Here is a 72,089-nt window from a genome sequence, read left to right as displayed (position 1 = left end):
AAAAGAAAGAAAAATTAATTCTACATCATGAAAAAAAAAATACTTAGTTTGATGAAAACTTGAAATGGAAGAAAATACTTTTTCTACATCATGAAAATAAAGTACTCTATATGTTGAAATGAAAGAAAATATTTTTTTACATCATGAAAAGAAAATACTCGCTTTGTTGGAAAAAAATACTTTTTCTATTTCAGGAAAATAAAATACTTAGTTTGTTAAAATGAAAGAAATTACTTTTCTACATCATGAAAAGAAAGTACTCGTTTTGTTAAAATAAAAAAAATAACTTTTTCTACATCATGAAAAGAAAGTACTCGTTTTGTTGAAATGAAAGAAATTAATTTTTCTACATCAAGAAAAGAAAGTACTTGTTTTGTTGAAATGAAAGAAATTACTTTTTTCTACATCATGAAAATAAAGTACTCATTTTTTGAAAAAAATACTTTTTTTATTCGAGGAAATGAAAATATTTAGTTTGTTGAAATGAAAGAAAATAATTTTTCTACATCATGAAAGAAAGTACTCGTTCTGTTTAAATGAAAGAAAATACTTAATTCTACATCATGAAAAAAAAGTACTCATTTTATTGAAATGAAATAAAATAGTTTTACTAAATCATGAAAAGAATATACTCATTTTATTGAAATAAAAAAAAGTATTCTATCTACAACATAAAAAGAAAGTACTCTTAATAATAGTTCTACTTAGGGTGGGCGGTGCGCGAGATTGGGGTGGGTGGGGTGTGGTTGGGGGGAGGGGGTGGTTTGGGGGTGGGGTGGGTGGGGGTGGGTTGGTGGGCATAGGGAATAGGGTGGAGAAGGTTGAAAAAAGGTTTTGAAAAATATTTTCCTCCAATTGGAGAAAAATGAGTTAATGATGAAAATATTTTTCAAAACATTTAAGCCAACCAAATATGAAAAAATTGAAAAATATTTTTCGAAAAATATTTTAATTTGTACCTAACACGCCCATAGTCTTTGTAAGCAAATTTCGTAAAGGCAGATAACAAGCAAATGAAGAAACTTTGTTCAATTTCTTTTTGACATAAAAATGAAATAATAGAAAAAGAGTGTGCCTTTATCAATTAGTAGTAGAATACATTCTATAGTTGTCACGACCCAAAATCTCACCACAGGCGTCGTGATGACACTTAGTCTCTAAGACTAAGTAAGGCAATTATAATTACAATTCAAGCCAATTTTTTTTTAATAGAAACCAACAGCGAAAATAATTACAAACAACCTCCCAAAACTGGTAATATTGAGTCACGAACTCTAACTGAATACATGAAGTGATCTCAAGGATCGAATACTCAAACTATTTGATTAATAATTAACAATACAATAAAATGGAAAGACTCTAAGGGACTGCGACAACCAAGCAGCTCTACCTTGAATCCTTGCGATCACACTCTAACTTTGTCCGAGTCTGATATCTGCAATACTTGGCTCTGCACAAAAATGTATAGAAGTGTAGTATGAGTACACCACAGTCGGTACCCAGTAAGTATCAAGACTAACCTCAGTGGAGTAGTGACGAGGTACAGTCAAGATACTCACTAGTCTATTAACATGTGCAATATAGTCTACAAGAATAATAGGAAACAAATAACAATAATGGAAACACTAATCAACCAGTGATATACACAGCAGGGCAACAGGAACACCATTAATATTGCTCAACAAGTAATAAATACAAGTACAATCAATTAATTCAGTCCTTCAAATATAAATCTTTCGCCTATATGCTTCTAAAATAATAATCTTCAAGATATAATACTTTCCAATAAATATATTTCAAATATACTCCCTTCAAATAAATCTCTCTCAAATATAATTCTTTCAAATAAATATCTTTTAAATATAATTTCTTCAAATAAATATCTTTCAAATATAATTCTTTTATATAAATCTCTCTCAAATATAATTCCCTCAAATAAATATCTTTCAAATGTAATTCTTTCAAATAAATTTCTTGCAAATATAATTCTTCAAATTAATATCTTTCGAATAAAAGTCACCGTGTGACACCTTATTCAAAATTATAAAATACGGGTCTCAACCCACTTTCATATTTCCACGGCACCTCATGCCAATTTCTCTATCACAACCGCACGGACAACTCACGTGTCAATATCATCATCATTTAACCACGACACCTCGTGCCCACATTTTATATCACAATTGCACAGACAATTCACGTGCCAATATCATCATTATTTACTCACAGCACCTCGTGCCCACATTTCATATCACAATTGCACGAACAATTCACGTGCCAATATCATCATTATTTACTCACGGTATCTCGTACCCACATTTCATTTCATAATCTGCCTGGCAATAACCACGGGCTCCCATTTTCAACATAGATCAGACTATTATCAAGTTTACCGAAACAACAAGACAAATTGCACAAGATATAGAAATAAACACAAGAAAAATCACAACATCACATACAAATTACCAACGCAATAACTCCACATCATCACATATCATCCCTAACAATAGCCACCCTTATCACTCCTATAATAGCCTCCCTTATCCCTCCGCCCTGACAATATCGATAGCCACTCTTATCTCTCCTATAGCCACCCTTATCACTCCGCCCAGACAATATCCCAACACACATAACAATAATGAAATATCACCCATATACCCACATAATATCAATAGTGGAATGTCACCCTTATATCCTCAAAATAATAACTCAAACAACACAACAATTTATACGGAATATTATTACGGCAACATAACAAAATAAATTTATATCACAATTTGCCCAATGGCCACAACCAATTCTAAAGATATAACAAAATTAATTAATTTCATAATAAATAGTACAAGGTTCCACACAATGTGTATAAAACCTTAAAACAACAACAGAGATGGAAAATACTCAGTATAGGGCAACGCCTTCATTAATCCAAATTCTTGATAATTATATTAATACCTCAGTTTAAACTTATTTTATTAATTATTTGCAGATAAAAAATCTATAATATAATTATTTTCAGGAAATATCAAATCACCAAACTCACGGAATTCACATAAATATATATAATTAATAATCACATCAAATTATCATATATAAAAAAATTCAACAAACGCGAATTGAGGCATGGCAAATAAATTATTTAATAAATGCCAACAATTATCTAATTTACTACACAATATGCCTAAGACTTTAACCCAATAAATTTTGCACATATAAGCCCGAGTATGTACTCTTCACCTCGCGTACACGGCTTTTCATATTTCATAAATGGCACATAAGACTCGATGCCTAAGGGGTAATTCCCCCACTCATGGTTAGGCAAGATACTTATCTCAAATCACGCTATCTCAATCCAATAGTAGACCTTTTCCTCGACTATCCAACTCTGAATGGTTCGAATCTAGCCAAAAATAATTCAATACAGTCAACACAAATTATAGGAATCAATCTCATATGAAAAATACTAAATTTTCTAATAAAATTCGAAATTAACTCAAAAATCGCCCGTGTGGCCCACGTCTCGGAATCCGACAAAAGTTACGAAATATGAATGCCCGTTCAACCACGAGTCCAACCATACAAAAATTACTAGATTCCGACATCAACTCGACCCTCAAATCTTCAATTAAAATCTTTGAAAATTTCTACCATTTTCAACCCAATCTTTACCCATTTGAACTCAATAATCTTTCCACAAAACCTTATTGGTACGTGTATGTATAAATAATACTCTTACACCCAAGAATCATACTCCCAACTACCCATCTTTACCCAAAAATGGCATTCTCAAGACCCACCCTTAGGGTTCATGCAATATCCCATTATAACTTCAAATAAAACTCATAAACATGCTACCCATATTCTAATATGACATATATATGAAACTCAAGTGAAGGGATTACCTCTTGGTGGAAGAATCTCACTTTTCCTCTTTTTGGTGTTCTTGAAGATTTAACCCATTTTCTATTGATCCATAAAAATATTAGTGTTATCACTAAATGATGTTATATAATCATTCTTGTGCCAAAACAACTTACCTTGAAGTGTATCCATGGTGGAAGAGCTCCTCCTTCTCTCTAGAAATCAATTTCAAGTTGAAAAACTAATGTTTTCTCTCTCTAAACCCCTTGTTTTAGCCCCTTTAAAATGTCCCTTGAAGCTGCGTAGCCTCCTGCATAGGATGCGCACAAAGGCTACGTAGGGTAGACATCTATCCCCCTTCAGTTGGAAGCTGCTGGATTTGCCTACGCAATGGTGTGTAGGCTACGCTACTATGCTGCATAGGCTACGCAAGGCTCGCGTAGTTGTTCTGCCACCCTTTAGTAAAAAGGTCAGAACTTTTTGTAGAAATCTCCAAATGACAAACAGTTTGAATTATTAGATACTAGACACATAGATCTTTCGTTTGATAGGTTATACACCATATAACGCTTCATATCTTGAGAGTTATGCTTGTTTGAATTTAGGTCTTGTGCGAACTCACTTGAAACTTTACCCCATCGTATAATTTCCAACTTGACTTAGCCTTGGGGCTCTTCTTAGACCACACATCACTTATAATATGTCTCGTACACTTATTATCATATCCAATTGATATCCATCATATTAATAGTCCTCGTCTGTACACAAAATAATATAATTAGCACACATCAACTTTTTAAATAGCGCTTAACTACTTCAAAATTTCCCAAGTCAAATTCTGGGCATACGCCTAAGTCCGAAATCACCATATGAAGCTATTGGAATAATCAAAACTCTATTCCGGGGTCGTCTTCTCAAAAGTCAACTCTACGGTCAACTCTTTTCTTTTAAACTTCTTAAATAAGAATTGTTCTTCCAATTTGATCCCGAATCATCCGAAAATCAAACTTGACCACCCTCGCAAGTCATAATACACATTTCAAAGCTGCTCGAGACCTTAAGACACCGAAAGGAACGTAAATTCTTAAAAAGATAAGTCGGATCGTTACATCCTTCCCTTCTTAAAACATACGTTCGTCCTCGAACGTGGCAAGAATTATTATGAGGACATTAAATTTCTGAGTGTATTATTACACACATACTCGCGGGTGATTCTACGTCACCACAATTTAGCATGGGTCCGACAACACCATCTCAGTTGAGATTATTTCTTTTATCCTCATTTATAAAATTTAAAGCCAACATCTTACACTCCAATTAATTTCAAAAGGCCTTATTATCACATCAACACACGGTATTAGTTTCAACCAGCTATAGCAACTCGTGCATACGCACACATCAACGTATGCCCATAACCACATCTCTGGTCATAATAGCTGTTTATAAATAATTCCATCATGCTCAATTAATCCCATATTAACTAAAATCTCATTTTAAATTTTCGCAACACGCGAGACATGAATACCTCATAATTATTTATCTGAATCAACGAGTCGCATTTAACACCACCTGCGCACTCACCTTATAGGCTAAAACGCAATGTTTACAGCACGAATATGGCTAAATATGCACAGAAACATATAAAAGAATTATCAAATAAGCCTAACAAGCATGACTCCTCATTAATACTATAGTTCAAATTTAATTTCACAAAGGGAGAATTTAAACTCATAAATTTTTCACCACAAGGACCTCGTCCTTATATAACTTTCACCTTGGCTTGTAGCCCAGTTTAAATATTTCACATCATATAAAAATGCGAGGATCTCGTCCTCAACTCCGAATCACAAGTATTTTGCACATTGTGCCAACTAAAATTTTCAATTTCCTTTTTTTCTTCTTTTCAATAAATTCGTAAACAATTTTTTTTCACAACACATAATGAACCCCCATACCAATAATAGGAGAAGGAAGCATTCAACTTATCATGTTGTAATAGCTAGTTCATTAGATTTTAGCTTTTCTATCTTTCTAATAGCTAGTAGCTTCATGCAACTTCTATTTTGGTTTTGGACATTTTGTAAGCTTTGGACCCATTTTGGAATTTTATTTATATATTAGCCACTAGGCAAGTGCTGCCGAGTGGTATAGTTGCTTAAAAAAAACATACCAATAGGGCATATAATTCATAAAATTGAAATCAATTATTCCGAAATCACATCAAAAACCAATGTAGTGAGTAATATAAAGTCATTTTTTTGGACTTATAACCCTCAATAGTGAACAAAAATAAAAATGATAGACACGGGCTAACATCATCAAATCTCCCAATATGGATAAATACGTGAGTGGTGTACAAAATCACTAACTCACCATACATGGAGCATGATACGAGATCTCACCTCGATAATTGGAATTGAATCAAAATAAGAATAGTGCTCCTCTATTACGAATTAAATCATACATGTAACGACACCATCTAGTGTAGCAGCCCCAGCCATACCATATCAATTATATCAATGGGTCGGGCCTCCCCCTTAGGGCGCCCTCTACCCGCCAGTCCTCCACCCCTAACTGACTGTCATGTGGGGTAGTAACTGGAATAGAGCCTGTAGCCTGAGTATTCTGATGAAATCTACCTCTCCCAAGTTTGGGACAATCTCTTATGATGTGCCTAGTATAACCACACTGATAACAACCCTTTTGCGGGTTCGACTGCTCATACTAAGTCTGTGCCGGATAACTGGAATAACTATTATAGGAACCCCATGCCGGTGGTGCATTAAAATAACTTACTGGAGCACCCTGAGTATTCTGAAATTGTTTCCATGACCCAGCTGATACTGAAATGTAGAATTATTAAGGACGCGAGAATACCGCAAGTCCCAACATCATCCCATACAAATCTCAGCTCTTAATCATATACAAGTTTTAGAGAACCTTTCAATACCACATATATACATCTCAGGCAAAAACTGATATAACACATGACCCCGCAATCTGATCGTTGATAGTGGAATCCCTCACTTGGCGTGAAACCATAGGACACAGTCCGATGATCCACAATATTAACCTTCACTGCTCGTATGTCACCAGTCATAAGACACATCAAGCCATTTATTAGGCGCATGTCATCCTCGTGACAGTTAAAATTGCTTCCTCGAGTGCCTTGACTGCTAGTATGTACCTTTCACTAAATGGAAATCCCATACGAACTACATAGTCTCTAATACCACCAACTATCTTCAGATCTACATCCACCTCACGACCCTGCCACGATTGGGACGATTAGGTAATTAATTAAACCTTCTTAAGATCATACTTATCAACTAGATGTCAGAACCTGCTGCACCCCCATATGCACAATGGAATGATCTCTCAATACTTTCGTATCCTCGATCTGGACGACACGTTGTAACAATGGTTGAGCAACCCTGGCTCCCTTATAACCTCTTTGTAGTATCACGAACCGTTGGCGTATAATTGATACCGAGTGCGCAATTTCATACATGAGTGGATGCAAACGAACATAAGATATATGTTTCAAGCTGAATAAATACCGCACAATAAGGAATGAAAGAAGTGACATTTTTTTCCTACTAGCTCTGTAGCTTCTCGAAGATAAGTACACTCCGTACCGATCCGCAAGACTCTACTAAACTCGTTCGTGACTCGTAGAACCTATGAACCTAGAGCTCTAATACCAACTTGTCACGACCCAAAATTCCACCACAGGCGTCGTGATGTTACTTAGTCTCTAAGACTAAGTAAGCCGATTATAATTACAATTCAAGCCAAATATTTTTTAATAGAAACCAACAACGGAAATAATTACAAACAACCTCCCAAGACTGGTAATACTGAGTCACGAACTCTAACTGAATACATGAAGTGATCTCAAGGATCGAATACTCAATACTGTTTGATTAATAATTAACAGTACAATAAAATGAAAAGACTCAAAGGGGCTGTGACGACCAAGCAGCTCCACCTTGAATCCTTGCGATCACGCTCTAACTTTGTCCGAGTCCGATATCTCCAATACCTGGCTCTGCATAAAAATATACAGAAGTGTAGTATGAGTACACCACAGTCGGTACCCAATAAGTATCAAGACTAACCTCAGTGGAGTAGTGACGAGGTACAGTCAAGACACTCACTAGTCAATTAACCTGTGCAATATAGTCTACAAGAATAATAGGAAACAAATAGAAATAATGGAGACACTAATCAACCAGTGATATACACAGCAGAGCAACAAGAATACCATTAATATTGCTCAACAAATAATAAATACAAGTACAACCAATTAATCGAGTCCTTCAAATATAAATTTTTCGCATATATGCTTCTAAAATAATAATCTTCAGTATATAATACTTTCCATAAAATATATTTCAAATATACTCCCTTCAAATAAATCTCTCTCAAATATAATTCTTTCAAATAAATATCTTTCAAATATAATTTCTTCAAATAAATATCTTTCAAATATAATTCTTTCAAATAAATCTCTATCAAATATAATTCCCTCAAATAAATATCTTTCAAATATAATTCATTCAAATAAATCTCTTGCAAATATAATTCTTCAAATAAAAGTCATCCCGTGACACCTCATTCAAAATCATAAAATACGGGTCTCAGCCTACTTTCATATTTTCACGGCACTTTGTGCCAATTTCTCTATCACAACCGCACGGACAACTCACGTACCAATATCATCATCATTTAACCACGACACCTCGTCACAATTGCACGGACAATTCACGTGCCAATATCATCATTATTTACTCACGACACCTCGTGCTCACATTTCATATCATAATTGCACGGACAATTCACGTGCCAATATCATCATTATTTACTCACGACACCTCGTACCCACATTTCATATCACAATTGCATGGACAATTCACGTGTCACTATCATCATTATTTACTCACGGCACCTCGTGCCCATATTTCATTTCATAATCCGCCTAGCAATAGCCATGGGCTCCTATTTTCAACATAGATCAGACTATTATCAAGTTTACCGAAACAACAAGACAAATTGTACAAGATATAGAAATAAACACAAGGAAAATTATAACATCACATAAAAATTACTGACGCAATAACTCCACATCATCACATATCATCCCTGACAATAGTCACCCTTATCTCTCATATAGCCACCCTTATCACTCCTATAATAGCCTCCCCCTCCGCCCTGACAATATCAATAGCCACCCTTATCGCTCCTATAGCCACCTTTATCTCTCCTATAGCTGCCCATATCACTCCGACCAGACAATATCCCAACACACATAACAACAGTGAAATGTCACCCTTATACCCACATAGTATCAACAGTGGAATGCCACCCTTATATCCTCAAAATAATAATTCAAATAACATAACTATTTACACGGAATATTATCACAGCAATATAACAAAATAAATTCATATCACAATTTGCCCAATGGCCACAACCAATTCCAAAGATATAGCAAAATCAATTAATTTTACAATAAATAGCTCAAGGTTCCACACAACGTGTATAAAACCTTAAAACAACAACAGAGATGGAAAATACTTAGTATAGGGCAACGCATTCATTAATCCAAATTTTTGATAATTTTATTAACGCCTCAGTTTAAACTTATTTCATTAATTATTTGCAGATGAAAAATTCATAATATAATTATTTCCAGGAAATATCAAATCACCAAACTCATGGAATTCACATAAATATATAATTGATAATCACATCAAATTGTCATATAAAAATAAATTTAACAAACGCAAATTGAGGCATGGCAAATAGATGATTTAATAAATACCAATAATTATCCAATTTACTACACAATATGCCTAAGACTTTAACCCAATAAAATTTGTACATATAAGTCCGAGTACGTACTCGTCAACTCGCGTACACGACTTTTTACATTTCACAAATGGCACATAAGACTCGATGCCTACGGGCTAATTCCCCCACTCAAGGTTAGGCAAGATACTTACCTCAAATCAAGCTATCTCAATCCAATAGTAGACATTTTCCTCGATTATCCAACTCTGAATGGTTTGAATCTAGCCAAAAATAATTCATTACAATCAACACAAATTATAAGAATCAATCCCATATAAAAATACTAAATTTTCCAAAAAAATTCAAAATTATCTAAAAAATCGCCATTAGGGCCCACATCTCGGTATCCGATGAAAGTTACGAAATATGAACGCCCATTCAACCACTAGTCCAACCATACCAAAATTACTAAATTCCGACATCAACTCGACCCTCAAATCTTCAATTAAAGTTTTTGAAACTTTCTACCATTTTCAACCCAATCTTTACCCATTTGAACTCAATAATATTTCCACAAACCTTATTGGTACGTGTATGTATAAATAATACTCTTACACCCAAGAATCATACTCCCAACTATCCATCTTTACCCAAAAATGGCATTCTCAAGACCCACCCTTAGGGTTCATGCAATATCCCATTATAATTTCAAATAAAACTCATAAACATGCTACCCATACTCCAATATGACATATATATGAAGCTCAAGTGAAGGGATTACCTCTTGATGGAAGAATCTCACTTTTCCTCTTTTTGGTGTTCTTGAAGATTCAACACATTTTCTATGGATTTGATCCATAAAAATATTAGTGTTATCACTAAATGATGTTATATAATTATCCCTGTGCCAAACAACTTACCTTGAAGTGTATCCATGGCGGAAGAGCTCCTCCTTCTCTCTAGAAATCAATTCTAAGTTGAAGAACTAATATTTTCTCTCTCTAAACCCCTTGTTTCAGCCCGTTTAAAATATCCCTTGAAGCTGCGTAGCCTCATGCGTAGGCTGCGCACAAAGGCTATGCAAGGTAGACTTCTATCCCCCTTCAGTTGGAAGCTGCTGGATTTGCCTACGGAATGATGCGTAGGCTACGCTGCTATGCTGCATAGGCTACGCAAGGCTCGCGTAGCTGTTCTGCCACCCCTTAGTAAAAAGGTCAGAACTTCTTATAGGATTCTCCAAAATGACAAACAGTTTGAATTATTAGACACTAGACACATAGACCTTTCGTTTGATAGGTCATACACCATATAACGCTTCATATCTTGAGAGTTATGCTCGTTTGAATTTAGGTCTTGTGCGAACTCACTTGAAACTTTACCCCATCGTATAATTTCCAACTTGACTTAGCCTTGGGGCTCTTCTTAGACCACACATCACTTATAATATGTCTTCTACACTTATTATCATATCCAATTGATATCCATCATATTAATAGTCCTCGTCTGCACACAAAATAATATAATTAATACACATCAACTTTTTAATTTCGCCAAAATGCGCTGAATTATTCTACGGACTTCCAACTCTAATTCCGGGCATACGCCTAAGTCCAAACTCCGAAATCACCATACGAAACTATTAGAATAATCAAAACTCTATTCCGGGGTTGTTTTCTCAAAAGTCAACTCTCCGGTCTAACTCTTTTCTTTTAAGCTTCTTAAATAAAAATTGTTCTTCCAATTTGATCGTGAATCATCCGAAAATCAAACTTGACCACCCTCACAATTTATAATACACATTTAAAGTTGCTCGAGACCTTAAGCCACCGAACGGAACGTAAATTCTTAAAACGACAAGTCGGGTCGTTACAATAGTAGTTTGACGTTTCGAGTCCTTTTTCAGTCCGCTAGTAATCTATATAGTATTCAGCGACGGAGCTAGGATTTGAACCAAATGGGTCCGAGATTATAATCCTTTTAAGTTATTGGGTTCTAAATTAATAATTTATACAAATTCATTGAATTTCTTAATACAAATACAAAATTTGAACAAAAACTATTGGGTTCGATCGAACCCGCAACTAACACTGTGACTCCGCCCCTGATAGTATTCGTCATCGAATAAGGGCTAATTCTCTTTTTCTAAGATACTATTTCTGGTGAGAATGAAGAAATTAGGTCCAATTCCCTCGTATTTGTTGGAGAAATAATTAATAATTTTTTTACCTGCAGCAAAAGAGAGGAAACAAAGGGGAATCAAGTTAACTTGGTTTACTAGTTAGTCTCAATTCCTCGTTTTACTCTCGTGGATCTCCGGGTCAAGTCTAGGCTAGGTTAAATTGAAATATATAGTTATATATGGGTTGATGGACCAATAATGAGGTGAATTTGTGAAGTTCAAAGAGAAGAAAATATAAGGAAAAGAAAAGAAGATGAAAAAAGAAGATTTGAGTAAAAATTAAAAGAGAAGCAAATTTGAAAGTTGTAACACCTAACTGAAAAGATGAAGAAAGCCAATATAAGGTACAAGTATATATTCAAAGAGAAAAAGTACAAGTACTCTCAGACTTGTCCTAGATTTGTAATTGCAAATGTACTTTGCAAGTGTAATGGTGGTTTGTATCAATGGTCATAGCAACAAAGGTTTTTTGGTTATGGGAAATATTTTTCACAAAGACAAAGTTTCTTTTCATGTTTTCACACACTCCAAAATGTAAAACTAAATTTTTCTATAATGTCATACTCAGAGTGATAATAGGTTCATCCGGAAAAAAATTCGAACGACAAAAAGACCTAAAAAATACAGGTGTACAATTGAAAATTCAAAAATAGTCCAGGTATATTTAGATATTTTTACTATTATAATCTTCAACTATGTTAATTAATTGTATCAAAATTTAATTTAATATATTTAATTCTAATATAAATTACTATAAGATTTGATACAAACAAGATATTTTTCGGTAAAAGCTTACCTGCACGGATGTTTACAACTAACTTAATTAACAAATGGCACATGTCATTTTATTTAACTAGAACTATTAGTACTTAATCACAATTAATTATCACGTGTCTTGCACAGGATCTTATTTAATTAATACTCTAGAAAAATACTTAATAGTCGTGCTATTCTACATTATCTTCTAGACTGTAATTCGAGTAGATTGACGCTTTTTGTGCCATGACTAACCACGTCCCAAAGGCCATAACTGGTCATATTAAGTACTAACTATCATTAAAGTTTTCTAACTATCATTTATAGCATAAACACTTTAACCTTAATAAAAATATACTTGCCACTGTATATTTTTTATTTTTCATTCTGGTTTTAAGTTATTTACACTTTCATAAATTTCTTCAATTTTAAGTGAAATATTAGATTAGTTCCCGAGGTGAAAATCATGTCCCAAGCATGTTTGACTTGCGTAATGAAAAATATTGAGGTTAAATAGTAATTTGGAAATTCCAATGTCCTCTTTTTGGAAATTCTTTTGTCGTTAATGTTTCAAACTATATATTGGTTTTAAATTAACAATATAACATTTGAAAAATGTAATTGTAAGTGACATGAAATTGTACCTCCCCTTACAAAGAAAGGAAGGTGCAACTAGGAGATCATTTGCAGTACAGGTTTCGATCAGCACATCTTTAAATGAATGTCCTCTCCTTTACTCACTTAAGACTTCAAAAGAAAGAACATGACCTGGTTTTAAATGAGGTTTATAATGAAATACACCAAAGTTTTTTCAGATAACCAAGTAAAGACTAATACCACTACTCATATATGTTGGGTAAACACTAATCATACAGCTATGATAAAAAATAAAAATTGTAGTTCGGTCCTTTCCGGACCCCGTACATAGCGGTAACTTAATGCAATAAGGTAAAAGCTTAAAATAAGCCATAAAGCTAGAAGAAGAAGAACCAAGAAATGAAATAAAAGAAAGACGAGCTGACGCTAATCTTAAAAACTTTGTAATTTTACATTATTGACTTTACACATCTTTTATTTTTTTTTATTCATTAATATAAGATTTTAATGGGTGAAAATCATCGACACCCTTGTTTTAAAATTCAATTTCTCTCTTCAATTTCGAACAATTATCTTTCTTCTCCCTTTATCCTACACAATATCTATTTTGTCCTTGTCATTTTCAATTCACTCCTCTATGTAATGCTATTTTTATTTTATTTTATATGATATTTCTTATAATTTTGTTTTAAAAATAGGTATTTTAAAAAATCAATTAATTAAGAAATAAGGGGAAGAATAATATAATACTCCTAGAGTCCTAGAGTCCTAGTAGAGATGGGAGTTTGATTTTTAAATTAAAATGGTGTAAACATTTAAAACTGCTCTCGCTTATTTGGCTTCCTTGCTCCACCTCTTCTTTTTTTCCCCTTCGCCCCTTTCATCGGTTACGTGAATTCTGCACTCAAGTATGCCGAGTTCGTCCAATGGAATTCTAGGGTTTCAATGATCAGCATTGCCATTTCCCCCCTCATTTATCCATTCTTTTGCATTTTCAAACTGAATTTCCCCGAATTTGCTCTACATTTCGCTCAATTCTCATCGTTTACCCACCGAATCCGCTCTATCGAAATTCTAACTGATCGCCGAAGGTGAGGTCTGGTAATGTCGCTATGCTATCCATTTCTTCAATTAATTTTATTTTTCTGAAAAGAAAATTTTATTTTTAATTCTATTATAAGCGTTTTATGATGGATTCATCGAAGTATAACTCATCAATTGTTTCGTCAATTTAACAATTTATGTCTGACTTTCAGTAGTGGCATTGTGCCAAATGTGCAGTTCATGATCAATGTACTTGACATACCAGTTTTGTGGGAACACTCACTGATATTTATTTAGTTTTTTTCATTCACGTATTGCTACATATCAGGACATGCATTATGGATTTCCTTTATAAAATACCACATTTTTTGTTGGATAACTGAAACTTTTCATCATTGGTATATTTTTTTTTTGTTGAGAATGGATTCTTGATAATTTAATATGGGAGTACTGTTCATACAAGATTATATAAGATTAGAAATGATCACATCCGCGAGAAGGTTCAAGTAGCACACATCACGGTAAAACAAGAGAAGGTCACTTGACAGGATTTGGTCATGTCCTGCGTCGACCTCCAGATGCACCAGTCCATCGGTGTGAAACCATGATGAGTGAAGGTGTTAAAAGAAGATGAGGTAGACTTAAAATTATGTGGAAGGAGGTTATATCGAAGGGCCTACAACTTCTGGGGATCCGCACTGACTTGGAAAAAGATAGGGTATAATGGAAGCAAAATATCTATATTGGTGATACATATTAGTTGAGGATATGTTTTAGACATTAGCAATTTTGCTGTAGGTTTTATGCTTTCTAGGAGTGGTTTAACCTTTCAGAGATTTATACATTTATGAGATATACAGAACTTCTAGTACTTTTCTTTGTACTTGCATAATATTGACATGAGATAATTTTTAATGGAGTAACGTGGTCAGCGAGGATTCATATAGCTTACCCCAGTTTGTTTGGGCTGAGGCATAGTTGCAGTAACATTAGTAGTAGTTGTTGCTGGAAGTTCTAATTTTGCCTGACATTAGTTTTTCCAGAGTATTACTTAGGGTAGGGTTCCCATAGGTTGATATCCAACATAACATGGTCTAACTATGACGAATCCTCCAAATACTCGACAGAGCGAAATGGATACAGAGAATTTTATAACCTATTTCAACTAATTTGGGATTGACTAAGTTGTTGATTAACAGATTGATTGAATCCGGGCAACTTCCTCAATTTATTTTACTTTTATGCGTGACACTCTTATCATAGGTTTTACACTCATAAACAGATATCCTATTACATGTAATGCACTTAACAAAGCACTTGTAACATCTTCTTAACGAAAGGGTCCACTACACGAGTCTATTGGTCGAGGTTACTTCTACATTCTTAGGAAAATTTTGATTTTCATAATCCAGAAGTTAGCTTGTTATAATGGCCTTACCACACCTGACGACTTCTTTTTGTTACCCATTTCCTTCTTGTCTTACATTTCCGTGATGTTACAACTTTAAGGCTAGCGTTCTTTAAGAATAGGGGGTTGATCATAGTTTATCTTTTTTCGAGTGATGATGCAGCAAAACTGCATCTTTTTTGGGACAGAAATTGTTCTGATTATTAAATCACATAATATTATTAATAATTCAACTTTGAATCATATGAGATCAAAGAAACTTTGGTGTGTCTATACAACACTAAAAATATCTAATATTAATAATTACTAGAGTCTCGAAAGGTAATCATATCTCAGTGCTTGAGATAGAAAGGAATATAATGTATATTTTAAAACTTCGTAGACTACCAAAAAGGGAGCAAAATCTTTTTTCAGTTAATCGTAGGAGAGAGGGAGAAAAGGAAAGAAGGAAGAAAACATGCAATTTAGGGATTGGCATAATAGGGGTTTATTTGAAAGATGGATAATAGACAAAGATTACAGGATAAAGAAAGAAAGAATTGTTTATTAATGTCCCTTACACCTTGATAATAAAATATGTAGTTCGCCTTGGTTCTAATTCTACTAAATATATTTATACATTTGTAATTTTATTAATATATAATTGATTTTTCATACATGTATATTACTTAAAAAACTATCTATTCGATTGCAATTTTTTTTCATTTTTTCATAGACAGAGTTCCATCTTAGAATCGGTGCTATATGTAAAAGTAGTTTTTTGAATGGTAAGACAAAATTAATTAAAAGAAGTATCATATGTCTTTACTATTTTTTACTTATAACATTTTCTGCCATTTATTTTCTGAATATTATCCGCTCATGGCGCGGGTATGTATACTAGTGGAACTATTAATGATGAAAGAAAGGGACTTGTAAGTTGTAAGGCTAGGAGTGCTTACTGCAGCCATGAGGTGGAAGTCCATTTGAAGTTTTATTATGCTCTTTATTCTGCATGTCGTATTTTTTGTCCTTCCTTTGCGTCAAGAATTATAGGTTGTTCACTTAGTACATAACTTAATCGAACATAGTTTTCTAGCATAAAATTCCTCAAATTTACTGGAAAGTTATCTTTTTGAATTGCAGATTCTCAAAGCTTGATGGTATGTCCTCTTGGAAGTGGGAGAATGAAAGCCTTGGCAAGGCTTCTTGTAGCTGGAAATATCCAACAGGCAGCTTCAGGTGAATAATACAACTCAATTTAGATGGTTTATGTGCTTATATGTGCATTTAATAGTGCCCTATCATGTTCGCAATAGATCTTGACCTGGTCCAGTGTACTCCTTGTTGTCTTATATCCTTCTATTTGCTTTTCCCACTAAATCTTTTTTTCTTTTGTTTGTTGAGATTATTTCCTCTGTTTCTCACTGCCTTCTTTCCTTGGCAGATGAAGCAGGCCGCCTTAAATTTGCTGCTCAGTACATTCAAAGAGAATTGAGAGAGGCAGATGAAGTAAATTTGATTGATGAAGAAGGTACTTATGTTCTCTAGTTTTTGCACCTCTGGTCCAGATACTTGATGGGGAAGATGAGAAAAAGTTCATGGTGATCTTGGCTTGATTTACTCACTTAATTGATAAAGATCTACTTTTTTATCTAGATTCACAATTTAATTCTTAGGTAAATACTAGTTTAAGAAATCTCGGTGCAGCAAGCTTTGAAGTTTCAGGTGTATCATTCGGTTTACCATTTAACTCATCTACTGTTTGCTCTTATTCTTCAAGTACATTGACATGCTCTTTTTGCAGATATGCACGTTTTTGGTTTGAGGCCACTTACTGATCCTTTGCATTTGGTAAGGTCCAAAAAGTGCACCTGTTAGTTCTGGAATAAGATCATCGTACTTGTTGATATCATTGTAAAATTTTATTGCTAGACAAGTTCTCATCCCATAATTGCTTCACATTTGTGCACACAGTTTAGAAGAGAGTACGACTTTTTTTGTCTATGTCAGTATTAAAAAAACATGAAAAATAGAATGATAACGATATAAATGCAGTACCATACATGTTTTCTTTAACCTCGGATATAGCTAAATAAGCTTTATCTGCAGGGCTGTGCGTGGACTGCCATATGTTTTAAGGCAGAAATTGGGTCACAAGTGGCTGTACCGCTACTTATAACACTCAGCTTTGACTTTTGTCTGAATGTGTCTGAGGAGAAACTGCTGGAGAAACCACATCCTTCAGCATCTACTCTGATAAATTACCCATCTTATGTGGAATAAAAAATCAGAGAATCTAGGAGGAACTTCTGTTTCATGTTTTGCTTGAAAAAGGTAGTAAGGGAAAAAAACAACTGCGCTTGCTCTGTTGATAAAATGTATCGATCAACTAAAGTAGAAAGGGCTGGTTTTGCAGGGTTATGCTACTTTGGCAAGTGATTACCCTAGGACTTGATGTGATGATATTCGTGGGAATAGTAGAACAAATGAGACCTTTGGACTTTGATATCTTGATTGAGTTTAAACATATGAAGAGATATTAGTTACTGTATTATAACAACAACACCAACAACAAACTCAGTGAAATCCTACAAGTGGGGTCTAGGGAGGTTAATGTGTACGTTGACTTACCCTTACCTTGTGAAGGTAGAGAGGCGGGTTCCGATAGACCCTCAGCTCAAGTGTTACTGTATTATAGAATTTTAAATTTAGAAATTGAAGATAGTATTTTAAAACTATGAAGTTACGAATAAATTGAAGATATTCTTTTGGCTGCTGCGGTGCTGCCATTAGAAGAAATTACACCTTTATATTAAGGGGAGGGACAATGGTATATGTTAATATGAAGTTATAATAGCAACTGTACAAGGGAGACAAAATTCTTATTCAGTCAATCAATTAGATTTCAATCCCAAAACAATTCGGGTTGACAATATGAATCCTCCATAACCATTCTGTTCTATTTGAGTCCACAATACAAAATTTATGGTCCTTCTCAAAATTTACATTTATCCTTACATGGATGTTGAAGTCTCTAACTAGAATAAAAAGGATTTTGGTAAGCACTTAGTTTAATTTTGACAACAACTACGCCTGATTCCTACTTCCAGTATAGTATATATAGATCCTTTGTGTCCATTGTCTTCTACTCTTAACTAATCCACCTTTTGAGAAAGTCATTTCTAACAATTCTCATCCATGTGTTTATTAAGTCTACCTTATTCAATTTTAGCGCCTTCAGTCATCATAATGGATTAGAAAAGTTAAATTATTTTGGTTTTTATTTAGTCATCGTAAGCACTTGGTTTTTATTTCGGTTTTAGAAACCAAATTGTTTTGTTTTGTTGTTGGAGAACAGTTAGTGTGTTAGGATTTGAAAGAATTGGTTTTGTGTTTTTTGGAGGAACTAGTGTTGTGTTTGTCTTTTGAATTTCTTATTAAAGCTATAAATCATGTTTGAGGCTTTCCTACGGATGAGATTAATTCATTAGAACCTACTAAATATCTTTCTGTTTTTTCTTTTCGCTATGTGTGTGTATATGACACACGCACAGAGATATAGTACATATATGTTGAAAAAAGTTTGTTTTAAGAAAAAGCAAAGATCATGAAGAAGTTGGGGGAGTTTGTTACGACCCGAAATTCTCACCTTCGGGACCGTGATGGCGCCTAACATTTCACTTGTTAGGCAAGCCAACGTTAGAATATAACTAACCATTTTAACAAAATTTTAAATTTATTTAATAACAAGGAAACAATGCGGATATAAAGTCTGAAATAAAGTGAGTATTCCATAATAATCGCGATATCTAAATACCATCCCAGAACTGGAGTCACAAGTGCACGAGCTTCTGGAATAATACAAATAAAGGTCTGAATAAAATTCATGTTGTTTGAAATATAATACACAACTGAGATAAGATAGAAGGGGACTTCAGAACTACGAACGATGTGCAGTTATACCTCAAGTCTCCACTGGTAGCTGTATCCGGGAAAATCTACAGTACGCCGCTGGGACCAACTCCGAAATCTGCACAAGAAGTGCAGAGTGTAGTATCAGTACAACTGACCCCATGTACTTGTAAGTGGCGAGCCTAACCTCGACGAAGTAGTGACGAGGCTAAGGCAGGTCACTTACATTAACATGTACGCAATAATAATAATTTTCAACAGTTGAAGCCAACTCGGCAGTCATAACCAATTATTATTTCAATCAGTTTTCGTTGCGGCGTGCAACCCGATCCCACAATATATTCACATTCAATTCTGTTGCGGCGTGCAACTCGATCCTCCAATATATTCATTTCAATTAATTCTGTTGCGGCGTGCAACCCGTTCCTCCAATATATTCATTTCAATCAATTCTGTTGCGGCGTGCAACCCGCCCCAACAATATAATTCCTCAATAAATTTTCGTTGCAGCGTGCAACCAGCTCCAACAATATAAACTTTAAATAAATCTGTTGCGGCGCGCAATCCGATTCCCCAATGCAAACTTTAAACAACTCTGTTGCGGCGTGCAACCCGATCCCCCAATATATTTATTTTCATTTCCGTTGCGGCGTGCAACCCGATCCCCCCCATATATTTTAACAACTCTTAAATGTAATAAAAATACTCCAATAAATACCACGTTCAATGAGAAACTATTAAGCATCAAGGCATACAATAATTATAATTCATTTATGAAACAAACAATGACAAGTTGCAATTAATTGTGGAAATCAGGGAGAAAATAGGCAGTATAATATTTTATATGCTAAATGTCAAGTAGCAATTGAGACACATAAATCAAATAAGCATGTGACAATTATTACAGGAATTCAAGAATTAATATTTGACAAGGAATAGGAGAGAAAAAATTATTGTAACAATTAATTCGTGTCTTAAAACAATTTAAGATGTTTAAATAATTAAGCAAAGAATTAAATTGACAAAGTATAGGCACTCGTCGCCTTGCCTATACATCGTTGCACATGAAATTCACATAGCAAATTGTATTCCTCAAGTCAAGGTTAACCACGACACTTACCTCGCTTTGCAACCAAGTTCAAGAATCCAATAAACCTTTGCCTCGCGAATTCGTGTCCGAAATCCTCAAATCTAGTCATAAACAATTCAATATACTCAATACAAATCGTAGGAATTAATTCCATATGAATTTACTAATTTTTCTGATTTAAATCCGAAATTCATCTCAAAAAATTGACAGTGGGGCCCACGTTTCGAATCCGGAAAAACTTACGAAATCTGAACACCCATTCCGATACGAGTCCAACCATACAAAAATTATCAAATTCCGATATCAAATGAACCTTCAAATCTTAAATTTTCATTTTTGGAAAGTTTTACAAAAATTTCAATTTCTTCCATCTAAAGCAGAAATAAATGATTAATATAGACGTGGATTTATGAAATATAATCACTTTTGGTTATAGAACACTTACCCAATTCAAAATCGTGAAAAATCGCTTTGGAATCGCCTAAATCCGAGACTCAAAACTCAAAAATGAGTAAAAATGGCTAACTCCCGATTTTTATGTGTTCTGTCCAGCATTTCCGCTTCTGCAGAAATTTGACCGCTTCTGCGATTTCCGCATCTGCGGTCTAAAATCAGCAGGTGCGATTACACTCGAAGGCCAAAATTTCAGATTTTTCCTTAAGTCCAAATTTTGATCCGTTAACTATCCGGAATCCACCTGAGGACCCCGGGACTTCAACCAAATATACCAACAAGTTCTAAAACAGCATACGAACTTAGTCGAGACCTCAAATCACATCAAATATCGCTAAAATTACAATTCACACCTCGATTCGAACTTTTGAGTTTCAAACTTTTCAATTTATAAATCTTGTGCCGAAACATGTTAAATGAATCCAGAATGACTTCAAATTTGGCACACAAGTCATAAATGACATAACGAAGCTATTCCAATTTCCAGAATCGGATTCCGGCCCCGATATCAAAAAGTCAAATTCGTGGTCAAACTTTGGAAATCTTTACCCAAAATTTCTAGTTTCCGTTAAATGGCCATAACTTGAGTTAGAGACCTCCAAATTAGATTCCGGGAATACGTCCAAGTCCCAAATCACGAGACGGACCTACCGGAACTGTCAAAATACTGATCCGGGTCTGTTTGCTAAAAATGTTGACCAAAGTCAACTTAATTGAGTTTTAAGGCTATATTTCACATTTTAATCAATTTTTCATATAAAAAATTTTCGAAAAATTATACAGACTGTACATGCAAGTCGAGGAATGATAAATAGTACTTTTCGAGGTTTTAGAACACAGAATTAATTATTAAATTTAAAGATGACCTTTTGGGTCATCACAAAGGTGATGATTGAAAAGCCAGAATGTGACGAAACACACACTTGTCAACACTGTGATACTTTTTTGTTCTACCCAACAAGTGGGTTCCACATCGTTTTGTTTGCTCAAAACATGATTGTTTAGGACATCAGATTTTGTTCAAATGGATCCTTGATGATGATGCTAGTAAAAAGTTGTCTCTAGACATTGTTACTAGACGAGAATATCATTAATTTCCAAACACTATTTTTGAATTACCAACAGTCTAATTTTCAAAATTTATGATACTCCTTTTACAGTAAAACCTAACGGTTCCTCCGCAAGTTTCATCCACGGAGGGTGAATCAGGGCCTAGGGTCAGGCCGAATGGTGTAGTCAATGGACAACATGTGAATATTCCTGTACTAACCCTTGTTGCTCGCGAGGGGCGGAGGAGACTAGGTTAGCCGCAAGATAGTTATCGGTTCAAGAACGTAAGGTGTCCTTGCTTTTTCAGGGTAAGACGGGGTAGAGAAAATGCCTCGAGCCAATGTTCGTGTACGCTACGGCGACGGGTTGGTTTTGATGTCGAAATATTCAAAATAGTAGTTGAAAACTATAAAAAATGAAGTAGTTCGTTAAAATGTTGTTGCATCAAATTTAAAATAATAGAGTTGTAATAGTTTATATTAGTTTGAATTGTTGGAAGGAAAAAGTTTTCCATTTCTGGAAATAGGAGAACCTTTTTTTAGGCAGAGTGAAAGTAGGCCAGTCTGCCCCCAGGGCCTAGCTCAAGTGGCAAAGAGTGGTGGATTTGTGTCTTAGGTCACAGGTTCAAGCCCCCACACCATGCAAAGCAAAGCCTGGTATTTAAGTGGAGAAGGGTAGAGGGACGGACCCATTATCCACCGAGTTTCGATGGCTGCGGTTGGTCCAAAGGATCGGCCCCAGACGGATTTCTCGATCATTAAAAAAAAAAAAGTAGGCCAATCTTCTTACTCAAAAAAATAAAAATAAAAGTAGCCGAATCTTATTGGAATGGAAAGTGTGCACGACAACTCTCTCATAGCCCTTAACTTTGTTGCTTGTCCTCATAATGGCAGTATTTGGTTTAATTTTGGTCTCCTTCCGAACGTATTCTGTAAGTTTAGCGGCAAAGAGTTTACTCTCAACTCGTACAAGGACATATGGTTGACATCTGTTAGGAATTTTCTCCTAATAGTAGATTTAACACGGATAAAAAAGAATATTTGACATATATAACCAGGTGATGATAACCTCATAAAGACTTACATGATTGCTTGCATGATGATCATTCCTAATGCACTGCATTTGTAGTCTCGTGTATGTGGAGTATTTGATTCTTGAATATTTGTTTTTAAGGTATGCTGCAATGCTTGTAAGAAGCCAATAAAGGCCAGCCAATACGTTGCCCACGCAGGTTTTTTCTGTTTTTAATAATTTAAAACATCATGTGTTCTAGTGTTGCTATAGTCATACATCAATTGCTCTGCATAGTTTTATTTCTGCATTTTAATAGATGCTTTTTCTTTCTGTTTACATTTGCATGGACTTATCATAGTTGGAAATAGCAGCATACATGATATACTATAGGATACTAGTCACACAATCATTACCTCCCTCAAGGATTTCTTCTCTAAGACAGCGCAAATGTCTATCTTTTAAAGTAACTCCAAAATGCTATTCTTAGCGCCACAATTACAATGTAATGGATTTTTTGGGATTCTTCATTTCTTTTATAGATCATATTCTCCTTTCATTGTATGTCGAGGTCTGGAGCCGTTGGAGACCCTTACTTAGCCAATCTGGGACAAGTATATTCTCAAAAAGCTTGTGTGACCAACCGTATTGAGTTCTTTCTCCATCTCATCTAGAAGTTTCAAACTGTCTGAGAGGATACTTTTATTTGTTTAATTATTACTGTAACACTATCTCCAACAGTCCGACTTTCGTGCTTGGTTCCCTCTCTGGCGTCCCTTGTTTGCTCTTGGATTGGACTAAGCAGCAATCCTTACTGTGGAAGCAGACCTTGTCATTCTTCTCCTTCCGTGCAAGTGGATAAGTACACTAGGGCTGGATTACTCTTTTATCATGTATGTGGATTACTTGGTCGATTACCTGATTGCACTAGTCTCATAGCCATCTCTTTCCATGAGAGGGGAATGCTTGGGACCTGGATCAAGTGAGGTGCATCAAAGACCAGGAAGGCAAGATATTGGTGGAAGAGGGAGTGGAGTACCCAGAAGTTATAAACCCCTTTAGAGACTCTTCAAAATTAATTTTGTGCAAATGAGTGCTCTTAACTAATTACATATTTTTAATGTTTCTACCATATCTTGTCTGGAATTTTGTTCTAAATCCTAAATGATTTATAGTGACTGTTCACAATGACAAAAAAGAATGTCTCATCGTTGAAGCACATGCTAGCTCGATTTTAAAAAGAGGGGGGAAGCATGATGATAACTGGGATATCCTAATTTGTCGACGTGATATAGAGAGTCAACATGAAATTAGTTTTTTTTTTATGATAATGATGGTCTTCAGGCCAGCTTGCACGCACCTCAATTATTCCATCAGGCACCTGCTATATCCCACCAGCACATGTATCGGGTAACTATGTCCATTAAGGATTAGGCAGATGAGAAGAAATCACCTGGTATTTTGTCTTTAGTGGGATTTTAATCCTGGCCTCTAGGTTTGCACCCACTCCATTGATCACTTGGCTACACCCCTGGATACATTAACATGTAAAGTTAATTTACTGGACGAGAAACCAAATGCCGTCATTGATAAGCAATAAGGTAGGGGTAAGGTCAGCGTACACTCTACCCTCTCCAGATAAAGAACTATGCTCTCTGTTAAGTGACAGTAGTTAATCCTTATTACCCTGTCCCTTTTAACTAGTTGCACAAGGTGGACTGTGTCCATCTCTCCTTACCATCTCAATCTTTTCTAGTTTTAACATAAATGTGTTCTGCTAGATTTTATCTTAAAACTCTTGCTGATGTGTTGATTTTCTATTTGACCTTTCAAGCTTGACAAAAACCATCTTGACAGTTGCCTGTGTTTTGAGAATAAATGTCACATTGTCCTTCCCTAGTAGATCAGTAAAAAATGTGGAAGACCTCTAGGCTTAGAGGTGTACCCTAAATAAACAGTGCCAAATTTATAATGAGGATTGCCAACCCTAAGTAACTTGTGATTGAGTCGTAGTAGTAGCTTCTCTCCAATGCTTCTCCTTGAATTCTTTGATATATAAACAGTATCTTTTTATTCTCCTCGTGTACTAATCAACCTCGTTCTTTGGGTGGTTGATGTACGCAGAAAGACCCTTAAATTTCCGAGTAGGCTGAGTCTTTGCACAATCCATATTAACTCTCCAAAGTTAAAAAAGATAATATCACCATGGCTGAGTTATGTCTTAACTTAGTCTGGAAAGTGATGACCAGCCTTAAACCAACTGTGTCTTTTGCCTTCTCTATCCTCCAATTTTTAAATGAATATCTTTCATTATGTTTAATGTGTACAGTTTTATCTTTTCAGAGCTTTGTAAGTCATTATACTCCACAGAAGATATTGTTTTGGAGGTCAATGGTGGTGCAGCACACAAGAAACGTCCAAGGAAAGAGAGAAAAAAGTCACTAACTGCATCTTCTAGTATCCTTTACCTATATGAGCATTGTCTTTTGTTGTCTCATGCTCTTGAAGAAAAGTTCATGAGATCATCGCTGCAGTTTTCTGTAAGCTTAGATCTGATGGCATACTTAAAGTTGATGTTATGGTGTATAACTTCTCTTTTGCTGGTTAATAATGATTTGCTATCTTTAATTTCCTATAGACCAACCTAGATCAGTCAGAAAGCAAGCCAAACTTGAATTGTTAGAAAATGATTTTGCTGCATTGCCATGCTGTTCAGAGGAGCATCTTTCAACTGTTTCCTTTCCTGAAGATAAAAGTATCATCCTCCTTCTGCTCATGTTCTTTGTTCTCCTTATGATCCTTGTAGTCATGTTCCTTATTTTACTGACGATTCATAGGATTTAGCTTAGTTGTATTCTCGTTGGTTTTTTACTTTCAACTTGACGCTTCTTTGGTACTGTTATTATGTTCCTCACTTTGTTCGATTAATTAAAATGCGCATTTTTAGTGGAAAGTTTATACTCCCTCTATTTAATTTTATATGCCACTTTTTTTCTTTTTAGTTTGTTCCAAAATAAGCTTTAACTTCCCATTTTACAGTTAATGACATGATCTTATAGCTATGGAAATATTGTGGAATCCTTTAAGACCACAAGTTCCAATGGTACTATTGATATGTGTAAGAAGTCTTTCTTTCTCTCTTTCATAACTCCGTAACTTGTCAAACACCGTCATATAAAGTGAAACTGAGGAAGAAGTTCTTTTTCAATGCTAGGACAAAGTGTTCCTTTTTTAATGCTACAATGTAGGTGGGAGAGGGTTGTGAAACTTTAATTCTAGGAGCTTCTATTTCTTAGGAGGTGCTTCACCAAATGAAAATGATTATGCAGTTACCTGTGTGTCCCTCTATATTGCCTTACTCTGTTCCCTTGCAGTCCAAGGAGCTTGATATTTAGTAATTTTGCAAATTTCCTGGTTCATTTCCCTACAACTGCAGGAATTTCATCACACTTAAACGTGACCACCGTGAGAAGTTGTTCCATGGTTAGTCCTGGACTTGTAGATTGCTCAGAAGGTGCAATCTCACACCAGGAAAAACATTCCAAGATGTATGCACTTATCCCTTGGTGTAGGCAATCTCATGCATTTTCTTCTCCATCTTTCTGAATGCATAATTCCAACTGTCTTTTGATGTTTAGTTATTACAATTATTTGGAATCAAACGGTTGTTAAAATTGGAGCATATTGTGTGTTGTCTCTTGACAGGAAAACCATTAAACCTATTGATGATGCCCCATACCTGAAGCAAATGCAATATTATTTTTTCATTTTAAAGATTGAGATATATGCTTGCTTTATAGGGTAGTTCAGGTCGTTTTAATTTACCAGTTGATTAGTTCCTAAATTATAAAGACGTGCACCGGGAAAAGTCATATACAGGTCAAATTAAGTGGGTAATTTCTTTGAATTTTGTTGGGATATATTTCATAAATTAATGGCATTTTTCTTCATTTTGTAGTTTTGGTGCAGCAAATACTTTTACTAAGAGTTGGTCGGCAAATTCGGGAGAGGGTATTCCCTGTAAGGACAGATTTATATTTCTTCATATATTTACTTTCTATATAGTTGGAATGAAGATATTTGTTACTTCCATTTTTTGGCGTTAGCAAAGGTAAAAAATCTGAGATCCGCTTCTATTCAACACTCACACTTCTGTTTGTTGTACCAGGATATATCTTGTTAGGCTTTACTCCGTACATATTGTGTGGAAATGTCTTATTCAAAATTTTATTATCGAACTTTTTGAGTGGTAAACAAGAGATTTCCTGTAATAAATTCGGTGTTTTCTTTGGGTGCCTTATTCTTGGGGTGAAGGGTTGCAAAAGACAGATTTACCTCCTGAAGGCGGTTCACATAGTTAGCTAGCACATGGGAAAACTCTCTATACTCTTTTAGGAGAAAATAGAGGGCATTCGTGTTGGGGTCTGTTCTCATTGTTTAAAGTGGCTCATCTGTAGCTTATATTTTGAAGTTTCAGGTGAAGAGCATCAAGAAAGGTCAAGTGCAGGCAGTGACAATACTGGCAGTCCTGCTATCGCAGTTAAAATTCCCACTCAAGTCCAAAAATTTCGTTCGAGGGCTGAAGGTAGTATTCACATTTTTCCTTCAGTTGCTCATAGCGACCCCAGATTTTCCATATTAGAAAGACAAAGTCCTAAACTTCTGTAGTCAAAAGAATTTCCAAAGTCACTTTTTTTAATGCTCATGGTGATTTCTTCTTTGAGTAATTTTCTACAGTGTCTTTTTTCTTAACTTCTAATGCTAATGTTTACATGGTACTGCTTGTATGCTGTTGACCTCCAGATGTTCCACATCCACTTGCAACTAAGATGTATTATTCTCAAAGACAACATCGTCTCAAATCAGCTCTCAGCTATCTGTATCATGAGGGATCATGTAATGACAGTGGCAGCGAGTTTGCCTGTCCAAAAGTATTAAAAAATAATGTTATGCCAGCTGACATATTGTATCATAGCAATAACTCCCATATACAAATTGATTACCAGCAGGAGAAGGTTTGACCTCTTTCTTTTTACTTTCGGAAGAGGTAGTTATATTTGCTTCATCCTCGGGCCGTCCTGGCTAATTTCTATTTCAGATAATTACCATTCATCAAATTCATGCATCAAAATTTGTTGTAAATGGAAAAAGTGGCAAATTACTAAGATTACTTCCTTCCTATGTTTTATAGAGATCTTTTAGTCATGTCGGAGCTTTATATGCCAATAGAAATTAAAGGGAAATTCGAATAATTTTTATTTCCATTTTTTTCTTATTTTTTATTGGATTGAGATGACCTCACATGGTCACTAAGGCTTCATATAGCCAACACGAACTTATTTGGGATTGAGGCATAGAAGTAGTTATTACTAGAGTTTACTTCCTATAGAAAATCCTGTAACATTGATAGAATATGAATGAAAACACACTGCTTATCATGAGAAACTAGTGCCTATAATTGCATTTCATATTCTAGTGCTTCTTTTCTCCTTCAGTGTTAAAAAGTTGCTAAGTTCTTAAGCTAGTTAAAGCCCAAGTGGAGCTTCTCCTTGCTTAGTTGGTGCTTTAGTGCTTTTGCATGCTCCTAATTGCCAGTGGGTTGTGAGTTTATCAGGGCAGCATTAGACAAATATATATATGGCAATATGATGTATTAGTTTTTAACAAAGAGTTATGAATGAATTATTTAGTGACTAGGTATATGGAATTAGAATTTAGTGTAAAAAAGAAACTAGTCACTAAAAACATAAGCCGGTAATCTTTACATCTAGATGATAAATTTAAAATGTGTCGTGAACTTGATCTGCATGATTTCTATTTCATATATTTTACTTAGTTGTTGTTTTTACAATTAACTCAAAATAACAACAACATGCCTAGTGTAATCCCACAAGTGGGACAATTAACTCAAAAGTAATAATTACTTGACCAGCCTTTTGCAGAAATGTAGGGTAAGGATGCGTACAATAGGCCCTTGTGGTCCAGCCCTTCCCCGGACCCCGCGCATAGCGGGAGCTTAGTGCACCGGACCCCGGACCCCGCGCATAGCGGGAGCTTAGTGCACCGGACTGCCCTTTTTTTTCAAATAATTATTTACTTTTGTAGTTATTTTTTTCTTGCATTCTTATTTCCTTATTTTCTGTTCATCAGTGTTTTTCTTACTCAAACACAAGCAAACTTTAGTTCTTTTTTGTGCTTTTCGCCTTTAAGAACTGTGATCTCCATTTGAGATCGCAATGACAAATGAACTTATCTTCATTTAGCATGCAACCAATAGTTTTTCATTGCAAGTGCTCCTTCAATGAGCAAAGACTATGTCACCTCTTGATCTTTAGATGTCAGATTGTCTGCTAATTATTTCCTGGGGATGCAACAAGGAGGAAAACTGTAGAGTACTTAATCCACAAAAAAAGAGAGGAAAACTATGGAATCTCATTACCAAACTGGCTGTAAATATGTAGTTACCAAAAGCAAACGGGCCAGAAGGTAGTGTTGTCTTTTGCAGCGTGTTCTTGTCTTTTTCTCGTGGGTTTCCTGAAGTATAATAAATCCATCCTCAGTTCTTTCTTCATCAATTAGGGTGTGAACCCTTCATTGAGCCTGTTGAAAATGGTTACAGTTAAATCTTCTACTAATAGCTTTTCCGGGTTCTTTTAATTGCGGTGATGGTTGTTTTATCCTGATAACAAATTTTTGTCTTTGTCAATTCCAGGATGTAAAACATTTATACTGCTTCTGATCCAGTTGACCTGATCCTTGCTCTATCCCCTAGACCTAAAACCTTAATTCAATTCTATTTCCTAGTAGCTTGGCGTTTCAGGATGTTTGAGGTTGTTGTCGTTGCTCATCTTATGGGTGCGACGTCCTTTTTTCTTCCCTTTTCTGGTGTAGAATTTGTGGTTGAGTTGGGACTACACAGTTGCAGAGATTCTTCTTCCATAGCCGAGATAATTTGTGCTGAAATCAGATACTGATTAAATCACTTTGGTGAGGATATTCCCATACCCTTTGAAAATGTTGGTGTCAGTTACCTGGTTAGTACTTGAATGAGGCTTCCGTTCTTTTTCTTTTCAGTATGGTGAAGTTTGAAAGCTTAAATCACAAGAATGCTTTAGTGAATTTGAAACTTTCAAACGTAAATAAAGGACTAATACATTTTCTTGAAGGAATCAAATTTCTTTAAATCCTGTATGCACGTAAAGGATTTAAATAAACGTTTCAATTCCTTAACTATTTGGATTGAAAAGGATCAACATCTTTTCTTAACCTATCGGATTCTTTTTCTTTTTTCTTTTAGCTCTTCCATATTTAAAATCTTTAATTTTTTGGTTTTATGATCTTCCATGTGTAAAGTCTTCCTTTTTTCCGGTGTATATGTGGGTAAAACGCCTCAACCCTACATTTCTGGTGCTTGGCTGAATAATGACGGATATCTTTTTGAGATGTTACTGATCTTTGTATTCCTATAGCGGATTCATATAGCTCAGTAGTTTGGGATTATGGTGTAGTTGATTTGAATTGATTGATATTGGTATTTCTATCTGACCCAACTAGATGGTTATTGAAGCATAGTTGATTTATATTGATCTTGATCATTTTTCTGGCGGCAAATGCTAATGTTGGCTTGTGGGACAGGCACATGATCATGCCCTTCCGCTGGTCCAAAAGCCTAATGTACTTCAAATGGTTGATTCTGGAGGATATCCGCCACCTATGAACATCGCATCCCAGTTTCCTGTGATTAATGTACTAACAATCACCTCCATTGCCGTGACGAACAGCAACTATAATTCGAATTCTAATTCATTTGCAGGCCACTCAGGTATTGGTCTATCCAGGCCTGTTTGTACTCTCTTTGATGGATGCTATATTCATATCCAGGTCTGTTTATTCAATAATTAGGTTTCAAAGATAACCAAGATAATAGAGTTTCTATTCCATCCACGATATACCTCTTAAATTACGTGAAAAAGCGAAAAGTGGTGTTGCGGTTGAAGAGGAATATTGTTATGCAGTCGTAACTAGGTTGCTTGGTTAGATAACGAAGTTTGGCATTTATCTCTGAGATCTTAAAATTCTCTTGTATTCCTTCTGGAATTGTACTCTCTAGTATGGACACCATGCTATTTATTGCGGCTATCTGAAATGACTAGAGAGAAATGTATGGCCTCTATTTTGGGTTCACTAACAAATACCATGTTTCTGTAGGCAAGCAGCTACAACCTAAGCAGCAGGCTGAGGGAAATTCCGCAGTTGTACAGAATTATTAAGGGAACTTTGTAAGGTAGGATACATCCACTGACTGACTGTGCTAAATGGTAGGACTATTCCATCCTAAGCTTCTCCACTAGATTCGAGAGTTGACTCCCTTATGGAAGACAGTACAGTAATTCTTCCTTTGATTTAGAATCTGGTACATGAAGGTTCCTTCCTTCTCTGACTCACAAAGCTAACTGCCAATTGTACATAATCTTCCATACACAACATCCTTGAGAATGCAGACCCTAACCGCTAATGATAATCACTTTTGTTAATGTCCATAGTCTTGGAAAATCCTGGGAAGTATCATGATATCTCTTATAATTGCCTTGATATTTCATTATTGTTTTGGCTTTATTTAGATGTTCTTCTATCTATGATAATTTGGAAAAAGAAAATACTAACTCACTGATAGGGACTTTTTGGTTGACACTATTGACAAGTTTGGTCTTTATGTTCCTAAGTAATCAATAAGTGGCAGCCTATGAGTGCACCAATTTGGAATCCAGCTGCTAGGAATACTCATATTTTGTATTACTGTTATCGGATGTTTGGTGGTAAGTGGCTTTGTGCTGCTAGTCAAAAACAAAAGTTTGTTCTAGTGGAAGATTGCATTATTTGCTCTGTTTATAAAGCAAACAGGAGTTTCAAATACTAGTTGTTATGATAATGAAAGATATAGATGGGTTCATGCCCCCGAAGGTCCATTTCCAGGAATTGCGTTTGTAGCGGTGGTGAAAAAGATGTGAAACAGAAAAACGTGTATTTAGAATAATGTCACTGGGTTTTGTACAAAATCTAGTCCTCTACACTCCTAAAAACAGATCATTTTTCTATTTGAAATTTGTGATCTCTAGAGTGGTGGCATCTTTTTTGACACGGTCAAATTAAGTGAGCTTTGATCAACACTTTATTATTATTATTATTATTATTATTATTATAAGGTGTACTACAATCTACAGGAATATCAATAATTAATTTTATAAAATGAATTAGTTAGTCCAAGTTGGCTCTGAAAATTGATTGAATTAAGTCTGATAATGTCGCAGAAAATTAAATTGGAGGGTGCACACATCAATATGTTTCAGATTCCTCAAGATAAAGACACTACGATCCTTTACTTGCTAAGGCCTAGGAGTAGATATTTGTATGGTTTCCTCTACACTACTGCCCATAGATATTTTAATTTTAAGTAGATAATATTGAAAGCGCAAAGATATTATGGTAATGGGGTAATCAATACCCATTTGACAATTTTTATATCTCACATGGAGGCATACCAAAAGTTAAATTATATACGCATGATGAGAATTGAGAACGACCAAACAAGTAGAGACCTTAGGATAAGTCAGAATCCGTAACTATATCTATCTGCAGTTTATTAGATCTAATTACAATATTTGTTTGATCATTATTACTAAATTTTATATACTTACTCTTTTCTTTATTTTTTGGTTTCTCATTTAGTGTCTGATACTCGTGTTCGGGCTGCAATTTGTGCTGTGTAAAGAGTAAAGCGCGCGTACATGTCATTCTTCACCTAGCCAACAAAAATCAACAGCCATTAATGCTGGTATGGCCCTTACAATTACCCCTAATTTCGTATCTGAAATGAACAGACAAAAGTTATAAATGGATAGTACAGTATGAGTATATAGCAAAACCACATATACACACAAACTCCTAGTGTCTATTACTCCATCCGTTTCAAATTAGACGAGGTAATTTATTTTTTAATTTGTTTCAAAATAAATGATACATTTCTAAATTTAAAAATAATTTAACTTTAAACTCTTCATTTTACCTATAATAAAAAGTTTTTATAACCACACAAATGTCATGGCCCCACAAAGCTTTTGCCCCTTAAACTTTTAAGATCACAAGTTACAAAAGTCGTCTTTTTTTTTTTTAAACTCCGAGTCGAACCAAACTATCTCATATAAATTGATTATTTAGTGGTTTGTCCAAATAAAAGTTTGGTAAAGGAATAAGGCAAAGATTGGAGTAGGAATTGTTCGAGACACGTCGTGCCAACTATAAATTTGATGGGTTTGGCTAAAAAGAAAAATACTCCTATAAAATACTTCAACCTGAAAAAGAATGAAGTGCAGAATCTAATGCCAATGACATAGTTATGATATCATCATCCACTTGAAAAGTGAAAATTCCAGCAATCCCTTTTTGGAGAATCTCTTTTTAACTCACTTTACGTTTCTTGTTTTACTTTTTTGGAGATTGTAGAGGTGGAAAGATCCATCTCTTTTCTGATTAAAAAAGAAATGCTTTCCTTTATTCAGTTGAAGCGCACTTCACTTTCCTCACGTTTTTAATTCTTTTTAAATTTTTTTAACCTTGGAGTATCATAATAAGACAATGATAATCGATATTTAATTGTTGAAAGAGGTTCTGTTTTGTTTGCATATGTTCTCCTGAATTCAAAGACTTTAGACATCAAATTACCACTCTCAACATATTATAGTGAAGTTAAATATGTTTTCCTTTTAACTTTACATTCACCGGGTTAGGCCACTATCGTATGGTAATAATTTTTTTATTATATTTAAGATGAGATCCAACCAAGAGGTCGTGAGCTCGAGTCACTCCAAGAACAAGGTGGGGAGTTCTTGGAGGAAGGAAGCCGAGGGTCTATCGGAAACAGCCTCTTTATCCCAGGGTAGGAGTAAGGTCTGCGTACACACTATCCTCCTCAGACTCCACTAGTAAAATTATATTGGGTTGTTATTATCGTTGTTGTTGTATATTTAGTGGCCAGGTACTTTCCCTTAAACAGTTAGTGCTAGGTTTCTTTTTTTCCTCTTAGTTTAACAATGGGAAACTACCTGTTATGTCTTATTTATAAGTAGTTCATTACTAAAATTTACAAATTTATAAAATATTACTAATATTAGCCAATTAGTTATTTATAGCAAAAAATATCAAATTTTTATTTTCTTTTGAGTGAGTGTTATTAGAATAGATTGGGTACATTTTAAGGAGCTTGAATCTCAGTTTTGGGATAATTTGGTAAAATTTTGAGGTGGTTTGAATTAAAAATTCAAAGTAAAAACCGAACATGAAAAAAAATGATATGTGTATTACACTGTGTATCACATATAAATCATATTTGTATGAATTGTGTATCACATGTATACCTGTGTGTTACATACATGTGTGATACATGTTTGATATATGTGTCGCAGGAGCATTTGTTGAACTCGGTTTAATTACGAATTTTGATACAAATCCAGTTCAAATCACCTCCAATCTTCCTCAAATTTTGTATGTTGACTTATCTATATGTTTTCAATGAATTTCACTTATATCCATTGAAAAAATTTCTTTTTTGCTTAGATTTTTGGACTCCACTGAGTTTGTTATTGTTGTTGTTGTTGCTACCAGAGCTTATCTTATCTTGCAAGATCAATAGGACTGATGAGGTCAGATGAAGATCTCGGTCAATAATTGCAGTAATGGTATTATTACAGTTGTTTACCCAAAAAATCAGATATAGTTGAATTTATAAGTGGTTCTAAGGATATGCGATATAGCTTGACATAAATCGTACGTAGAAGTGGAAATATTTAGATCCTTCGCTACAGAAATGAGATATAAATTGTTGAACTAGAAGAGTGAGTATGCTGAGTAAAACAAGCTTAAGAGATTTATTCTTCAATAAATAGAAGTAGTCTTTTCTTATAATGTGTCAACCTGCTTGTGCTTACAAGGATTCCCCCTTTATAGTAGAGGGATCTTGCTTTATTTATAATAAACAATATATAGTGAAAAACCCATGATGAATTATCTCTTCCTCGATTCTTGCCAAGATTCTCTCCCCTAGTGCGATTGCAACGGCTCTTGTCTACGAGCTCGATACTGGCTCGAGATCGGTATTGGGTCGAGCCCTCGGCCTTGAGTTCGAGTTCGATATTCAGGGTGAGTGTCAATCGGTCTGTGCACCTCCGACAACCTTCTTTTTGCCTTGCGGTTCGATTTGGTCATGGGCTTGATAATGATACCGAACTGATTCCTCGATCGGTCTTGGAGTTTGAGGCTTGTTTGTACTATCCTCGGAACTCTCTCGAGCTCTCACTTCGATCGCTTACCGTTTGAACTCGATCAAACGTACGGAGACCGAAATCTATTTCGACCGTATACAGATAGTCCCCTCGTTTCTCAGGAAGAATGTGGTGAGAAACAATATGATTTTCGACGACCCGATCGGATTGTAAGCTGACGTTTTTACTGGGCTCGATTGTGACGTATGTGATAGCTGTCTTGTCGATTTAGTCTTTCAAGGTATTTAATGCACGTCAGACGGTGGTCGGCCACCGCTGATACTGAACCGCCATGGCATAAACCTATAAATAGCCCTTCCATTTATCATTTACTACTTTTACATCTTCAGTCTCCCAAATTTTCTTACTATTTCTGCCTCTATTTTGCCGCTTGTAGAGCCACCTTCATCAGCGTTTGGCACCATCAACCTTTTATCTTTCTTTGCTTTTCTTTCTCTTACATCAATGGAAAAAACTTTAAAAACCGTACCTCAGAAGGAGAAAGCTTCCTCTTCACGGCTGTCCTGCGACAAGGCGTCGGTGGAGCCGCCTCCCCATGAGTATGTTCCTGGCCCGTGTACTCTGAAGATCGATTTTAAGGTTGAAAATCCTTCGTCGGTTCTGGGTCGATGTGAGCATGTGTCGATATATATGTGCTCGATAATAGAAGGCCATCTCGAGGTTGTGAGGAAAGACTGCAATTGGGGTCCCGAGGTTGTGTTGCAAATTTTCTCTCCCGAAGAGAGCGTCATCACTCATGTGGAGGGGTTTTTAAGTGTTTATACTTACCCCTTCACGTTGGGTCCCATCGACCCAGTGATCATTGATTTTTGCAAAAGATATCAGGTCACCCTCGGTCAAATTCATCCTTCTCTATGGCGCATAGTAACCTTACTTCGCTTCTTCCCCAACAAGGTCGGGGGATGGATTTCACCCTAAATCACCTCATACGATTGTATCAGCCTTAAATCTTTCGAGGACTAATCAGGCTTCATCGTCGGGCATCGAAATCTTTAATGTCGAGCATCGACGAAGACAAGGATCGGAGTTGGATGGGTCGTTATATTCGGGTGAGGACCCGTGACCTCATTCCGGAAGAGAAGATGTCGTTCCACGAGGAATGAAATTTCGACCGTAAGTGGTTTTCATAAGGCATTGCTTTTTTTGTGTATTTCTGATTCTATCTGATATCTTTCTCCGATATACAGCTGCCTCTTGGATGCCACAAGCGGTACCCGACCTCGAGGATTGGGTTTGGAAGTTAGCCTCAACTTTCTCTTATGCCGAACGCGCTTGGCGTGATTTGGCAAAAGGTAGATGGGAGGCCAAGAATCATGGTAAGGGTCACTTCTCGTGTTCTTCGAAATATTTTTTTTATGCTCCATTCGTTACCGATTTCCTTTCATGCAAGTGTAACCAAGGATGCTATTTTGAGGCCTTCGAGTGGTGAGGAAGGAACCAAGTCCCCGGTCCCGGAACCGAAATCGGGGAAAGATAAGAAGCGAAAAGTTGTCTCTCGGTCAGAGGACTCCAAGCCCAAAACTCGAAGGGTGAGGAGGAAGGCAATCGCTCTTTCGACGAACTCGGTCCAACAACTGAGAGAAGAAGAAGAAGAAGAAGAAGAAGATGATGTCTCGGCTTTCGTGATCCGATCTGCGAAAGCTATCGAGGTCGCCAGACCTCCTAAGCTGATGACGGCTATATCGGTCGGGGTTGGTTCCGATACCCCGAGTCTCGATCAGAGCGTCCCGAGTGATTCGCTTGGGACTATGATAGTGGGTTATTTGCCTTCTCTTCCGACCTTTTCTGAGAAGGCGTTAAAGGAATCTCGAGAATTGAAGACCCCCGATATGGGCGGAGACTCTAGTGTAGGGGACCCTTTTCGGGATTGCTTTACTGGAGTCGATGATGCCTCCGACATTAGTGACACTTCTTTTCTCCTAGAAGAGGCCCAACGTTTCATTTTTCGGGTAATGATTTTACTGTGCTTGGTTTCTTCGTTCTTTTCTAAACTTGACTTGTATTTTTTCCCTACTGTGTAGGCCATTAACAGGTTTCGAATTGACCTCAGCTAGTGTGAGGTCGAGCTTCAGAAGGTCTCGGGGGAGAGAGATGCCTTGCAGCTTCTTTGCAGCCAAAAGGACGAGGCTATAAAGGACCTCCAAGCAGATTTGGCTAAGGCTCGTGAAGAAGAGGCCGAACTAGATAAGCAAGTGAACCTCGTTCTGTTAGAGTATGGGTTTGACCCAACTGTGGAAGCTAACCCTTCGTTATCTCAGCTGCAGCAAAAGGTTGAAAAGATCTGGTTGCTTCGGGAAGAAGTCTATCAAATCAAGGCCGAATGTGACCGGTGAAAGGAGACTATCGACCGCCTGGCTGCAGAAAAAGAAACCATCTTGGACAAATTATTATCGGTCGATGTTCAGCTTCGAAGCGTCAAGCAAAAGGGTTCGGCTCAGGCCAAGAGGATCGAGGAGCTTGAAACACGGCTTGCTGAGGCCAAGGCGGAGGTTGAGTCGTCGAAAGTCATGTCGGACAAGTCTATTACCGTGTATCGGGCCGATGCCAAGGCTGCTCAAATGGAGGTAAGAGAGGCAGCGGATACTGCCGACACTCGAGCACATTGGGTTGCCGAACTTGCTAAGTGTCAGTCTCTGAGGGAGACCCTCGAGGAGATACACGCTCGAGGTTTCGACCTTGCTGAAGAGATAAAAAGGGCTAAAGAACTCGAAGTTGAAGCTGAGGCCTTGGCTTCTGATGACGACGACGATGATGATGATGATGGTAGCAAGAGCGGGTCCGAAGATGGAGGGAGCCTGGTGGAGAAGAGACCGCTCTCGATGATAACCCAGAAGCTTAGCCCTTAGCTTCTTCTATGTTGTATTTATTTATGTAAACTGTCCTTGTATATCTATACAAATATCTTTTTCTTTTACTGACTTGCTTCGTGAAGATTTCATTCATGCCTTGCGGATGTTTTCATGAGAATTTAGGTGATTTCATCGAATTCAACCTTCGTAGCCTTTATGGCCGAGTGAGTGTTCGCTCGAGCTTGAAATAAAAGTAGCCCACAGGCTTAGTGGTCGAGTGGGCGCTTGCCCGAACTCAAAAAATAAAAGTAGCCCACAGGCGTAGTAGTCGAGCGAATGTTCGAACTCGAAGTAAGATAGCCCTTAGGTTTTGATAATTGAGTGAGTGATTGTTTCGTACTCGAACTCAAAGTATATTAGCCCATAGACTTTTATGATCGAGTGAGTGATTGCTTGGACTCGAAGTAAAATAACCCTTAGGTTTTAATAATTGAGTGAGTGATTGCTCGAACTCGAAGTAAGATAACCTTTAGGCTTTAATAATTGATTGAGTGATTGTTTCAAACGCGAACTCAGAATATCTTAGCCCGTAGGATTTTTATGACCGAGTGAGTGATTGCTCGAACTCGAAGTAAGATAGCCCTTAGGCTTTAATAATTGAGTGGGTGATTGTTTCGAACTCGAACTCAGGATATCTTAGCCCGTAGGCTTTTTATGACCGAGTGAGTGATTGTTCGAACTCGAAGTAAGATAGCCTTTAGGCTTTAATAATTGAGTGAGTGATTGTTTCGAACTCGAAGTCAGGATATCTTAGCCCGTAGGCTTTTTATGACCGAGTGAGTGATTGCTCGAACTCGAAGTAAGATAGCCCTTAAGCTTTAATAATTGAGTGAGCGATTGTTTCGAACTCGAACTCAGGATATCTTAGCCCGTAGGATTTTTATGATCGCTTGTGTCAAAGATCCATTTGATGGTGGTTGGCCTTTGAGCCTGTTTGAATCATGAAACAGGAAAATCTTTTCAAAGTGTGAGATATATGAAAAAGAAGTTCTCCTTTATAAGTCATTACACATGTGTTTGTATCTTGTGCCAGAGTTCGAGCAAAACTACATGGGCATGGTTCGTTTTGACTATTTGGCCCTTACACTTTTCTCTATCGAGACCCTGTTTGTCATGAATTTGATATGGAGCGGCTTTTTTGTGTCGAACTTGATTTATTCGCTTAGTAGCCCCCCAGTATTCGAGGTTGATTATGAAGGAGCCTCGGATACTATTGATTTGTCCCCACGTAGCACATAGTTGTTGTCTCATTAAAAATCTTGCCGGAAAAACCCATTTAGGAGAACTTAAAGGAAAAAGAGTATAACACTTGCTTTGAAACCAGAGGTCTTGATGTTTTTCGTCGAATTCCTGCAATGAGTTAGTGTCGAATATACATATATAGACGATAGAGGAGAAAATCATACCTTAACAATAATATCATTTGAGAAGCGATATGTTCCAATTGTTTGGTAATGGTTTTCCATCCATTGCTCCAAGTTTTTAAGACCCTTTCCCGACTATATCGAGGACTTGATAGGGTCCTTCCCAATTTGGGCCGAGCTTCCCTTCATTAGGATCTCGAGTGTTGACGGTGACCTTCCTGAGGACCAAGTCCCCGGCCTTGAAATGGCGGAGGTTGGTTCTTTTATTGTAGTACCTTTTAATTCGTTATTTTTGTGCAGCCATTCGAACCAGTGCCGCCTCTCATTTTTCATCTAATAATTCGAGGCTAGTATTCATTGCCTCGTAGTTCGATTCTTCCGATGTATGTCAGAACCTTGCGCTTGGTTCCCCGACTTCGACCGGAATTAGAGCTTCGGATCCATAAACTAGGAAAAATGGGGTTGCTCCTGTACTGGATTTAGATGTTGTCCGATATGCCCAAAGGACTTCGGGCAAAATTTCTCTCCACTTTCCTTTAGCTTCGTTCAATCTTTTCTTTATGTTTTGGATGATAATCTTGTTCGTTGATTCGACATATCCGTTCCCGCTAGGATGATATGTTGTATACAATATTCTTTTTATTTTATGGTCTTCGAGGAATTTCGTCACTTTACCGCCGATAAAGCGTCTACCATTGTCGCATGTTATTTCTGCTGGTATCCCAAATCGACACACGATGTGGTCCCAGATGAAATCTATAACCTCTTTTTCTCTCACTTTTTCGAACGCCTGTGCTTCAACCCATTTAGAGAAATAGTCAGTCATAAACAAAATGAATTTAGCTTTACCTGGGGCCGATGGTAGAGGGCCCACGATATCCATTCCCTATTTCATGAATGGCCATGGAGAAATGACCGAATGGAGCTGCTCTCCGGGTTGATGGATCATCGGTGCAAACCTTTGATATTTATCACATTTTCGAACGAAATCCTTAGAGTCCTTTTCCATGCTATCCCAGTAGTACCCTGCTCTGATGATTTTGCGAATTAATGGTTCGGTGTCAGAGTAGTTTCCACAAGTGCCTTCATGGACCTCTCGTAAAACATAATCGGTGTCTCCTGGTCCCAAACATATCGCCAGTGGTCCGTCGAACGTCCTTCTGTATAATGTTCCATCTTCAACCAGCATGAATCGAGCAGCCTTGGTTCGTAGAACCCTCGATTCTTTAGGGTTCGATGGGAGTTTTCCGTTCTTTAAATATTCAATATACTTATTCCTCCAATCCCAGGTTAAGCTCGTGGAATTTATTTCAGCATGTCCATCCTCGATTACAGATCTCGAGAGTTGAACGACAGTCCCCGAGTTGATCTTATCTTCCTCGACCGACGACCCCAAATTTGCGAGTGCATCGGCCTCACAGTTTCGTTCTCGAGGCACATGTTGTAGGGTCTATTCTTTGAAACGGTGCAGAGTTACTTGTAATTTGTCCAAATACCTTTGCATCCTATATTCTCGAACCTCGAAAGTTTTGTTTACTTGGTTCACCACTAGTAAAGAGTCACATTTGGTTTAAATGACTTCTGCTCCCAGGCTTTTAGCTAGCTCGAGACTTGCAATCATGGCCTCGTACTCAGCCTTATTGTTAGTTAATCTAGTGGTTTTGATGGATTTTCTAATAATGCCACTTGTGGGAGGTTTCAGTATGATGCCAATCCCGGACCCCTTCACATTTGAAGCACCATCTGTGTAGAGGGTCCAAACCCCGACGACGTACCCGATTTTAACAAGAGTTCCTTTTCAACTTCGGGTACGAGGGTTGGCGAGAAATCGGCCACGAAGTCCGCTAAAATTTGGGACTTGATGGTCGTACGGGATTGATATTCGATATCGTACCCACTGAGTTCGACGTCCCATTTGGCCAATCGACCCGATAGTTCGGGTTTGTGCAAAATATTGCGAAGTGGGTAAGTGGTCAAAACGCATATGGGGTGACATTGAAAGTATGTTCTTAACGTTCTAGAGGCGTTTATTAGTGCAAGTGCTAATTTCTCTAAGTGAGGGTATCTAGCCTCTGCTTCCCCCAAGGTCCGACTTACATAATAAACATGAAATTGTGTACCTTTCTCTTCTCGAATTAGGACACCACTTAGTGCGATTTCCGATACCGCCAAGTATAAGTACAACTTCTCATCTGTCCTCGGAGTGTGAAGTAGTGGTGGGCTCGATATGTACCGCTTCAATTGTTCTAGTGCCTGTTGGCATTCCGGGGTCCAAGCGAAATCGTTTTTCCTTTTGAGTAGAGAGAAGAATTTGTGGCTTCGATCTGATGACCTCGAAATGAATCGGCCTAAGGCAGCTATCTGCCTAATCAGCCTTTGCACTACTTTCACGCTATCCATGACGGTGATGTCTTCGATGGCCTTAATTTTGTCGGGGTTGATCTCAATTTCCCGATTCGATACCATGAAACCAAGGAACTTGCCTGATCCAACCCCGAAAGCACATTTCTCGGGGTTGAGCTTCATGTTGTATTTCCTTAAGATCTTGAACGTTTCCTGCAAATGAGTCAAATGGTCCTCTGCGCGCAGGGACTTAACTAGCATGTCATCAATGTAAACTTCCATCGACTTACCTATTTGTTCTTCGAACATTTTATTCACTAGGCGTTGGTAAGTAGCTCCTGCGTTTTTTAGCCCGAATGGCATTACCTTATAGCAATAGGTTCCGTACTTGGTGATAAATGAAGTCTTTTCCTAGTCCTCCGTGTTCATTCAAATTTGATTTTACCCGGAGTAGGCGTCGAGAAAAGTAAGGATCTCGTAGTCGGCTTTGGCATCGATCATGCGATCGATGCTAGGCAGTGGAAAAGAATCTTTAGGGCATGCTTTGTTTAGATCCTTATATTCTACGCACATTCTAAGTTTGTTCCCCTTTTTAGGGACTACAACTACATTGGCTAACCACTCGAGATATTTTACTTCCCGAATTGACCCTATTTTGAGAAGTTTAGTTACCATATCCTTTACAAATGTGTGTTTTACCTCGGACTGAGGTCTTCTTTTTTGCTTCACCGGTTTGAACCTAGGGTCCAAGCTCAGCTGGTGCGTTGTTATCGACGGTGGGATCTGCCATGTCTAAATGGGACCAAGAAAAACAGTTTATGTTATCGATAAGAAATTGAATGAGTTTTTTCCTGAGTTCGGGGGTCAATCCCATTCCCAGGTATACCTTTCTCTCGGGCAGATATTCAATTAATATAACCTGCTCCAGTTGTTCGATCGTAGATTTGGTGGCATCAGAGTCGTCGGGGATGATGAAAGCTCGAGGTGTCAGAAACTCTTCCTCGTCATCCTCTATTTCCTGTTCCACCGGTTCGGTCGAGAGTGGTGGCTGTGATTGCTATTTGGTTTCTCGTCTATCTTTAGTGCTCGATCTTTCCTAGACTGATAGCGCTGGTATCGGTGTTACCTCATCGACCGCAAACATTTCCTTCACAACATGTTGCTCCCCATATATTATTTTCACGCCGTCCGACGTAGGAAATTTCATTACTTGGTGGAGGGTCGAAGGCACTGCCTTCATATTGTGGATCCAAGGTCTTCCGAGTAGGGCATTGTACCTCATATCCCCTTCGATTACGTGGGATTTGGTATTTTGGATGGTTCCAGCTACATTCACTAGTAGAGTAATCTCCCCTTTAGTCATTTCACTGGCCATATTGAAACCGTTTAAGACCCGAGTTGCGGGAACGACTTGATTCTGCAAACCGAGCTGCTCCACTATCCAAGATCGAATGATATTGGCAGAGCTACCTGGATCCACTAAAACACTCTTAACTTGAGCTTTATTTAATAAGACAGAAAATACCAGAGCGTCGTTATGAGGTTGAGAGATGCCCTCGGCTTCTTCAATTCCGAATGATAAAGTGCCCTCGGGTACATAACCTTGAGTTCATTTTTCCCCTGTGGCCGGTATCTTGCCGTACTTGAGCATGGGTCCCTGTGGAGTATCGACCCCACCGAAAATCATATGAATGATATTCACAGGTTCCTCTTGTTTATCCTTTTTGTTGGCGTCCCTTTCTCTGAAGTGATTCTTGGCTCGGTCACTGAGGAACTCTCGAAGGTGGCCCTCATCGAATAGGCGGGCTACCTCTTTTCTTAATTGTCTGCAATCCTCGGTCCTGTGGCCATGCGTGCCATGATACTTGCACATCGAATTCGAGTTTCTTTGGGAAGGGTCGGTTTGTATGGGTCTGGGCCACCTAGTATCTTTCATTCTTCTGATCGCCGATACAATGCCCGATGCGTCGACGCTGAAATTGTACTCCGATAGTCGAGGTGCCTCTATAGGATCGCCATATTTATCGAAGCCACTCTTGCTCATAAGCCCCCGAGAATTTTGTCCTCGATCACTCCTTCGATTATTCCGAGCGAAATTGCGCGCTGAGCCGTTCATTCGATCTGCGACGTACGGTTGATATCGGTCTCTGTTCGACCTTCATTCTTTGTCGATATCCCTCTGGTTTTTAATAGCTGCCCTGTTCTGGTGCATGGATCCGGAAGGAGCTCCCAGCTGGTCGTCTTCGGCCCTGGTTTTTGACTGATATCGATTGTGTACATCCGCCCAAGTTATTGTTGGATACTCGATCAAATTTTGCTTCAGCCGACGTGATCCTATTGAACTTTGCTCGTTCAACCCTTGGGTGAAAGCTTGGACGGCCCAGTCATCTGTGACCGGTGGAAATTCCATGCGTTCCATTTGAAATCGGGACACGAACTCCCTCAATATTTCATTACCGCTTTGCTTTACTTTGAAGAGGTTCGATTTCTTTGTTGCAACCTTTATGGCACCAGTATGTGCCTTTACAAACGAATTCGCTAACATGGTAAAAGAATCAATAGAATTTGGGGGAAAATCATGATACCAAATCATTGATCCCTTCGAGAGGGTCTCTCCGAATTTTTTCAATAACACGGATTCGATATCGTCGTCTTCCAAATCGTTACCCTTGATGGCACACGTGTAAGAGGTGACGTGTTCGTTGGGATCGGTCGTACCATTATATTTGGGAATTTCTAGCATACGGAATTTTTTGGGGATTGGTTTTGGGGCTGCACTCGAGGGAAAAGGCTTTTGGATGAATTTCTTCGAATCCAGCCCTTTTATCATCCGTGGAGCTCCCGGGATCTGATCGACCCTGGAATTATATGTTTCTACTTTTTTATCGTTAGCTTCGACTCGTTTTGTGAGTTCCTCGAGCAATTTAGTAATTTCGGAAGTAGTCCCCGCTTCTTGCTCATTTGACTTCACTATGGCTGGCTCCGTTCTGTGGGTAATTTCCCGAAGCGGATCGGGTTCCGGCCTGCTTTGTACCTGAGTTTGGCTTTGCAACTGAGCTATCACTATTTGCTGGGCTTGTAACATCTCGAAGATCATCCATAAGCTGACTCCGATCTCCTCCACGGTATGGGCGTCTCGAGTTATGGATCGAGTACCGCCCTGAATGCTTTTTTACGGTTCAAAACATTGGTTCACCTCAAGAGCCACTTGTGAAATGACATCTAGTGGTACTTCGACTCGGATTTCAGGTACTTCGATTTGAGCTTCACTGACATCGTTAAGTGGCCTTCCGGCCCTGGGTATCAAGTTGTTGGTTTCATCCTGAAGGCCGACTTTGTGGTCGATAGGTAAAGCCATGAATCGAGGGTTTGCCATTGCTGATCCAGAGTTGTAAACTGGTGCGTATTGCGAATTTGTATCAAACAACCACTGTTATCCTTAGCCCCACGGTGGGCGCCAAACTGTTTACCCGAAAAATCGGATATAGTTGAATTTATAAGTGGTTCTAAGGATATGTGATATAGCTTGACATAAATCGTACGTAGAAGTGAAAATGTTTAGATTCTTCGCTAGAGAAATGTGATATAAATTGTTGAACGGGAAAAGTGAGTATGCTGAGTAAAACAAGCTTAAGAGATTTATTCTTCAATAAATAGAAGTAGTTTTTTCTTACAATGTGTCAACCTGCTTGTGCTTACAAGGATTCCCCATGATGAATTGTCTCTTTCTCGATTCCTGCCAAGATTCTCTCCTCTAGTGCGGCTGCAACGACTCCTGTCTGCGAGCTCGATACTGGCTCGAGCTCGGTATTGGGTCGAGCCCTCGGCCTTGAGTTCGAGTTCGACATTCGAGGTGAGTGTCAATCGGTCTGTGCATCTCCGCCAACCTTCTTTTTGCCTTGCGGTTCGATTTGGTCATGGGCTTGATAATGATACCGAGCCGATTCCTCGATCGGTCTTGGAGCTCGAGGCTTGTTTGTACTATCCTCGGAACTTGTCTCGAGCTCTCACTTCGATCGCTTACCATTTGAACTCGATCAAACGTACGGAGGCCGAAATCTATTTGGACCGTATACAACAGCTATCATATTAGTCGTCGCACCAGAAGTATCAGAAGGACCGTCGTTATTGGAGTACAGAAGGTGGGGGAAGAAGCTATGATGGTAAAAGGGTTGGTTCGCATCGTATGGAACTCCACAAGGGATTGCGGAAACATGGGGAATTGGCCCGAAATTGATACATAAATAGTTATTTTTGGTAAGTTTATGACTAATGGCTAGAGGTTGGTAAGTTTAAAACTTATTTGGGACATTTCTTTAAGTTTCCTTTAACAATCTGGCCGATCGAAAACTAAAGGATTCACGAGAAAACTCTTATTAATTTGTGTTACTAGTCAGGTTATTGTGCGTTCCCTTAAGTCGGCTTCTTGGTTTGAGAGGTTTCTATTTTCGTTCTAGTTCGTAGAGTATTAACTTATATTGAATGATTTGTACAATCTTAGTATGTATTATCTAAGAATTACATTATATAGTTGTATTTATTCATATTCTAATGTAACTGTCATTATGTAAGTTTTTCGAGGAACAACCTTACCAACAATTAATAATAAACATAATAAGATGTTTTATTGCAGGTTTCAATGTAATCCTGTGAAGTTTCAAAATTGCATGAAAATGCTAGTTATTCTAAATTTATGATTACTTAACAGTATATTTTAAAAGTCGACCATGATGTGTAATTTATATGTCGTACTTGAATTCTTTTATTCTTTATCTTTTCCCCTCTCTTCTTTACCTTTTTTTTTTTGTTGGAATAGTTATAATAAGAGAGCGAGAAATTAGAAATAACGCATTTCGTTTGTTAATTAGCAGCTTATTGTTGGTAATGTCAACCAAGTTTTGTTCGAAACCTATCATCAAATTTGGTAGGCCTACTAAAGGTTTCTTCCAACTCCACATTTTTAAGAACAACTCAATATATAATAGAAACGTAATCCAAAAGAAATTTTTTGAAGAAGCTAAGGTCGGTGATTCAAATATTTTCTTCAACGAAGACATAGAGATATAGAGAGAAAAAAAAATGAAAGACACTATGAACAAATGGTATATATGAGATTTCACATATATAACAATTAATTTTAACACTTCTGAAATGCTAAACACTTTTATCTTGGCATCAGTTGAAGGATTAGTTAATATTCCGTAAGAGAGATTATTGTCTTATTGATCTTGCAATTTACAGGCATCTTATATTAAAAGTACATACTCATATAGTATAAGAATAGACACATAATTTAAAGTTATTATCGGAATAGTGTTTTTGATTTTTATACACTTGTTTACTCAATAAAAACACAGACTAGTTGACTAACAAATATATCTCTTTGGAAATAAACTACTATTACAAGAAACCTAGTTAGCTAAGCTATAACGAAATTTAGCTAAAACTTGATTGAAGAATATAAGGAATTATTCGTTAACACATATTAGTTACTTATGAAGTTTAATTTTTTATTTATTTTGTCTGCATCTATGCTACGAGGAAATAATTAATTTAGTAATATAATGATGAAAATCTTGAATCCAACTTTGTAACGAATGAAAGAAGTAAATTACAAATATCTTTTGGGACAGCTGAAACTTCCTACATAACTTCCTTTTGTTTGTTATTGACATACTAAATCTAGAGAAGAACAAAGTACAAGAAAGCGAAGCTGCAAATAAATGCCGTTTAGCTTTACTATATATATTGTATTTTTTAATATAAGTAGAAATTCTAGTTCGTGCGTCTTTTAGGGTTGGAAAGAGAAGATAAATGGGCCAACCATTCTACAATATACAGCCCATTGGACCAAAAGGCATCTTCCTCCCTGCGTTGTGAATTGATGGGCCCATTCTTAGTAAGTGCTGTGGGCCCATTCCATCATCCTCAACCAACTACCCGGTTTTTATCTTTACTAGTCTTAGTGTACGCGCGTGACGCGTGTACCCAATGAGAAAAAACTTATTAAAATAGCATAATTAATTATTTTAAAGATGTATTTCTGTTTATTTTCAATGTTTCAATTCGGTTCTAGAGCCAAAGAATTTGATAGCTTGCAGTCTAGTATAATGAGAAAAATGATCGTCGCGTAAATCTCTATAATAAGTAAAAAGAATTCTTTCATGTAAATGATTTTTTTTTTTGGTTTTTTTTAGTTCGGTCACAATAAGGTTATTTCGTTTGTCGTTAAACATAATATTTCTTTTGTCAATTGGAATTGAGATCATTTTGGCGCAAGTAATCATGTAGCCATGTTTTTTGGTGATTTGTGTCATATCATATTCTAACTTCTAACAAAATTGCATGCAGTAAAAAAATAATTGGATTATTCATTGTACGATTATGCATTCTTTGAATATTCTTGCTTCATTGTTAGCAAATAAGTATACTTTTATAATTTTTTAAATTTTTTAGCACACACACTGAATATTGGAGCTTTATGTATTGTTACTTCGTGTCTAATTTTTGGATCATGCTCCTAAAAGAGAATCATCAATGATATTTAAATAATAATAATAATAATAATAATAATAATAATAATAATAATAATAATAATAATAATAATAATAATATTTAAACAAGTACACTTTTGTAGTATTACTTCGCGGATGATGGCAAGGTTTTGTGGCTTTAGGTTTTTTGTGGCTTTTTAGCTTCATGTAAGATTTGAAGCTTAAAAGGATTTGTTATATTGTCTAACGAAGAGAGAAAATCTAAGTTGAGGAATTTATTATACATTATTGTCTTAAATATTAGGCTAAGTATTAACTGAAGTTAATTTGAAAATTCTAAACCATTGTGAAATCTATTTTTAAAGGGTAAAAAATGCGAATGACATTTTGCTAAGGGCATTCGTACTTTTAATATAGTATAGATAAATTATATTTCTAAAATAATTTTTTTGTTTATTTTTACTTGTCCATGTTTCACTTGACACATCCCTTAAGAAGCAATTAATAAAATAATAATTTGACTATACTACTCCTAATTTTAGCATGTTGGGATTTGGGGAATGACCTGGAAATGGTTAGCAGTACTTAATAATAGAGGTAAAATATATATAAAATGATAAATTATCTCTTGAATATTTAAATTGGACAACTAAAGTAGACATTTTATTTTGTACAGTAAACAAGTAAAAATGGACTAAGGAATTAATTTTGTAAATTATCATTAAGATCTGAAAGTGTGACATATTTATGTAAAGCAATTGAGTGCTATGCCTTCAAAATCTATAGAGAGTTTTGTGTTACTCCTTTGACAAATGAGGAGGAACAATATTCGTGAATTGGTAAATACGAAAATCAATTTTTTAAATAGAAAATTTAATGTGAAGTGTGGAATAAAACATGTAAGATTATTGCTAATTTCTATGGATTTAAGATTATTCAAAACGAGTAGCTCAACGACCTCATTCACAGTTTAGAAATTATAAGCAGTTTGGTCTTTAAAGGTGGACAAAAACAGCTAATACTTTGGTCTTTCAGGTTGGATTGTTGACTATTTTAAGGTATTTGAATTCTCACCAAATATTTTTATTATTTATCCATATATATTTGATCATGTTGTTTATCTTTGTCGGATCAAATGTTCACATAGCTATGGGCCTCATTGTACCATATGAATTTTATTTTATTTACTAAATCCAATTGATCAAGCAGAGATTCTTATCGAGTTTTTATTTTCTTTTCTAATTTTTATTTGCAAAAATACGTTACTCCAGTATATTCTTACCTCTATCAAATACTCGTTCTTATGTTATATTCTCCCCAAAAATGGAAAAAGATATAGTATGGTATTTTCTATATATAGATATTTGTGACGTGGAAGCAAAATTGTTCACTGATTATATTTAGGGAGTAACTAGATAAAGAGAGGAAATAGCAAGCTTTTTGTAGATATATAAACTAATGGAAGTCCATCTCGCAATTAAAGTTAACATCACATCATCGATGTTATTTGAAAAAAGATTTTTTTAGGATAATTCAATATTAAATAGTAGAAAATTGCTTCCTCCCATACCATGATGTCAATTTTGCGAGCTGAATTTGAATGAAATCCCTAACAATTCTTAATCATAAAATTATATGACAAAGTGCCGTGACATTATTTATAATATAATTTTTTTAATTGTTTAAAAGATAAGACGTTATAGTTGATTTTTATCTCATAGTAAATTAAACACTATTGCATTGCTTATATCTATAAAAAAAAATATTGGATATTTTATTTTTATGAGTTTTTTTATTTCTTTTATATTTTTCTTAAACTTTTAATGTATTTTATATATTATTTGTGGGTATTATGCTATTTTATTAATTTATTAATTAAAAATTTAAAGATCCATGAAGCTTACGCCCAATGTGTCGGGGCATACGGCTTCGCTCCATATTAAGTAAAATATCATGTCTTACGTTCTCGCCTTGTAAAATACTGATCTTGATTATTATTGTTTAATGAAGTCTTCCTATTTCCTCATTAATTAGGTAAAGAAGAAGATAATTTTTTAACTAATTTATTACATTTATGGATTTTATCAAACACTATTTGAGAGCTTAGAGTAGGAAATGAAAAATCTGTGAGAATGGAATGTACCCCTCAGATGCTCTTAAAAATGAGGGAAGAAAAGTAGAGGTTAAAAGAAGAGAAAATGAATAATGTAATTTTATTTTGATTGTATTATCTATAAATGTACATAAAATATACTACTAAGGCCTAAGTGATACTCATTAATGTCAGAGCAGCACATGAAATGAAAAGACAGATAATTTTGTAAGCTTCTTAAATAAATAAATAAATAAATAAAAGAATAATGTAAATTTTCTAAGTATGAGACCTTTAAGGTTGAGTAATGAAGGAGAAAAGAGATTACTATCATGTCACTAAAAAATAAAAATATAAAAATTAACGAATCTAACTTTCTATATGAATTTAGACATTGATTTCTTAGTGTTTGAATTAAAATAAAATTTCATTCTTAAAGCTATATAGAAAATAGAACAAATCGCAGTATGATTTTCGGATGCAATTGAAAAAAGTATTGAAAGTAAAAGGGCAAGAAACGTTTTAGTGAGAATTGAACCTGAATATTTAACTATTAAGAAACAAAAAATATAATTTAAAATACTAAATAAGGTAACGTGTTATTTTCAATGAACCAACTCCTGTTTAATAAAAAGAAGTTGGTACGATTTTAGTCTAAGAGTATTTATACGCCATTATTATCCAGTTCAAACCAATTACATATCCATATTATTTATGAGTCCTTATCATACAAAGACTTTTGTTATAGTTGTGGTTTTAATAATTATAGTTATCTAAAATATTATCTTTCATAATAAATGAATTTTATTTGAACCAACTCCTAATATCTTTAGATTACCACATGAAAAATGTGAACTCGTGTAATTAACAATTACTAGAAAATTTCCATGTAGTTTACATCTTATCACCAACTTTTAAATAGTAACTAATCGCACATACTTCATTTTTAAAATTTAAGTTAATTATATATTAAAAAAATAGAAACTGAAGAATGGAGTAATTTTCAAAAATATATTTGTTTATATATTTTGTAAGTTTTTTAAAAAGTTTCAAAAATAAATTTTCAAAACTTTTTCCCCTCTTACATAACTGCAGCATTTCAAGTAAATTTATATCCAAACATAATTTCAAAATTTTCAACTTAACTTCAAATAAATTTTGTTTTTTCAAAAATTATAGTAAGTAATTTTTAATTTCAAACGCCTACTAAATACTCAATACTCAGGAAAAAAAAAGGAAAGTGTGGGACCATTCACCCAATGATTCACTTATCTATCCACTATCACTCTCTCGACAACATCCCCTACTTAGCAGTATTTATCGTACTTTTTTCCAGAAAACAATAAAAATACAGTAGTTTCCATATTTTCTTCTTTACAGTTTACACACATCTACTTCCTCATTTCTTCCTCCTCCACCTCTTTTTCTTACTACAAACCTAATCTTAAACACATATATATACTCCACTATTATTCATTTTCACCTTCCAAATTACCTTCTTTGATTTCTATTTATTCCTATCACTTCAAGATTCAGCAATTCCTCATTTTTTTCAGTTTCATTCAAAACCCATCTGGTTTCTTGGTTTTTTTGGGTTCAATTTTGTGTGTTAATGCATATATCAGTTTTTTTTTTTTTGAAGATGGGTCTTGAGCTTAGACATAGATGAGTGCTAAAGATTATATCTTTTTGGTGTTTGGTGATTAAAGTTTTATCTTTTTGGTGTTTGGTGAATCTTGGGTTTCAGATCTAGATTTAAGTTGCATTCTGAATTGTAGATTTTGAATTTTCCGTCTTAAATTTACGAAATTTCGTTTGATGGGTCTGTTTTTCTTGAGCTTGTGAGGCTTGTTTGAGAATTTATTTTCATTTTTTGTTTATATTTTGGGGTTGGAATGAAGTGGGGTTATGGGTCTAAATCAAGATCTCGCCACAGCTCAGTGGTAGCTGTGGCAGAGGAAACAGAAGGGATTGAGATTGATGAAGAGTTTATAGAAAGCTATTGGGCTAATTTGCCTTCAGAGCTATTAAGAGAAGTTCTAATGAGAATTGAGGATACAGAATCTAAGTGGCCTCTGAGAAAAAATGTTGTGGCTTGTGCTGGAGTTTGTAGGAGCTGGAGAGAGATTATGAAGGAGTTGGTTAAGACCCCTGAAGTTTCTGGCAAATTAACCTTCCCAATTTCAGTTAAGCAGGTAAAAGAAACTCACTCTTTAATTGATCAAGGATGTGTTAATTATGTTTATTTTCTTTGTGGTTTGCATTAGATTTGAGGTGGTCATATTTTAGGAGTAATTTGTTGCTTATTGTGTTGATTTGATTTGGAGTTTTCTTGTTTCTTTTAGTGGTTTTACCCTTTAAAACAAATACAGCTTCATTTCTTCAAGGCTTAGATTTGTTATTTGTTCTATAGCTTAATTTGAAGGACATATATTGAAATTCAAGATTAGCTTGGCTTGAACTGAGCTTGCTTGCCGATTTGGAAGCTGATGAAATGATATATGTTAGGCACTAGCCAACTCTTTGGTTCATTTTCTTGTATCTGTTCTAGCTTGTCGACAATTATATGCTTAATCACCTTTTTCTTCTTTCTAAACAACTTCTTCCAAGTTTTATTGTTATGCAAAAATGATGATTTTCATATCCGCATACCGGATAAAATTATTGTGAAAACAAGATTTTGAAAACAAGGATGGTTAGTCATCCCTCTCACGAGTGAAAACAAGATTTTGAAAACAAGGATGGTTAGTCATCCCTCTCACGAGTGAAAACAAGAATGAAGTATAATGAAATTGTAAAGGTCCGAATAAGAAGTTACATATATCAATTATGAAGTTTGTTATTACTTTTATCTTTGTTTCATCTATTTTAAAAGTATTTCCCTATATTTTGCAGCCTGGTCCACGAGAGACACTCCTTCAGTGCTTTATAAAGCGAAACCAGGCAACACAGACATATCATCTTTACCTCAGTTTGACTCAAGGTGAGCATTCACTGTTTCAGAATGGGAAAATGACACTATATAGCCGCTCTCAAAATAATAACCAATTTTATATACTATTTCGGCTACCGAATGTAACTAGTTTCTGGCGCGGGCTTAAAGTGATAATACCCCTTCCAGAATCCGGGCCTTCAATTTATGGAAGTTCATCTTTTCGAGCAAGTTGGTTGTGTAGGGAAGCATGATTTATGTTCAGCTAGAAATGTATCCTCAAGTTTGGAATCATCTGACATTTTTCTTCCATCTGTTTATTGTGGCAGCATTGGCTGATGATGGCAAGTTTCTTCTTGCTGCTCGGAAATACAGGAGGCCGACCTGCACTGACTACATTATATCACTGGATGCGGATGAAATGTCAAAGGGAGGTGGAACTTGTATCGGGAAACTAAGGTTTGGCTTGCTTTTTGTGTTGATGGGGTGAGTGGTAATGCTTAGATGGTGTTTAACGAGTCATTTTCTTTTTGGCTAGATCAAATTTCCTTGGAACCAAGTTCACTGTGTATGATGCTATTCTACCTTATGCTGGAGCGAAAATGGTGAAGAGCCGTTCCACTAGGCTTGTGGGGTCAAAACAAATGAATCCTAGAGTTGCTTCTGGAAACTATGAAGTTGCTCATATTTCGTACGAGTTGAATGTACTTGGAGCCAGGTGAGGCTTTGCTTTTCTTACAAAAGTTTGGAAGAGACTTCTAATCAAATTAATTGCTCTTCTTCGCACTATGGACTAAATTTTGCTAGATGTATGAAACTATCCTCTTAAGGCTAGGTTTTTGCTCTTTTCGGGGGTCTTGTAACTTTCTGTAATCTCTTAGCACAATCTTTATGATAAGGGTTACTTTATCTTATATATAAAATATGTTTCGTTCTCAAAAAAAAAAGGTATGAAACTATCCTCTGCTAGGAATATTAGTATTATTATTATTAATGGTAATAATACATTGGTTAGTATTAGACAGTGGATAATGATAGGTCAATCGTCTTATGTAACTAGCAGGGGGCCGAGAAGAATGCATTGTGTAATGGATGCTATCCCCACTTCTTCCATTAAACCTGGAGGTGTAGCTCCAACACAGGTTGATTTTCCAATGGGCAATAGTGATTCCTCACTTCCACTTCGGTTTCTTCGATCCAAATCAAATCGCATGGAGAAGTCCTTATCTGGACCTTTAGAAACTCAGAGAGAAGGTTCACTTGTTCTGAAAAATAAGGCTCCCAGATGGCATGAGCAGCTCCAGTGCTGGTGTTTGAACTTTCATGGTCGCGTAACTGTTGCCTCGGTCAAGAACTTTCAGTTGGTGGCTTCTCCAGAGAATGGTGTGGCTGGACCAGAACACGAGAAGGTTATTCTGCAGTTTGGCAAAGTAGGGAAGGACGTGTTTACAATGGATTACCGCTACCCACTATCAGCATTCCAGGCATTTGCTATATGCCTTAGCAGCTTTGACACTAAAATTGCTTGTGAATGACTTGTCTTGGAGGTTTGGCTCTAACTCTTTCCTTGCAAGAGTTCAAATTTTCAAACATCTCATTTACTGGGTAGTCTTTGGCAATTATCAATATAACAAGGTCTTGTTTTATGTTCAATAAAGTCGAGGAGGAAACTTATATAAGTTTATTGTGCTAACTTTGTCACTTGCATCAATTATGAAGCTTCGAAAAAGAAGTTCATAGTAATTATGGCTTAACTTTCTCTTTTAAGCTTGCGATTAACTTTTACGTGAAACCAAAGATTAGATCATATAAAAAGTTTTCACATGGACACACCGGCGTATAAAAATTCAAGTATCTTGGCATGTCACACATAAGGGCGTATAAAAATTCAAGTGTCTTAACATGTACTCACATAACATTGCATTAGCCATACTAGTACAGAGTTGTTATTAACTTCAATATGTTCGTCTGGCTTCTAAAATGCGACTTTGCATTTGTTTGTGCTTTAACAGAGGGGCCTCTACTGCTTGGAACTGCAATTATTTCAGTGGGCAATTGATGGAATGGGAAGCACAGGAATGGTGTATAATACAAATAAGATGCTAAAGCTGATTATGATTTTTCACACTGTAACTTCTCGGATGTTAGCACAAAAGACGGACAGAAACTAAAGAACCAAAGAATATTGCAGCTACAGAGTAGAAAAAAGCATGTTACTCTAAACATCTTCTGTACATTTCGTTTGTTTTGTGTACATAATTTTCTTTGAGAAATCTTCAATATTGTTGTTGCCATTTGAACTTCACTCCTTCCTTACCTCTCTTTCTATATCTTTTAGACTATCTTTCAGTGTTTACCATAATTCGACGGTAAGTAATTTGCTGCCTGGAACTGAAAACATCAACGTTTCATTAGTCTATTAAGTTTCAAAGGACTTTCTTCATATAATCAAGATTTTGTGTCTTGTCGATATTTAAAGGCAGCCCGGTGCATGGAGCATCCTGGGGAAGGGTTCCCAAAAGGTATGATATATGCGGCCTAACCTGATGCAAGTATTGGAGGTTGATTCGACGGCTCGCTCTATAAAGTCCGAAAATGTATTTGTTACCAGACTATAATTTTGAGAGTGCTGAACAAGATTTTGATATACTGGAGTATGTGGACTCAACTCTATGCATTTCTGAAATTGAAAATTGACAGAATCTAATTCCTTTTTGGATAAAACCTGGGAATCAATTGGTGGGATAATAATATTCTCTAGTAGCGCACTTGCTTTAAAATGTCTGACCAAATGTTTTCTGTATAACGTCTCTATTACCTAAATTCTCTTTTTCTTATCGAATTTAAACTTACGTATTCGTGCTACTCACAAACCGACACGAAGAAATCTCTTATACAAATGAATGTGAATCTATTCGATATACCTTCAATTGTATGTACAAGTTGAAAGAGTACAGTTCCATAAATGTCTAATAAAATCTAGAGAATTTCAACTAAGAAAAGTTCAGAGATTTTACTTTTCTTTCCTTGTTAAGTTTAACTTTAACTCACACAAGATCAGCGTAGAGAACAACACCTGATCTAACCCAGCACAAGATCAGATTAGATAAGCTCACAGAATATGTGCGTGGTTTCTGATCCTTTGTTTCCCATCATGCCGAGTCAATAATTGAGATTCTAATTAGAATATCAAGGTGAAATTTCATCTTTTTAATGATTTTTTTCGTGCAGTTCCACGTGCTTATATGGGTTATAACGAAAGGCCATGCCAATCTACATTTTTGTCTTCTTGTTTTATGTGTTTGGATTAAAACTGTTCAAAAATATTATTTAATATGGTGTGATATTATTTGTTTTGAGCGAAGTCTGCATGATTTTTCTAAAAAAGTCTCAAATCATTGAGAGTATTCAACTCCTTATAAGACTTTGTTCACGCACACCCCAATAGTACGAGTCAATGTCAAATATAAAAGTCGTTCGGTACAAGTAATTTTGTTAAGATTTGAACAGGTCAACATGTTTTTGGTCAAATTTGTATGTCTATTTAGTGGGCGTTTGGACATAAGAATTGTAAAATTTTAAAATAGGGGGAAAAGTTTTTGCAAGTGAAAATGGTATTTGAAATTTAGAATTGTGTTTGGACATGAATATAATTTTGGGTTGTTTTTGAAGTTTTGTGAGTAAAAATTTTGAAAAATAACTTTTTGGAGTTTTTCAAATTTTTGAAAATTTCCAAAATGCATCTTCAAGTGAAAATTAGAATTTTTACGAATAAACGCTCATTTCGAAAAAAAGTAAAAATTTTTTGAAAAAAGAAAAAAATTTCTTATGTCCAAACGAGCTCTTAGTCTATTTCTGTATGGAGAATAATTTTTTAAATGGAAAGGGCCAAAATCACCCCTAAAGTATTGGAATTGGTACAAAAAAACTCTCCGTCCACCTATTTAAATAAAAATGTCCTTACCGTTATTTTTTTGGCTTAACATTACCCTTATTATTAATAAAAAAATTCTTGAAAAAAAAAGAAAATTTAATTAATTCCACGTGTCACTGTCCCATTGGCCTAATGTAAACCCTAAGTCAAATTATAATTAAACTCACCCGTAACCCGCCCGGATATTGATCTGACATAATTTTAAAATATAACTCTCTCTCTAACCTCTGTCTCTTCACCATTGAGCATTTTTGTACGAGTGTATGTTTACAATTATTCATGAGACAAATTCAAAATTGAGTTCTTTATTAGAATAATTTTTATGGAAGACGGAAGGAAGTGTCATATTCTTCTTTATGCAAACATTTTAGATTCTTTTTGTTTATTTAATAGGTATTCTTCATTATAATTTTTATTTGAAAATTCTAGTGGGTTTCTTTATTATTTTTTGTCATTCCTCTGCGAAAATTTGAGCATTTTTTTCAATCTTTTTTACTGTTTATGTAACGTGTATTTCTATATTTAATTTATTTCGCTATTTGCTCTATTAATTTGTAAGCTTTTCTGTTCTTTGTAACGAGTATTGTGCAATTATCACATTTCATACACACTGGGTTCATATGATGTATTAATAATAGTTGGCAATTATTTAGATATTTTCTTCACTAGTATTTGTTTTCTTCTTGTGAAATCATTTTTGTTATCATGAATTCAATTTTTTTGATTAGATTACTATGCTAAATCTAGTAAAAAAAAGAATTTCTATCCATAATTTGCTAGTGAGATGGGTTGTTGTGTTTATTGCTAGTTTCGACGGATCGTGGATTCCGCCCAAATAACAACGAGGAGAAGAAGGCAAAGAGAGAGAGAGAGATAGAGAGAGAGAGAGAGAGAGAGAGAGAGAGTTGTGTTTTAAAATCGGAGCGGGTCTATATTCGGACGGGTTACAAGTGATTTTAATTATATTTTGATTGAAGTTCAAGTTAGGCCAATGAAACGGCGACAAGTGGATATTAATAAAACTAGTCTTAGGGTACGCGCTTTGCGCGTGTACCCCATCTCGATGAATTAATATATTTAAAATAATTATGTAAATATATATTAAAATTATGTTTGAGTTATAAAATAAAAATTTGCATAATTTAAATAAGAAAAGAATTCGTAATGTATGTAATATTAAAAATTTATATACAATTCAAATAGTGAAGGATTTAATCCATAAATTTAATTAATTAAAAACTTCGAAATATACGGAAAAATTTACATAATGATAATGAGTATTCAATTACCGATTGACACGTAATTTATAGTTTCATTTCTTATTTTAATAAAGTTCAAAATTAAATGGTGGCGATTTTTATGCTTCCAATTACGTTATTGAAGTTGCCCGATTCTTCTTTATTTTGAAATTAATTAATAGAATATACTTGATATACATAAAGTAAATGATAAGGATGAAATAATAATATTTTTCTCTCCTCTAAAATTAGGTGTATCATTTGAACTTGACGTGCAATTGAAAAACTACATTGAGTCATTTGGTGGAATCAATGGAAAAAGAAAAGTTTTCCTGTCGGTGAATTTTGTATTTAGGTGAACCCAAAGCCACCAGATTTGGTAGGATTTTTAGAATGCATACTTTGGTGATCGGAGGCTTTAAACTTATTTCCATTCATAAAGACTTTAGCGTTGAACTTTGTTTGAGAATAAAAATGGCAAATTCATTAATGATCTCAAACTCCTAAATATAAGTAGTTTATAAAAAGAGATGTAGTGCATTTAATATCATTATATAAAGAGATACATATTTTAAACAAGGAAAGGTTTAATAGTCAAAATTTTATCTAATTTTAAAGTCTATAAAATTAAGAAATAACTAAATTACTATTTAAAGTATATTTTTAAGGGTTTGAAAAAGAAGGAAACTTTCCAACTGAGGGGATTGGAAATATACGAAACTTTGTTAGTGAAGGAATTGAAAAGAAATAAAGTTTCCTAACGAAGGAATTGGAAAATTAAATTAATTCTCTAAGATATAAGCTTTCCTAGTGTGAATTGAACGTCATTGAACTCCTAAAATGGAGGGAAATTCAAATATTAAATTTCTAAATATTAGGAAAATAATTAATTGACTATTCCTAAATATTAGAAAATTAACCAAATAAATAATTTCAAATATTAGAAAAATAGTCAAATGACTATTTTGTTCAGTGTGACCTCGTTCCCCTATTTTCTGGCGCACTGACCTAGCCTAGCGGCAGCGGCGGCTGAGACAATTTTTCAGCGAGCCTCGGGCGAAGCGGGCGGGAACTTCCAAAATATAGCTGCTGTGGACAACACCTTTCTCGGCACTCGTTGTGACTTTAGGTTCTATTGTTCTTCCTTAGAATTTGCTATTTGTTAATATTGGACTCGTGTGAGTTGGTACCTCCCATTTTCCAGTTTTTCTTTGTTGTGTTAGTTAAATTGTTGTCAGCTTAGTTCGTATTAGTTTATTCACCGTATTAGTGTGCCTGTAGTTGCAACTTGTCTTCTTTTGGTTTGGTATGTTATATTGTGTGTGATAGTGATTCCCCTTACTCTGCCGTAGGTATAGTGGCTGTGGTCTGGGATGGTCAAGTGAGGTCATGTCCTCGGGGGGAAAGTGGGGTAGGGTGGGAGGTAGGACAGGGGTTAGGGGGTGGGGCGGGAGGCAAGGGAGGTAAAGGGAACAAGGGTGTCTGTAGGTTGAGAATTGGGTCATGGAACGTAGTTACATTGACGGGTAAGTCTATAGAGTTGGCGAAGATCCTCCAGAAGAGGGGGGTCAATATAGCATGTGTCCAGGAGACTAGGTGGGTAGGGTCGAGGGCAAGGACGCGGACGGGTATAAACTTTGGTACTCAAGAGTCCAGAAAAGTAAGAATGAAGTGGGCATCTTGGTGGATAGGGAACTCAGAGAGTTTGTGGTCGAGGTTAGACGAGTGAATGATAGATTGATGATTATTAAGTTGGTGGTTGGAGAGTGCACCCTAAACGTCGTTAGCGCCTGTGCGCCGCATGTGGGCCTAGATAAGGAGGTTAAACGACACTTCTGGGAGGGGTTAGATGAGATTGTGCGTCAGGTTTCGCTTACTGAGAAGCTATTCATAGGAGGGGATTTCAATGGGCATATTGGGTCGACTGCATGTGGTTATGGTGAGGTGCATGGAGGTTTCGGTTTTGGGGAGAGAAACGGAGGAGGTACATCGCTGTTGGACTTCGCTAAGGCTTTTGAGTTGGTGATTGCGAACTCTAACTTTCCAAATAGGGAGAGGCATTTGGTTACTTTTCAAAATGCGGTGGCGAAGACTCAGATTGACTATCTCCTCCTCAGGAGAGGTGACAGAGGATTGTGCAAGAATTACAAGGTGATTCCGGGTAAGATACTCGCGATGCAACATAGGCTGTTGGTGATGGATGTTGGTATTATGTTAAAGAGGAGGAAAAGGTCTACTCGAGAAAGTCCAAGAATCAGGTGGGGAGCTTTAACTAAGGATAAAGCCCAAGAGTTGGAGGGGCAGTTGTCGGCTATGGGAGCTTGGAGGAGCAGTGGTGATGCAAGCACTATGTGGTCAGCGACAACAGATTGTATTAGGGAGGCTGCGGGAGAGGTGTTAGGAGTCTCGACAGGCGTCTCTGGTGGGCACAAAGGAGACTGGTGGTGGAATGTAGTGGTTCAAGGTAAAGTGGAAGCTAAGAAGGCGGCGTACCTGAAGTTAGTGGGGAGCATAGATGAGGAGGAGAGGCGAGTATGCATGGAGATATATAAGATAGCTAGGAATGAGGCTAAGCTGGCGGTCACAGAGGCTAAGACTGCGACTTATGGTCGTATGTACGAGGAACTGGGAGAAAAAGGTGGGGGGAAGAAGTTATTCCGGCTGGCCAAGTTGGGAGAGAGGAAGGATCGAGATTTGGACCAAGTGAGATGCATCAAGGACGAAGATGGTAGAGTCTTAATGGAAGATGCCCAGATTAAGAGGAGATGGCAGACTTACTTTCATAAACGTCTGAATGAAGAAGGGGATCAGGATATTGTGCTAGGCGAATTGGAGCATTCCGAGAGTCACTGTGACTTTGGGTACTGCAGGCGTATCGAGGTTGATGAGGTCGTGGGAGCTATGCGTAAGATAAGTAGGGGCAGAGTGACCGGGCCAGACGAGATTCCGGTGGAATTTTGAAAGTGTGTGGGGAGAGCAGGTTTGGAGTGGTTGATTAGGTTGTTTAATGTTATTTTAAAGGCGAAGAGGATGCCGGATGAGTGAAGATGGAGTACGGTGGTCCCATTGTATAAGAACAAAGGTGATATCCAGAGTTGAAACAATTATAGGGGTATCAAATTACTGAGTCATACTATGAAAGTGTGAGAGAGGGTGGTTGAAGTGAGGGTGAGGATGACAGTGTCTGTATTCGACAATCAGTTCGGGTTCATGCCGGGTCGTTTGACTACAGAAGCTATACACCTTGTTAGGAGGTTGGTGGAACTGTACAGAGAGAGGAAGAAGGATATGCATATGGTCTTTATTGACCTAGAGAAATAGTATGATAAGGTTCCTAGAGAAGTTCTCTGGAGATGCCTGGAGGCAAAAGGTGTGTCGGTTCCCTACATTATGGCGATTAAGGACATGTATGATGGGGCTAATACTCGGGTTAGGACAATAGGAAGCGACTCTGAGCATTTTTTGGTTGTAATGGGGTTATACCAAGGTTCTGCGCTCAGTCCGTTCTTATTCGCCCTGGTGATCGATGCGTTAACACACCATATTTAAGGGGAGGTGCCATGGTGCATGCTATTCGCCGATGACATAGTTCTGATTGATAAGTCGCGAGCCGGTGTTAACGAGAGGCTAGAGGTTTGGAGACAGGCTCTTGAGTCTAAGGGTTTTAAGCTGAGCATGACGAAGACGGAATACCTGGAGTGTAAATTCAGCACTGATCCAGGGGAAGTGGGCGTGGATGTAAGGCTTAAATCACAGGTCATCCCGAGTAGAGGCAGCTTCAAGTACCTTGGTTCGGTTATCCAGGGGGAGGGGAGATCGACGAGGATATCACACACCGTATTGGGATAGGATGGATGAAGTTGAGGTTTGCATCTGGAGTCCTGTGTGACAAGAGAGTGACGCCAATACTCAAAGATAAGTTCTATAAAGCGGTGGTTAGACCATCCATGTTGTATGGGGCTGAGTGTTGGCCCCGTTAAGAACTCACTTATCCAGAAGATGAAAGTAGGAAAAATGAGGATGTTGAGGTGGATGTGCGAGCACACTAGGAATGATGTTATTCGGGAGAAGGTTCACGTGGCTCCCATTGATGACAAGATGCGGGAAGCGAGGCTTAGATAGTTCGGACATGTTCAAAAGAGAAGCCCAGATGCTCCGGTACGGAGATGTGAGCGGCTGGTTATGGAGGGCACGAGAAGAGGTAGAGGGTGGCCTAAGAAGTATTGGGGAGAGGTGATCAGACAGGATATGGCGAGCCTCCAGATTTCCGAGGACATGACACTTGATAGTAAGATGTGGAGGTCGAGTATTAGAGTTGTAGGTTAGGATGTAGTTGTGTCTTGACTTACTTCGTACCATTGTGAGACTAGCCAGGTAGGGTTTTTGTCTAAGATAGCTAGTGATAATATTGTATTTTACTACTTCGCTTTTTAGTGCATGTCCTATTTACTAGCTATCGCTTTTGCTTTGCATCTTTCTTCTGCATTTCATGGTGTTCCTATTTTTCCTATGATTGTTGTGGTGATACTAATATTGTCTCCTTTTGTCCTTTTGTCTTTTTGTTTTCTTGAGCCGATGGTCTTTCGGAAACAACCTCTCTACTCCTTTGGGGTAGGGGTAAGGTCTGCGTACACACTACCCTCCCTAAACCCCATTAGTGGGATTTTACGGGGTTATTATTGTTGTTGTTGTTGTTGACTATTTTGTTCAGTGTGAACTCTATTTTTAAAGGGCAAAAAAGGCGAACGACATTTCGCTAAGGGCCTTCGTGCTTTTAATATAACTAGTCTTAACATACACGCGTTGCGCATGTCCTTCGTGTTAATGAAAATAATATTTTAAAAATAATATAAAAATATTCAAAAGACATATTTATGTTATAATATAAAAAAAATTTAAAAAATTTACAAGTTTCAAAATGATAGATATTATCATATTTAGGAGTTTGATCCACGCTATTCTATTGATATCTCTGTAATCACACATGCATCCAAACTCAATCATTATTAATAGTTCTTATAAAGTTTTAGCTCGATCGTTATCTTATATTACCTACGATTTCTTTCTAAAGTACTTTTTTTACTCGGGACCAATTACTTATATACGTCATTTTCCTAGTTATATTCCTTTGTGCAAAATGTTAACAATCTTTTTACCGTTTAAAATGGATTTCACATTTTAAAAAAAAATTTATTTGATTATTTTTTAATATTTAGACAATAAAAGTGGACAAAGAATTTGAGTACGTTCAAAGCAAAAAGAACGTCCTAATTGCTCTTTAAAGTATAAATTCATGCCTACCTCTTACCTTAAATATGAATTATTGTTAATTCTTCCACCATTTTTTTTATCAAAATTATATTTTTCATGGACTTTCTTTTACGTCCCTTTAAATATTAGCACTAGGATCAGTTAGTTACTTTAATTTCATTTATTTATTTATTCCACGGAATATACATCCACGAAAGTAACATGTAAGAATTATAATTAAGTTACATATATAATTCAAATAAGGAAAAATTTATGTAAGGTAGAATTTTAATTGACTTTAAATTCCTATATTTTAGGAATTCCTACCTATTTCAAATAGGAAAAGATTTAATAACCAAAAATTTAGGCAATTTTAAAGTACTAAATATGGGATAATAATTAAATAACTATTTTGTCTAGAACGAACTTTATTTTTAAAGGGTAAAAAAGACGAACGATATTTTGATAAAGGCCTTCGTGCTTTTAATATAGTACTAGTCTTAGGGTACGCGCATTGCATGTATTCCCCACATCAATAATTAAATAATTTTCAAAAACTCACATAAGTATTATATTAAACAGTATCTTTGAGTTCTAATAAAAATAAAATATATAACTTTCTAAAAGTATATATGTTGATCCCAAATCCAACCCAATGAAAGTACTTAAGTTTTGTAAGAATATCTTATGAAATTTTTTGTTATTTTTATGCCTTAATATCGAACAAACAAGTAAAATAATTACTTTTATCACGACGAGTTGGCCTGCCTGTAATTCCTATAAAATTTAATAAGTAACAATTTAAGTTTTAAAACGACTATTGTTGAGTCAATAATTTAAAACTAATATATAAAAATATACGGAGTTATCATTTGTTAGAATATTTGTAAAAAGAAAAAGAAAAATAATTAACAATAACTCATTTAGAATAGATTTCATCTTTATTATTTCAAGTTTGCATACGTCAATAGAAAAATATTTATTGATTATATGTTATTTTACAATTATTGAGTAAATTCTATACATTTATAGATGATGTTTGCAAGTGAAAAATTATTGAGTGTAGCTTTAAATATTATATAAAAATTTTAAAAAATAAATTTTTAATTAATTTTAAAAAATAAAATTTTAATTAATTTTAAAATCCTAAATAATAAAACATTTAACATGGAATGTATTATAATTATGGTACAAACTTCAAAAAGTAAATAATTTATTTAAAGTAAAATCTTAATTGATTCAAAATTTAAAATATTAGAATTTTTTTATCTAATTCAAATAAAGATTTATTTAATAACTAAAGCTTTAGTTGATTTAAAATTTTTAATATTAAATAAATAATTAAATATCGTGAACAGAATTTGTATCTAAAAATATAAAATAATTAATAAAGGAGATAAATCAATATTAAACTAACATTGAAATCCTTATCAAATGTTCATTCCTAATGTCTATATACGTTGAATAAGGAGGAAAATTTACAAACAAATTGTTTGAATGGTATAAGATCAACTTAATTAATTACTCGTTTAAGTAAAATGTCAAAATAAAAAAAGTGACTACTATCTTAAGTCATAATGTTAACTACAAACGTTTATAAGACAAAAAACTTTGGTGGGATTAATCTACATAATTAAAATAAGGAAAAATTTACTAATAAGTCAAATTTTAGTTAATTTTAAAGTCTTAGATATTAGGAAGTTAATTAAATGACTATTCCTAAATAGTAGGGAATTAATTAAATAAATATTCCTAAATATTAGAAAAATAATTGAATGACTATTTTATCTAGTGTAAACTTTAATTTTGAAGGGTAAAAAAGGCAAACGACATTTCACTAAAGGTCTTCGTGCTTTTAATATAATATAGATATAGATAGATATAGATATAGATTTTTTTATTTTCTAAAATTTTCTATTAGTAAAAAGAGTAATGTTGAGCCCAAAAAAAGGGTAGGGATATTTTTATTCAAACAGGTGAACGAAGGGTATTTTTGTACTAATTCCGATACTTCAGGGACAGACTGGCCATTTTCCGTTTTTTAAATCGTTTTTCTAATTTTTCTCACCTGTTGACTAACCATCACTGACCGTCTTTTGGGTTGACACTCGACAGAATAATGATTATAGCTTCAACTTTCGCACCTAAACTTTCGCAGAAGAAATTTCGATATTTGAATTCACGAATTTAGTTGCAAAACCTTTTATTTTACGGAATGACAAACAGGTTGAAATTATATATTATATATATATATATATATATTTTGTAACATATATAATAAGACCGGTCATATTACGTATTACTTTCATCGAATGCAAACTTGTCGCGTCAATTATTAACCAGGTCACATGAATTTCAATGTTCTTTGATGTATTGGTAATCATGTTTTGCATATGTACCAGGGCCGGACATACCATATTAGTCAGACAAATACAGTAACTTTTACTCAGGGCAAAGTGCACATATAGCCGATTTTGGGGCCGTTGTTTATGTTATGCCCTAAGTTCATAATATTTTGCAAGTTTACCATATCAAATATACCCGTATAAAGTTACAAATTTTATCTAAAGCTGGGAGGTCACCTACATAATTGAACTTTAGGCAAAATTACCTTTGCAATCATCTCAGTTTGTAATGATATATATATACCATTACAGCAACTAAAAATAAGAGGAGGCGGCAGCGTGTTCTGTATGATGTTTTCTAAAATTAGGTACATATTAAATAATTTTGAAAATTGGATAAAAGTTAAATAGCAAAGTTGCCGTGAATTTTTTTTAATTTTGCTTAGACATTGTATTTGTATTAGAAATTCATTAAATATATGTTAACAATTAATTGAATATCAGTAACTAAAACGGACTATTAGTTTGATGGTAAATTCAGAATTCATAAACTTCAAATCCTTACTCCGCTTCTATATTTATGGACTATGGTTTTTGCCTTTCTGGTGCATAGGAAAATATAAAAGATATGCAAATGCGACTATCATTTATCTCTAGGGGATATTTAATATATATACTAACATTAACCATTTCAGCTAGCAATCGTCGCTCCATAGCACCACAAATTCAGGCTTTAGCTATTGGACCTCCTCTGGCTCAACGCCATCGCTGATCTAACGTCCAATTCAAGTTTCGATTGCTAAAAAAGTAGATTTAGGAGATTGGAGATGTATGTAGACATTTGAATTTTATTGAATGTAGTCCATATAAACTATCGGCTCAATTCTTAAATTCATAAGATATTGGCAAAAGTTTTCACCTCAATTAAGTCTAAGTGGGCGTTTGGATATAAGAATTGTAAAATTTCAAAATAGGGGGAAAAAGTTTTTCAAGTGAAAATGGTATTGGAATTTAGAGTTGTGTTTGGACATGAATATAATTTTGGGTTGTTCTTGAAGTTTTGTGAGTGATTTGAGTGAAAATTTTGAAAAATATTTTTTTGGAGTTTTTCAAATTTTCGAAAATTTCCAAAATGTATCTTCAAGTGAAAATTAAAAATTTTATGAACAAACGCTAATTTCGAAAAAAAGTGAAATTTTTTTTGGAAAAAAGAAAAAAATTTCTTACGTCCAAACGGGCTCTAAGTATATTGATTTAAATTAGAAGAATTAATCAAAATAGTCGCCCGCCCAATCGCTTAAATTAAAGATAGCCGAGAGATGTAAAATTTGTGTATTATATGTGTATAATCTTATATAATTAGTTTATAATTCATATATACCAACTAAAAAAAGTAAACAATAAATTCGACTGATTGTTTATATAAAAATCCCATTAAATAAAAGTTCAATTTTATTGAGACACAAAATAAGCTCATATGATGGCTCGAACCTAGAATTCATTCCGGATGTCATTTCGTCAAAATAGCACGGGTTAGCTAGTTTTCGGACTGATAATTAAAAAATAGCCAGCGTTTGCGATGTCATTGAAAAATAGCCATTGTTTTGCTAAAACACGAAAAGTTCCAGCATAATATGCTGGATTATGGAGCTCCTGCGTATAAACTCCCAACATAATTTGTTGGATTATGGAGCTCCTGCTTTTAAACTTCCAGTATATTATGATGGAACTCCAACACATTATAAAATTTCAATATATTATGCTAGAAGTTCATATGTAAAAAATTCAAACTCCACCATATTATGCTGGAATATTTTTAGATTTTGGACAGTGTTTTTATTCAGATTTATCTTTACATGAAAAGTAGCTAACTTTTGATTATTTTTAAAACTGTGGTTATTTTTTAATTATCAGTTGTAAATCTGACTATTTTTGAATTTCACATTGTTATTTCATCCTAGGCCCAAACTCATCCCATATGGCAAGTGACATGACTCGTACAATCAAATTGGAAAAATAGCATGGTATAACAATCTAGGAAGAGAATTGGTATTAAAAAGCCTTAGTTTTAGATATTGGTACCCTATAGCCCAATTTTAACTTTTTCTTCTTTTTAATTGATATATCATAGCCAAAAGTATTTTTATTCAAAATCAAAACTAACGTTCAGTACATTCCCTTCTCTCCCTCTTTAATGCTATTCTTCTATATCTTCCCCAAATTCCAGATTTTTCAAATTCCCCAAATCTCTCTCTTCTTCTCTGATAAATATTCTGTTATGGTCTCTTCTTAATCCTTTTTCAACTATTTCTCTATATCAAGAGTCTGAAGTAGAATTTCGCCGAGAATATCTGCATTCATTCCAAGTTGAAAGATGGGTAAAAATTCAACCTCTAAGAAATCAAAATCTAAAGCTACAGTGGTCAAATCTTCATCTCTTCATGTCGATTATGACTTTGATTTCGAAGTTACGGTGTTAAAGGGATCGAATTCACCACATGCAATAGATATTCGACATGACAATCAAAGAAAAAAACGGGCTGATGCAATGTATATAAAAGACAAAGGAAAAAAAATAGCAAACGCGCCTGGTATACAACAAAATGTTGCTGTTAAACCCAAAAAGAGAAAGCACGTTAGCACAGAGGAAGTTGAATGTGATAAACATCATTTGAAGGTATTTTTTTTTAATCTCAATTGATTTAATGTATTATATCTGATTTATCCTTCACATAGTGTTAGCTATAGTTCTTTTTTTTGTTGGGTTCTGCTTGAACAATTAGGCCTGGATCGTTTCTACTGCTTAAATAAAGTTATCAGCTAAACCTATGGTTTCGTGCAAAGCGTATTTAAGCATTAGCATCCTTGCTTAATGTATACTTAGATGTTATATGAATATAAAAATTGAAATAAAAGGTTGGGCACCTTTTTTTTTGCTACCAATTCTTGTTAATTCTTTTGAATTTTCAGTAAGAATAGAAAAATTGGATTTGCCCTTATTAGTACTTGAGTGAATGTTACGCCTTTCACATAGTTAGCTCCTTTTCGTTTTTACATAATGACTTTGGGTGTTTTAGCTTCATATCGTGGTCTAGAAATTACAAAGTGATCAACTTATCTTGCCCACCTTGTTGAGAGTGAATTTTAACACTAAACTTTCCTTTTTCCTTTTCATGTTTAACATAGAATACTAAAAGTATTGATAGAACCCCATACTTGACTACATCTTCTTCTTCTTCTTTTTTTTATCATTTTTTATTTAGTATTAGTATCTTTTACACCATTTGCTACTCAAACCGCATCAGTAAACGCTATCCGTACAGTAGTGGATCAAGGTTTTAGTATTTGAATTTGTAACGACCCGGCCAGTCATTCCGAGAGTTATAGCCCTGTTTTCCAATTTTTGCTTTTTTATGTGTTGTTCAGCTGCGTTGAGTTACATCGAGTTGGTAGGTTTGGGTCCGGAGTAATTTTGGAGTGAAATGAATACTAAGTCCCTTAGTTAAAAAGCTAAGTTAGAAAAGTCAACCGGAAGTTGACTTATGAGTAAACGAATTCAGATTTGGATTTTTATAATTTGATTAGCTTCGTTGGGTGATTTTAGACTTAGGAGTGTGTCCGCAATGTAATTTGGAGGTCCGTGATAGAATTAGGCTTGAATTGGCGAAAGTTGGAAGTTTAGAAGTTCTTAGGCTTGAATTCGGGGTTGATTTGGTGTTTTGATGTTGTTTTGGGTGTTCCGGAGGTTCGACTAAGTTCAGGTAGTGATATATGACTTGTTGAAATTATGAGGTCCTGAGGGCCTCAGGTGAGTTTCGGATAGGTTTGAGTTGTGTTGCGCTCGTTTTTCTTATGTTTCGACGCCATTTCTTCAAGCATAAATGATATCATATTGAACTAATGAGCTCCAATTTCTTTTTTGATTAAAACATTAGATCCGTATCGTAATTACGGACTGGTAGCAAAAAGAATCGTCGAATTTGGACATCGTATGAGGATTTTATGGTCATTTAACTAAGAACTAGGTTGCCAGATTTTTCAGATTAATTGCGAAATTGCCACTGACGGCGTATTTAAAAATCTGTATTATTTGCAAATATTGAAACCAACATATCTCCTTTATTATAAGGTCAAATTAAGTGATTCAAAATTCTAACTTGACTAGAATTTCACAAGCAATCCATTGGATGCATAAAAAGCGAGTTTTGGAATCGTTTGGCATGAGAAACGAGGCAGAATATCTAGCCGAAAAATATATAAAACAAGAGTTTGTTTATTCAGTCATATTTTGAGTTGGGGAGCTCGGATTTGGGCATTTTGGGGGAGATTTTTACCATAGAAATTGGGGGTAAGTGTTTAATACTCGGTTTTGATTATATTTCATGAATCCATCTTCGTTTTTGGGATTTGATTGATGATTTCAAAGTAAAATTGAGGGAGTTAAGGTTTGGGTTTTGGAGAGTTTAAGTGAGGATTTGAGGGACCAAACGGAGTCCGATTTTGATAAATTTTATATGGTTAGACTCGGGAGAGGACGGGGTTTATTATTCTGCCATTTTTGACTGATTTCGAGACGTTGGACCTTGGGGCCGGGTTTTGGCCGATTTCGGATTTTTGGCATATTTATGTAGTTTTTATTGTGGAATTCGATTCTTTAGACTATGTTGATAGTAGTATTCTAATTTTTGGTTAGATTCGGAGCTTTTGGAGACCGAGTCCGGAGTAGGATTTTACGTTGTTAAGGTAAGTAACAGTTTTAACTCTGGCTTTGAGGGTATAAACCCGAAGAATTTGATATCGTGTGACTGTATGGAGGTGATACCCACGCTATGTGACTGGCGTGTGGGTGTATACCTCGAGGGATTGAGACTTGGTCCGTCCCGTGAGGCCTCATGGCCATCATCTGTGTTTACGTAGTTACTTGTTGTTGAACTTGTCTGCCTTCATATTAGAGATCATGCTTAGGCTTTATTCATGCTCACATTATTTGTACTCAGTCATAGAAATTATTGTACATGTTTACCTCAGTCTCTATTATTTGCTAATATACTGTGATACTTGATGTGGGCTGTGTTCCCTTATTTGTTGATGATGGTGAGGCTAGTGAGGTACATGATTGAGTGAGGTCGAGGCCCTGGTTGTGAGGATATTAATACCATAACGCGTGAGTTGTCTGCGTAGCACGTGAGTTGACCGTGCGGGTCCAGGTATTGATACCATAGCGCGTGAGTTGTCCGCGTAGTATGCGAGTTGACCGTGCAGATCCAGGTAATGATATGATGGCACGTGAGTTGTCTGTGCTTAGCGCTTAGGCTTTGGGAGCCCCTCAGGAGTCCGTACACACCCCCAGTGAGCACAGAGTGTTGAGCGTTGAGTGCTGAGTGCGAGTGCTGAGTGATGGAGTGACATTGTTGTGAGGTTGCATTTACTTTTGCTGTTGCTGCATTTACCTGTTAATTTTCCTTGTAGTCTTACTGATTTATGAAATTACCTGTCTACTCCTATTTGTACTTAATTGTGGAAATAATAATTGGATTATTCTGCTTAGCTCGTCACTACTGCTCAGTTCCTTAGTTATTTCTATTACTACTGAGTCGGTTGTACTCATACTACACCCTGCACATTATGTGCAGATCTAGGTGAGTTAGAAGGCGACGATCGTTGAGTTCAGGCCGGCTATCTTTGGAGACTGCAAGGTAGCTGTTAGCGTCCGCAGGACCTTGTTACTCCTCTTGTCATTTCTTCTTTTGGACAGTTAGACAGTTTATATATCTTAG

At 35.7% G+C, this 72,089-nt stretch overlaps 2 protein-coding genes across 9 annotated transcripts; both read left to right on the top strand.

Annotated features, from left to right (window-relative positions):
• Nucleotides 1-13,971: 13,971 nt before the first annotated feature.
• LOC107774642 (uncharacterized) lies at nt 13,972-32,979 on the top strand. 7 transcript variants are annotated; one of them, XM_075229477.1, is made up of 14 exons: nt 13,972-14,287; nt 16,764-16,859; nt 17,065-17,151; nt 17,425-17,471; nt 23,299-23,356; nt 25,480-25,593; nt 25,775-25,891; nt 26,573-26,684; nt 27,095-27,156; nt 27,608-27,721; nt 27,940-28,151; nt 30,772-30,958; nt 31,345-31,420; nt 32,863-32,979. In XM_075229477.1, exons 2-13 carry the CDS (start codon nt 16,778-16,780, stop codon nt 31,404-31,406), a joined length of 1,254 nt encoding a protein of 417 aa, XP_075085578.1. In that variant the 5' UTR covers nt 13,972-14,287; nt 16,764-16,777; the 3' UTR covers nt 31,407-31,420; nt 32,863-32,979. The 7 variants fall into 7 exon arrangements, 6 of the variants coding, with proteins under 6 accessions (XP_075085578.1, XP_016449732.2, XP_016449729.2 ...); XR_012698607.1 differs by lacking the exons at nt 31,345-31,420; nt 32,863-32,979 and adding an exon at nt 29,849-30,170 and having other exon boundaries at nt 30,772-30,909; XM_016594246.2 differs by lacking the exon at nt 32,863-32,979 and having other exon boundaries at nt 27,614-27,721; nt 31,345-31,667.
• An 18,934-nt stretch (nt 32,980-51,913) lies between these two features.
• On the top strand, nt 51,914-55,850 carry LOC107823563 (tubby-like F-box protein 3). Of its 2 annotated transcripts, none has more exons than XM_016650245.2 (6): nt 51,914-52,808; nt 53,509-53,596; nt 53,875-54,004; nt 54,084-54,263; nt 54,609-55,092; nt 55,558-55,850. In XM_016650245.2, the coding sequence occupies exons 1-5, from the start codon at nt 52,509-52,511 to the stop codon at nt 55,078-55,080; spliced, it is 1,170 nt and encodes a 389-aa protein (XP_016505731.1). In that variant the 5' UTR covers nt 51,914-52,508; the 3' UTR covers nt 55,081-55,092; nt 55,558-55,850. The 2 variants fall into 2 exon arrangements, with proteins under 2 accessions (XP_016505731.1, XP_016505730.1); XM_016650244.2 differs by having other exon boundaries at nt 54,606-55,092.
• Nucleotides 55,851-72,089: the final 16,239 nt, after the last annotated feature.

This window comes from Nicotiana tabacum, chromosome 14 (genome assembly GCF_000715075.1).
Source record: "Nicotiana tabacum cultivar K326 chromosome 14, ASM71507v2, whole genome shotgun sequence".
In the NCBI taxonomy this organism is placed as follows: domain Eukaryota; kingdom Viridiplantae; phylum Streptophyta; class Magnoliopsida; order Solanales; family Solanaceae; genus Nicotiana; species Nicotiana tabacum.
The sequence above is the reverse complement of the archived record's forward strand: the minus strand, read 5'-3'. Positions and strand labels throughout refer to the sequence as shown.

Bases quoted from the DNA above. Each gene is read 5' to 3' on its own strand.
- LOC107774642 (XM_016594244.2), top strand. From the start codon at position 16,778: ATGGTATGTCCTCTTGGAAGTGGGAGAATGAAAGCCTTGGCAAGGCTT. The intron at 25,594-25,774 runs GTATCCTTTACC...AATTTCCTATAG, and splicing joins GTCACTAACTGCATCTTCTA to ACCAACCTAGATCAGTCAGA. The intron at 27,157-27,607 runs GTAAGGACAGAT...TATATTTTGAAG, and splicing joins TTCGGGAGAGGGTATTCCCT to TTTCAGGTGAAGAGCATCAA.
- LOC107823563 (XM_016650244.2), top strand. From the start codon at position 52,509: ATGAAGTGGGGTTATGGGTCTAAATCAAGATCTCGCCACAGCTCAGTG. The intron at 52,809-53,508 runs GTAAAAGAAACT...TATATTTTGCAG, and splicing joins TCCCAATTTCAGTTAAGCAG to CCTGGTCCACGAGAGACACT. The intron at 54,264-54,605 runs GTGAGGCTTTGC...TTATGTAACTAG, and splicing joins TTGAATGTACTTGGAGCCAG to CAGGGGGCCGAGAAGAATGC.